The sequence below is a fragment of the Folsomia candida genome, unplaced genomic scaffold (assembly GCF_002217175.1).
Source record: "Folsomia candida strain VU population unplaced genomic scaffold, ASM221717v1 Fcan01_Sc015, whole genome shotgun sequence".
NCBI classification, from domain to species: domain Eukaryota; kingdom Metazoa; phylum Arthropoda; class Collembola; order Entomobryomorpha; family Isotomidae; genus Folsomia; species Folsomia candida.
Genome location: NW_019091207.1, coordinates 3,515,867 through 3,587,704, shown reverse-complemented (window position 1 = coordinate 3,587,704; position 71,838 = coordinate 3,515,867). Strand labels below are relative to the sequence as shown.

General features: G+C 35.8%; 5 protein-coding genes and 1 long non-coding RNA gene across 6 annotated transcripts; 5 read left to right on the top strand and 1 right to left on the bottom strand.

Annotated features, from left to right (window-relative positions):
- Positions 1-24,380: 24,380 nt before the first annotated feature.
- On the bottom strand, positions 24,381-26,075 carry LOC110856415. The gene is made up of 4 exons (XM_022104902.1): positions 25,992-26,075; positions 25,349-25,516; positions 24,731-24,896; positions 24,381-24,565 (listed from the first exon to the last, which is right to left on the bottom strand). The coding sequence occupies exons 1-4, from the start codon at positions 26,022-26,024 to the stop codon at positions 24,381-24,383; spliced, it is 552 nt and encodes a 183-aa protein (XP_021960594.1). The 5' UTR covers positions 26,025-26,075.
- Positions 26,076-33,224: 7,149 nt separating this feature from the next.
- On the top strand, positions 33,225-34,327 carry LOC110856418. The gene is made up of 2 exons (XM_022104903.2): positions 33,225-33,332; positions 33,914-34,327. The coding sequence occupies exons 1-2, from the start codon at positions 33,246-33,248 to the stop codon at positions 34,313-34,315; spliced, it is 489 nt and encodes a 162-aa protein (XP_021960595.1). The 5' UTR covers positions 33,225-33,245; the 3' UTR covers positions 34,316-34,327.
- A 1,517-nt stretch (positions 34,328-35,844) lies between these two features.
- Positions 35,845-37,718, top strand: LOC110856282. The gene is made up of 2 exons (XR_002548560.2): positions 35,845-36,013; positions 37,476-37,718. It is a non-coding gene; the product is annotated as an uncharacterized LOC110856282 (long non-coding RNA).
- A 1,161-nt stretch (positions 37,719-38,879) lies between these two features.
- Positions 38,880-44,915, top strand: LOC110856402 (acetylcholine receptor subunit beta-like 1). The gene is made up of 6 exons (XM_022104889.2): positions 38,880-39,085; positions 41,703-41,869; positions 42,054-42,098; positions 42,719-42,955; positions 43,451-43,601; positions 44,040-44,915. The coding sequence occupies exons 1-6, from the start codon at positions 39,028-39,030 to the stop codon at positions 44,576-44,578; spliced, it is 1,197 nt and encodes a 398-aa protein (XP_021960581.2). The 5' UTR covers positions 38,880-39,027; the 3' UTR covers positions 44,579-44,915.
- Positions 44,916-46,860: 1,945 nt separating this feature from the next.
- Positions 46,861-57,891, top strand: LOC110856257 (2-hydroxy-palmitic acid dioxygenase mpo1). Its single transcript, XM_022104730.2, has 5 exons — positions 46,861-47,144; positions 51,581-51,789; positions 56,666-56,804; positions 57,117-57,184; positions 57,620-57,891. The coding sequence occupies exons 1-5, from the start codon at positions 47,118-47,120 to the stop codon at positions 57,762-57,764; spliced, it is 588 nt and encodes a 195-aa protein (XP_021960422.1). The 5' UTR covers positions 46,861-47,117; the 3' UTR covers positions 57,765-57,891.
- A 7,462-nt stretch (positions 57,892-65,353) lies between these two features.
- Positions 65,354-68,951, top strand: LOC118437676 (2-hydroxy-palmitic acid dioxygenase mpo1-like). The gene is made up of 4 exons (XM_035856935.1): positions 65,354-65,997; positions 66,676-66,805; positions 67,677-67,744; positions 68,704-68,951. The coding sequence occupies exons 1-4, from the start codon at positions 65,861-65,863 to the stop codon at positions 68,846-68,848; spliced, it is 480 nt and encodes a 159-aa protein (XP_035712828.1). The 5' UTR covers positions 65,354-65,860; the 3' UTR covers positions 68,849-68,951.
- Positions 68,952-71,838: the final 2,887 nt, after the last annotated feature.

The following is a 71,838-nucleotide window of genomic DNA, read 5'->3' as shown; positions in this document are numbered from 1 at the left end:
AAATAAATTAATAAACTCATAAACTGTCAAACTGTCCGTGTCTGGTAAGGCAGGTTATCTTTCTGTGGGAAACTTTGGGAAAAAAATTGTGGATTTTCCCCAGAAACGTAATTAATTCATGCGCCATTTTGTCAAGTACGTTTTTTTCAAAAAATTACAAACAAATAAAAATCACAAATTTAATTAATATGACATTTTCAAAAAAACACTATCTGCGAATGCTCAAGTTTGAAAGAGATATTTACATCCGAAGAGGAGAAAATGCACAGAAAAGTGCATTTACTGTCTAATATTGTTATCTTTTAGGGCGCGTTTTCTCCTCTTTGGATGCAAATTTCTCTGCCAAACGTGCGCATTGGGAGATATATTTTATGCAAATTCCATATTAATTAAATTTGTAGCCGATTGACACTATTGTTTGGAAAATAGTTTTTGAATTCAAAATCACCCCACGTTGAGCTAGAAAAATGTACAATTTGAGATTTTAAAACAAGTTCCGTACCCTTAGATTGAGAATTTTGAGAATTACCATTTTAAGTAACAACGTGCAGCTAACTACTTACGGCATTTGCCAATCAATCTAGTCACGTGTTCAGCAGGTCAAAAAGTGCGCGAGGATTTTCCATCAGGCTTAATTATTTCCCAACCAAAGTTTGCTCAAAGACTGGGAGATAACAATTATCAGAAAGAGAATGATTAGGGAGATTACTTATCTGATTAAATTGTTATCAAAGAAAGGAGATTTACCCATAAATAAATACCGACGTAGAAGTCCTAACAAAATAAAAAATTCGTCCAATTTATGCAACTTTACCAAACGTATTTTGTAACCTGATTTTCCTTAGTAATCGTAATTAAGGGCTGAAATTGAAAAATCAATTATCCAATCAAAAATATGAACAAAAGTCCTTTATCATGACTCATTAGGGGTTTTATGCACAAATAGTTAAATATTTAGTCCTAAAAGTGTATAAAGCTTACGGAAATGTTTCGAGCTACTGATTTTGTAAAAAAAAATTATATCTCTTTTGTAATAATTATTGATCTCAGCGGTCCGGTCCGGTTCTTGAACCGAACCGGGAAGGAACCGAAATTAAAGAACCGGAACCGAATCGTGACTGAACCGGCGGTTCAGGTCCAACTGGTAATTTTATGATAAGATGAAATAGCTCAAACTGCCATAAAAACAAATGTAACTGACATTTCTAAATAAACTAAATTTCGTAAAATCGTTGGAAAATTGCACCGCTCGCCAGAATAAACGAAACAGATCTGCAAAATCTCAGTATATTTTCAATCATTTATTGTATGCTTAAATAGCACACGGTACGGTTGACGGTGCGAGTCTGGTGCAACTGTGCAACTCTGACGTTATTTCACAAAATACAAAGTTATTAATGATTGAAATGGCAGAAATTTCCACCTATTGATTATTTTGGATTATCATTATTTTCCAATATTTCATCAATTGGCGTTCAAATTATTCTATGAAAAATTTTAGTGTTCCGTTTAAAGCTTAGTACTCACGATGGACTTTACGCGCGGAAAACGACTTTTGCAGAAATTCTGCTCAATTTAAGCCCGAGTGGTACTCAGCTCTTCGCGTGAAACTTGAGCGGAATTTTCCGCGCGAGCAGTTTTCGCTCAATGTAAGCTCAAAGTTTCCGTTAAATCGAGGCGTTCTTTCACGTGAAATGTGAGCGGAAAGTGACTCGCACCCCTCTGCGTTCAAAATAAGAGGGCGGAGCAACCTCAAAATCTCATTTTCAACTCAATGACAAGGCGGCTAATTTAAAATGGGGCAAAGTGAAACCTGTTTTTCAGCTCAAACGACCTGAGTACCTACGCGTGAAAATTGAGCGGAATATACGTGGAATAGTGGTTTTTTCTGCCCGCTAACAAATTTCTCTCCAGCGAAAAATTTAACAGAATTTAAGCACGATGAAATTCCGCGTGAACATTCGTCCTGAGTACTAGGCTTAAAATATAAATTTGCTAATCAAATTTCCGAAAACGAAGTTTTTAGTAGTCATTCTAATCTTACCAAGTCTTTGAAAGTGGTTTTAGCCATGTGCGCTAAAATGTGAGACGCTATCGCAATAAGGCCATGACTACAGTGAAACTATGACGAGTAGAAGTTACTGCTATATTGCGATATGGGATCGTTTAGCATATTTACAAGTAATTATTTTGAATGTCATTTATGCTTAATTTCTAAGCAATTAAATTGAGTGGGTCAATTAGTCGCTGACGAAATAACCTTTAACATGAAAACCTTTAGCATGAAAAATTTTCTAAATTATCGAAATAAACGTTAAGTCCAGGGTTAGGAAAAACCCGGGGTTTTACCTCGAAAACAACTACCCCGGGGTTTTACTGGGTTTTACTGGGTTTTGGGGTTTTACTGGGTTTTACTGGGTTTTACTCAATGTTTGGGGTGAACTGTACAAAATTGCAATGTTACACTAATTTGTTAAATTAATGTATTTTTTCAAGATTTACCATAAAACTTTAATGAAAAATGCCAGGAACACCCCAAAACCACTAATATGATCAAACTCCAAGTGAAGCTGTAAATTGGGATTTCTGATTTCTGCAACCCTTGGAACGCTGATGCAAATGTGACATCACCATTTCAAGGGTCAAGGAATTCAAACTACATAGATTTAGTTTTCATATGTATCTCGCCTCTCATGTGTGTCCAAACCATATTGTGTGCAGGAGGAGATCATGAAGAGGAAGAGAGGATAGGAATGAGGAGCACAGAATGATGCCTACGTCATCATGATCATCATGATCATGAGGGCGTAGTTTGTGCATATGTAGCGTAAGTAAAGGTAGTGATCAAGTAGGCGTGGCTTATGTGATCACGTATATATAGAGTAAGCAGAGAGAGAAGAGAAGGAGAGTGTAGTTTTAGATTCAGGATCAGCAGGTTAGTTTTAGTGATCATCAAGATCAAGTTCAAGGTTTTAGATTTTAGACAACTTAATAATAAGTTCCTGTCTAGATAATTAGTTAAAATATTAAATATAGCATTAGCTCTCCCACGTATTTATAATACGAGCATTTCTGTAAAGTCAATATTTTTCAGTCGGTATTGATGTAAATAAATTTAATCATAATTCTTATAAAAAAGTGAGTTTCTACTACAAATTTCTTGCACAACGTCACAAAGAAAAGGGGCATCCGCGAAAGTGGATGTGAATCAGGACACGCAATCCCATAATAGAATAGGGAGCGTTACAGTACACCGGCCGGTAATGATTCGTAATCTATATAATGATCTATATAATAATCTATATAATATCTTCGTAATCTATATAATATATGTAATGTATTGACACAAAATCAAAATTTTAGAAATTTATATCTCTAAAACTATTGGAGCCTTTTGTATTTTTATCGTTAAATATTATTATACATCTAAACATCTATCATATATAATTTTTGTAACTTATAGTTCCGAAAAATTTTCCCCCAATATTCCTGAGTTTTACATTGGAAAATGGGAACTTTCTAAATTTCGAAAAATCTAATGGGGCCTTTTCCAAATTTATTTTTATTCTTAGTGTACTAACTTATTATCTATTATGTGTGTAAATTTGAAGAATTTTTCCCGAACAATTATTGAGAAACAATTTTTGAAATCTACGAGTCACCATCACACCATGTTAATCAAGTTACTCTTACTCAAAGCTTATATTAAATGGAAAAATCACTGTAAACATGTTCAACAAATCCAACCAACCAAGATTTTTGCGACTTACGGGACTCAGAGGACTGCACGATGTGAAATCTACTCATTTTTTGTGCAATTTCTCTGGATTTGACCTTGGCTAGTTCGTCACGTCGCCAAGACGCACCCTATTGCGTGGCCACTAGTTAATACCACATTGCCTACCACCAGCCTTGACCTTGAAGGGCTCATCACCCCTCAAGACGCCACCGAACTTCATTCTTTCGAAGATGAGAGAAATTCACCATCCTAAGAATTACACTCATTACCGAGGACACTTGTGACCACCGGCTATATTATTATGTCGATCTTTTAAGTAGCCTACGACTACGTCTTGGAGGTGGTGGAGGAGATTGTGAACTATTTCTAGGGTTTACTACATTTTGAAAATTTGAAATTGGACTAAGAATTGGCATTTCTCGAGAAATTACTTCTTGATTATCAGGTTGATGTGACTCATTGGTTCTAATTGGACTTAATTTAGGAATACTATGTCTACGATTACTACGACTATTGTTATGTATTAAATTATCATTAGGAATTGGTACATCACAATCATTTACAGCATCATCATTATTATTAATTGTATCAAGAGTATCCTTATCTGGACAAGATGATGATGCGTCGACATTGGAGTGCTGAGCTGGGGTCGACGTAATTTGTGATGGTTGTGTCAATTGTGGCGCTGTCTGAGGCTGACGTGGATGGTATCGTCGCAAGAACTGGATATGTAGTGGAGATTTAACGACGCCATCAGGAAATGTGACTTCATACGTCAGCTCGCCAACAATCTTTGAAATGACTCCCACTCCTGGACGAAAGAGAGGGCATAGGCCAGCCGTAATCCCTTTGTCCTTCTCAGAGAGAGTGGTGTCTCGGATGACTACGTGGTCTCCCACTTGGAAATGGTCATCTCTATGGCGTTGGTCATAGTACTTCTTTTGTTTCTCTTTGGCTCGGGTCAGGTTCTGAGTGACAAGAGAGAGAATTTTAAGATATTGATTATGCCTATCAAATATTATGTCTTGAAATGATTTTGGAATTGATTTCTTTAAAACTTTTAGTTCAGAGTCAGTGAGGCCGACATTGATATCAAAAGGTAATTTAGGATCATTATTCAAAAGAATTGACGCAGGAGTAAAACCTGTAGACTCTTGAGTTGAAGTGTTAATTGCCAATTGTAAGAAAGGAATCTGTTTCGACCATTTGTTATGAGCCTGGTCATCAAGATAAGCTCTAATCATAGTTTTAACTGTTCGATTGGCTCTTTCTGTCAGATTGGATTGTGGGTGATAAATACTGGTAAATTTTTGGGTAACCTTCCATTGATTACACAAAAATTTTAAAATTGTAGACGTAAAATTGGTACCATTGTCACTCACAATCGTCTCTGGGATACCAAATCTACAAAATACCTGTTCTTCTAATATTTTACCAATTACCGCGGCGGAAGTGCTTCGCAGAGGAAACAATTCCACCCACTTACTGAACCCATCAATGATGACTAAAAGATAGGTAAATCCTCCAGGAGAAGACTTAATGTAGGGGCCCATGAGATCCATATAAAGGGTGGCCCACGGTTTTTGGACTGGCGACGATTGCATCAAACCAGGAGGTTTCCGATTGTCGAATTTCACGCGCTGACAGATGTCACAGGTGGCGATGTAGTCCACAATCTGTTGACGCATGTTTCGGAAAAATGCGCTCTTCTTGAGTCTGTCCATTGTTTTGTCAACGCCCAAGTGACCACTATAGACAGCGTCATGGAAAGTGGCGAGGACCTCAGGTACCAGAGAAGATGGAATGACCAGCTTTTCGAAACCGTTCTAAGACAGTCTCGAGATGCCTTTTGTGATCACTAAAGTTTTCACTAAATACGAGGACATCATCTTGATAAATTAACACAAATTCATCGAGACCAGCAAGAAGCTCGTTCATCATCCTCTGATAGGACGCCGCAGCATTCTTGAGTCCGAAGCACATCATGTTAAACTCAAAAAGGCCCCTTTGGGTACAGAATGAGGTGTACTTACGGCTCTTACGATCCATAGGGATCTGCCAGTACCCTTTCTCTGCATCCATTGTACTGATATACTTTGCGTTGGCCAACTTACGGAGAAGGTCATGAACGCGAGGAATGGGAAAACTGTCATTCTCGGTATATCTATTGATGTGTCTCAAATCAACACAAAATCTCCAAGTCCCATTCGTTTTCTCTTTCAAAAGAACAGGACTTGCGTATGGGGAATCTGATGGACGGATCACCCCCAATTTTAGCATTTCGTCAACTTGCCGGTTGATCTCTGCATGTTTGTGGGGTGCCGTTGGATACGGACGCTGTCTCTTTGGATGCTCCTCCATCATTTTTATTGTGTGCTTGACACCTTTTATTCTCCCTATTGGGGATCGACTACGTCGGGAAACTTTTTGATAAGCTCCTTCAGTTGGTCGGATTCAAATTCACTCACTAATTGTAAATTGCAATTGGAGACGTGAACTTTACTAACTGTGAACGGGGACTTTTGACTTGGAAAGGAGTCTGAAAAACCCCATTCAAGTGACCCTATGTCCAACACTAACCCACAATTATGAAGAAAGTCCATGCCCAAGAGCATTTCATTTGAACTGTTCATTACAGCAAATGTGTGAGTGTATTCACGATCATTTAAATTAAATTTTAAGGTAACCATACCAGTAGGAAGAGACTCAGTACCATCTAGCATGATAACTGGTCCTTCTACCCATTTATTTACAGAAAATCCTTTCCCTAATACTTTCCTAAGCGATTTTAAAGTTACAATTGAAATCGTAGAACCAGTATCCGCTAAGGCATTTAATTTACAGGAGGGAAAAGTAATAGGAAGGATAGGAATTAGTCGATTTGGATTTTGAATTAGAGGATGAGTAACCACAAATCCGTGGATGGTTGTTCCCTCCTCCCGTTTCCCGTCGCATCTTGTGACGATTGTTGACGCTGAGAGTGTTGATCACTCCCTTGACCACAATTCACTTGAGGTTGTTGACGACGACGACAATTCTGGGTGGTATGGTTGCTTAAATGTGGACAAAATGTACACACTTTCGGTCGTCCTTGTTGCCGGAAAGGTGCCACTTGTTGTTGTTGCTGTTGTGGTTGTTGTTGTTGTTGTCTATTTGAAGGTGGTGGAGTCTTCTTTCCCGAATTTGCAGAATTTGTTTGATGAGATTCAACTTTCTTCTCACCTTTTTGCCAAGATTTGTACTTGTTACCGTTGTGGGACTTTTCTTGCAAAGGACGCTCAATTTTTGACGCATAGTTGATGAGGTCCACAACTGTTGCAGCACGACTCGCGAAGAGATTTGCTTTCAAGTACGGGAGAGCTCTTTCTGCAATGAAGGTGACAATTTCTTCTTCTTTGTTGTTCGTTGTCATTCGGTTCACTTTCCGGTACTGGAGGTCCATCTCGAAGGCGAACTTCTGGAACGGTTCGTTGTCATTCTGCTGACGTAAAAGTAACTTCTCTAGTGCAGCATGAAGATCAGAATCCGATGCATACATGGTGATGAAATGTTTTTTAAAATCGTCCCATGTACGAGCGAAAAGCTTTGTTCGTTGCCACCATAATGATTGATTGGGGTCTTGATTGAAGACTGCAGGCAGTGATAGGATCCAATCTTTCCGAAGAAAGCGCTTCCGTTCCATGTGATTCTCCAATTCCATGATGAAATTTTCAGCAGAATCAATGTTCGGGTTAAATTTTGGTGTAGGGATATTGCCTACAGAATGAAATAGGACAGGTCCTGAGGATGAAGAACGAGTCTGCATGATTGCATCGGAAGGATCTATTGGGATTTCTTCATCTTTCCGCTCCATGATTCTGGGGCGAGAAATGCACCACGCTGGAACGGCATCTTCTTTGTTCTCATTTGGAGGGTTATTGACTTGTGGTGGAGAATGCGCCAAGAATTGCTGTGGTGGAGGACATGACAACAATTGTGGGGGTGGAGGGACGCCAAGAAGTTCCACGCTTGAAGAGAAGTCACCTTGAGTTGGTAGCGTGGGTATCATCTCCTTGGAAGGAGTTTGAACCCTTGAATTTGCATTAATGAACTCATTTATGATGCTGGACTGAGCCTCAATTGTTTGTTCATGCTTCTGAATTGTAATTTGCATCCTTGTAAGTTGCTCATGAATCCAAGTGACTTCATTTTCAAATGATGACTTCATGGAACCTTGGAAATTTCCCATTTCCTTTTCCACACTAGCATAATTGCTTTTTATGCAGGATGCTAAATGGTTCCTGTACCTTCCTATTTGTTCACCGAGGTGCCTAATCTTCTCATCTACATATTCCTGGAAGGGTAGATTTGAATGTTGAGGGTACGGGTAGTCATAACCAATAAGGCCGGTAAGGATAGGATCAGGAGAGGGAGAATTATGCAAAGCTGCCTGTTGCGATACCAATTGTCCTACCGAGTCATGCCTATTCTCACAACGAATATCAAATTCCAACAAAAGTTGCTTGACCCTAACTTCTAGGCTATTCACCCGACGCCACAACGAATCTGTATGCTCAAAAAGTTGGGAATTATGATGATTACTGGTTGAAATGAAAATTTGAGCAATTTCAGAAGTTAACGAATCAAAAACGTTACTAATTCTCACAAATTGATTATGATTTTTGTTCTGGATGGTAAACAAGGTCTCGATATCCCTATCCAAATTGCTCATTTGATGACCTAACTTTTTACGACGACGACCCGCATTCATGGATTCGTATCGTGGAATCATCCAGGAAGGTAAGTGAGGCAAAATATACTTTGTTACCAGACTGTTGATGAAAATACCGATCAAGAGGAGGACCGCGGCGATACCAAAGACTTCCATCATGAAGAGAAATCCCCCATACCACCATGATGACGATACGAGGGGCGCTGTTGCCTTTGAGGTCACGTTTCCCTTGAGGTTGGTGAGTCCGGTCATGTCGACGAAACCGAAGAGTTGAGTCAGCATTCCCATGATGTCGGATGTCGTTGCACAATGCAGGAAGTGGAGGAATATGTAATTTAATACGTAAAACACACTTTCCACTGCCAACGACTCAAAACTGTCACCAACTTCTCCAAACTCACTGTTTATGCCCTTCGCACTTTTTATCGCGAAGGATTTCCAAGTTTACTATTGCACTTTTTGACACTAAGGGTTTCGAAGCACCAATTTGTAACGCTCCCTATTCGATTATGGGATTGCGTGTCCTGATTCACATCCACTTTCGCGGATGCCCCTTTTCTTTGTGACGTTGTGCAAGAAATTTGTAGTAGAAACTCACTTTTTTACAAGAATAATGAATAAATTTATTTACATCAATACCGACTGAAAAATATTGACTTTACAGAAATGCTCGTATTATAAATACGTGGGAGAGCTAATGCTATAATTTATATTTTAACTAATTATCTATACGGGAACTTATTATTAAGTTGTCGAAAATCTAAAACCTTGAACTTGATCTTGATGATCACTAAAACTAACCTGCTGATCCTGAATCTAAAACTACACTCTCCTTCTCTTCTCTCTCTGCTTACTCTATATATACGTGATCACATAAGCCACGCCTACTTGATCACTACCTTTACTTACGCTACATATGCACAAACTACGCCCTCATGATCATGATGATCATGATGACGTAGGCATCATTCTGTGCTCCTCATTCCTATCCTCTCTTCCCCTTCGTGATCTCCTCCTGCACACAATATGGTTTGGACACACATGAGAGGCGAGATACATATGAAAACTACATCTATGTATTTTGAATCCCTTGACCTTTGAAATGCTGATGTCACATTTGCATCAGCGTTCCAAAGGTTGCAGTACATATATGACTCTACCGACATCGGTAATATCGATCGATCGTGGCGGTAATGAAATCTTCACCACTCAGAATCAAAATATGATAATGCAGTAGGGAATTATTACCAAATCAATACCAGTACGGAGTACATATTTGACTCTACCGGATGCTTTACAGTGTATATGAATACCGAGCGGTGTTAATTTAAACACTATATTTCTAAGAGTGTAATTATTTTAGTTTATTGGTCACGTGTAGTTCATAAAGCTGATTTGCAACTCATATTAATTTACAAAAAATGAATAAATAATAAGAAATATATCGGTTTTGTAAGATTACGATGCGTGTATTCTAAAATTAGTATCAGAACCACAGAACTGTTATATCAGAACTATCGTGAAATCGTCAAATCTGTACAATTTTATTTTGAACATAATTTTGTAATTTCTAGGAAAATTTGGCAAATAAATTCTACCTTGAATACTCAGTTAAAGTTAAAATACTTACCTTATTCTTTAAAAAACTAAAAAAAAAACTAAAAAGCAAATATAATTAAAATTGGACTTTTGCAATTTTTTAAATCAAAATTTGGTGAATGAACATTACATTTTCAAATGTACCCTTGTGACCAGTTTTTAAAACTCTTTACAAACTCTACAAAATAAAATTTTCCAAATAACTAATAACATGACATGATATCGTCAAGCTTAAAAATAGATGCACAATTCCAATCTGTTTTTCAAAATAAGGCACTAAAACAACGCACATTTATGTTATTAGATGTTTAAGTATAACATATTTCGTGATCAGTCACAATATTTCGATTTATTTCTATAAAATTCTGTAAAATTTTCGCTTTGACAAATTTATCGCGACGACGATCGGTAAAAATTTTGAAATTAATCCTTTGAGCGGCATTCCTAAAAAGTGGAGGAAAAAATGAAATTAAAAAAAATCTGCAAAATGTTTATGTAAAAATTGATGTAAATTAAATTTTATTTTATTAAAGAATCCGTTACGCATTTTTACTGAAATCTTTGATTTCTTCACAATCACCGGCAAGGCGGCAACAGAAGAATAGTTATTTTTTTAGGCAAATTTAGTAAATAAATTATACTCATTTTAGGTGAGAATTAAAAATTGTAATTTTATTCTGGGCGTACTCATAAGTTTCATAATTGCATTAAATTGTCAAGTTTTTCTAAGTTAGGTAAAACATTTTGTTTAATAACCCACATTTTTGTTCAAAGATTTTCCTTAAAAGGCGCAATAATTAATTTCTCGGAGTTATTTTGCAAAGAATTTTCCAAATGGTTTTGAAACAACCTGGTAACTTGAGCAATCTCAGTATCTGAAATATCCATGAATCCATAAGCTACCATACAAATACACTTTGTATACACACATTCACAGAAATCTCATAGACGACCTAGATATTTAGCTAAATAAATATTGCAAAATTATGAAGATGAACGTGAAACTTTGACAATTTTGAATTTCTCGTAAATTGTAAAACTTCACAATGGCCTCTGGATAACCAATTAAATAGAATACTCTGGTTAAATTTGTTAAGTTACTTATCCTAGTTTTGACACTGGTCACATTTACTTGGTAATACTGATTTTTAACCCATAGCGTTAGGCAAAACTTGAACAAACTGTGAAGAACCAATGTGAGTGACACTCACATTGGTTCTTCCCGTGAGCAGTCACCAAAAATTATCCCTCCGGTCCTGAAGAAGAACGAAGGTTCGAAACGTTGACCATTGGCCTTTAAATCCGGATTCTACAGTTTACAGTGAGTCTCATCCTCGTCCTTAATAAAATACTGATTTTATTACGGTCATACTGTCGTCATGTGGCTCGCTTTTAATTATCCATGAATATAACAATTGTGTAAAAAAAATCTTACTAAAATAATGCAATTACTAGATAAACTTTGGTTTTTTTTGTAAAAAAAAATTAGATATATCAAAATTTCCGGAAATTTTTTGTCGAGTCTAAGAAATTTGCAAATGTCATTTTACGCAGTTTTTTTTTCAAAATAAAGCGATTTGTCGAATAGTTTAGAAATTGACATCTTCGTTCGTAAACCTTCTTGGATCAGTGCGTACCAATCTATTTTTCAAGTTTATTGGACAAATAACGCATTTTTATTTGTTAGACGTTCAATTAAAACATATTTGCAATAAGTCACTATATATATTTCGATTTATTTCTATAAAATTTACTAAAGTTTTCACGTTAACAAATTTATTTATTATGATTCGCACAAGTCCAGAAATTATTTCCTTAAAATGCCATTCCTGAAAAGTGGGAGAAAAATAAATATACTACAAAAATCTATAAGAATACAAAAAAACTGACGACGAGTTAAATTAAATTAAATGTCAATCCTATTACTCTAGAATCCATCATGGATTTTCTGAAATCTTCGATTTCTTTACATTCACCAGAGAAGGATTTTTGGGGGCTTTTATGCCACAGGTTTATTTTCGAAGGTTAGGATAGACCAGAGTGTGCAAGGGCAAAAAAGGCATGCCGTGCCTAAAATGCCTTTTTGCCTATTAGGCACGTGAATTTTGGCTATGCCCGATTGCCCGAAATGCCTTTTTGCCTTTTTGCTAAAATCGGGGCAATGTGATGATACGATTGTATGCTTTTTTAGTTACAATCTTTCACACAGGCAGGGTTCTGAAAAACCCGGGGTTTTACTCTGAAAACAACTACCCCGGGGTTTTACTGGGTTTTACTGGGTTTTGGGGTTTTGGGGTTTTACTGGGTTTTACTCAATGTTTGGGGTGAAGTAATAAAACTTACAATGTTGCGTCAATTTGTTAAATTAATGAATTTTATCAAGATTTATGAAAAAAATTTAATTCAAAGTGCCAGGAACACAAAAAATATACGAATTTGATTAAACCCCAAGTTAACCTGTAAATTATGATTTTTAGATCATAAACAAAAATTCGAAATAAATAGAGGAATTTACGGAATATTGATCAGAGTACTTAATTCGAGTTAGATATGCACCTGCAAACTGATTCTATTGATTTATCTATTTGAATTTTAGATAAAACTTAGTAAAACCCGAGTAAAACCCAGTAAAACCCCTTTAACATAGTAAAACCCGCTGGGTTTTATTAATTGGCGACCCAGTAAAACCCAGTAAAACCCCAAAACCCCAACCCAGTAAAACCCGGGGTCGGAATACCCTGCACACAGGATTTGTCAACATGTGAATAATTAAGTTATGCTTATTAGGGCGAGATGGATGATTTCAACACCAATAAATAAATTATGCAGGTGTATTATACTCATACGTATTATAAAGGGTGTTAATAAAGTCCGATCCCATTTTTCCTATAAAAAAGTGAAGGCTAGTATAAAAAAAACTACCCGTGATACTTACAAAAAATGTTCGACATATTTACCTTAGTATTTGGTCTTGTTACCATTTACTTTAACCATGCCCTCAACTCTTTGTTTAAGGCTCTGTGCTAATTTTTCCAATGTGTCTGTGGGAATCGAATTCCATACATCTTGAACTTTTTTTACTAGCTCTTCCCTCGTCCGGGGTTGTGGTTCTTTGTATACATTTTCCTTAAGTATGGACCACAGGTTCTCCAGGGGATTCAAATCTGGGCTGTTTCCGGGCCACACCCCCTTGCTCCAGACCGTTGAAACTTGCGTCTTGATGAGACTCAAACTCGCTTTTGCTGTATGGGCTGTAGCACCATCCTGCATGAAAACTATTTTTCTTTCATTCGGAAATATTTCCTTGTTCCCCATGCTATCGAAATAGATAGGTAATATTTTTTCCATATAATACTTTGCATTGACTGTTTGGCCTTTTGGTATGATATGTAGAGGAGTCACGCCACGTGCACAAAATCCACCCGCTACCATAACTTTAAGCCCGAATTTTGGGACTGCTCTTGATGGTACATCCGATTTGTTTTCTGTCCTGTAACGAACATTTTGTTGGTTCAATTTTGGATATAGCTCAATAATAGATTCGTCAGTCCAAAGGATGTGACTGCGCAATTCTTCACCAAGTCTTTTTTCACTCAAATGGCCACTTTTCTGAAGGAGTTCTCCAAATTTCAGACGGTCATCGATATTTTTTTGTGACATGAGAGGTTTTTTGGTTAGTTTGTAAGCTGTGTGACCCCACCTCGTAGATTTCACAAATTTTTGCACGGTCACATAGTTAATTTGCTTCTTCTTCTCTTTATAGCGTTTTGAGTCATTTAACTCCCTTGCACAATTACGTAATGAACTACCGGTTTTCTTGTAAAGTCTGTTTTTAATCATTCTCTTTGTGGTAGGTGACACCTTTCTGGGTCGCCCGGGTCGCTTTTTGTCGTGGACAAAATTTTTGTTCTTCCATTTCCAAACAGTTCTGCGGCTGCAGCCCAATTTTTGCACAATTTCTGCAGGTTTAAACCCCTGCTGATGCAATGTTTGTATCTTAACTCTAAGATGCTCATGACTTACACGTTTAGTTGTTCCTCCCATGGTAAAAATTTGAAATAAATAACTTCACTGGTTCAAAAGTTCCAGCTGAATTTGTAACAACCGCGCTCCAAAAAATTCATGGGATCGGACTTTATTAACACCCTTTACATACTCATAATGATCATGACTAGTTAATGATCTTGTGGAGAATTTGAATTGTCAGAGTGTTAGCTTTTTAGAAAACTTGAAATGTAAAGTCAATTATATTATTCTCACTCTTTATTGTCTATAGTAAAATTGGTAATATGGTCCAGGTAATGCCCAATAGAAACATACGGAAAAAAGCAATAAGGCATCAAACGGGCAAAAAGGCACGCAAACAGGCAATTTGGCACTGAAAGGGGCAAAACGGCAAAAAGGCATGAATTTTTTCCCAAAAAGGCGCCTTTTTGCACACTCTGGGATAGACTAATAATAATTAAATTATGTAAAGTTGAAAAAAGTTACCTCAAAACACTTTTGTAGGCTAAAAACCGAAAATTCCGACATCTTAATTTTTGACGCCTTCTGTCAATATTTACACACCGGGTATAAATCTATGAATATAACCAATTTGGGAATATATCACAATTTAGCTAAATGGCGTTCAAATCCGACATAATTGTCATTATTCAATTTTAAATTTAAATAATTCCTCAAAAATCAATGCAGAAATTATGGTTGGGTCGAAAATTAAGGAAACATGCCTAGCATGACTGACACTCAATTTGCTCGAAATTAGACTTGACTTGAAGTTGTGTGGATAATTGTTCCATCTGTGGAATTATTTTATCTGTCAGGCTCTGTATGGATAAATTTTACGTAAAATTTTTATCCCTTCTAAAAACTTAAATAACCTTTTAAAAATATTGCCACCAAGTGTAGTCACCTTGCGTAATAAGTTCCGAATAACTCAAAACATTTTGGTTCGGCTTCTGGGCGTGCTTTCTCCTCTTCGGATGCAAATATCTCAGCTGAACGTGCGCATTGGGAGATCGTTGGGGATGCAAATTTTATTTTAATTACATTTGTGACCAATTGACACTGGTTTCCTCATAGTCTGAGAACATACGGTGAACAGGGTGAAGAAAACCTAGGGTTGCCGATCCTATCCTATCCTATCCGATCGGATGATCCGAGATTATCCGACGCTTGTTATAACATGTATCCTATCCGAGCCTCGGATAGGATCCATGTTATAACAAGTGTCGGATATCCGTCATCCTATCCTATCCGATCGGATAGGATAATCTCGGATAAAAACGGCAACCCTAAGAAAACCCCGGGGTTTTGCTATAGAGAACCCATACCCATGGGTTTTACCTGGGTTTCGCGGGTAGTCGGGGTAGTCGGGGTAGTCAGGGTAGTCCGGGTAGTCGGGGTAGTCAGGGTAGTCAGGGTAGTCGGGGTTTTGGAGGTAAACTGAGCCAGTGTCTAATGTATTAATTTGTGAAAACAATCTGCTTTTTCAGCAATATCGCAACAAAGCTGCTTATTAATTCTATTTTAATAACTTGTTAAATTTTGGAATTGTTAATAAAGCCGTTATCATACTTCATAAAATTTGAAAACCTCGACTACCCGTAGGTATTGCTCATTTTTGCTACCCAAAAACCCACCAAAACCCGCAAAACCCGCAAAACCCGCAAAACCCTTACCCTGACGGTAAGAGACGTTTATTATCACATGAAATATCTACGGACGAAGAGGAACTATAGATCTAAATTGCTTGTCACCAACAAAAGTACATTTATCTTGAAACAAATTTCGACATCGAAGCCCTAACAAAATAAAAAAATCCTCCAATTTCTGCAAGTTTAAGAAACCTGATTTGGTAACCTGATTTTATTTAGTAATCTTTATGAAGAGTTTTAAACTTAAAAAAATATGCAAATTAAAAAATTAAGGTAAACTGTCAGACTGCCCTTACCAGGTAGGATTAAATTTTCTCAACTTTCAAGCAAAAATTGGTTTTTGCTTGATTAATCTAATTATTATTGCCAATTAATTTGTATTCTGCCATTATATTGCCATATTATGCTTATTACTTCAAGAAAAATTACATAAAGAAATATCGACGTCGAAATCCTAACAAAATCAAAAGTCGTCAGTGAGTTTAGGAAATATATTTTGTAACCTGAATTTCCTTATTAATCTTTATTAAAGGTTTGAGGTTTAAAAGATTAAGGAAAGTAAAAAATTAAGACCGGGTCAGATTATCTCTCTGTGGGCAACTTTGGAAACAAAAATTGTGAACTTTCCCCAGAAACATAAATAATTCATAGACCGTTTTATAAGGACTGTTTTTACGATTATTTTTAGAAATTTCAATAACCAATTCAAATTAAAAATTTAATTAATATGACATTTGAAAAAACTGTATCTGGCAATGTTCAAGCTTGGCAGAGATATTTGCATCCGAATAGAAGAAAATACACAGAAAATTTGCAAAATCTGAAGTTTTTATATTTTAGGGCGCCTCTTTGGATGCAAATATCTCTGTCAAGCGTGCGCATTGGGAGGTCGTGTCCTTTGCAAATTTCATATTAATTAAATTTATGACCCATTGACACTAATTTGACCAAAATCGGAGAGCATACGCTGAGAGACATCCATTATTCTATAAAAAGTTTAAGGATGGCGTATCGATCTAATTTACAAATTTTGTATTTGTACTTGGTATTAATAAAACTATGGTTAATCTATCAAAACCGCAGCATTTTCTTGGTTCGAGGTTATGTGGCGCATGCTGCAATGCTTATAAGCATTGGAACTTTGATTGTGAGCCATTCATGCAATTCTCCATGGATTTTCAAAATTAAACATGTTGTAGAAACATTTGACCCTTCCCTACAATATATAATTTCAAATTATTAAAATTTGACCTAGGTGACCTGAAATCAAGACCACAAGGTCAAGAAATGAGAATATTTGCAAAGTCCTTAAAAATGCGACTTCGCAAATTTGATTCGAAATTTAAAAGTCAGGCAACTCAGGGGAGTGGCAAAACATTACCCTCCAGTCATTATAAAAATTGTGGGTGTGGCAGGGGGTGTGGAAAAATTGAATTAGGTTTAAATTATTAGAGTTTTAACACCTGGGAGCGTTAGAAATATCAGTATCCAATCAGGGTCACCCCCCTCAGCAATGGTTACATTATCACATTAAAATCTTCAATCCCCACCCACAGGGGGTGTGCCCATCAGCGTTTTTGTGGTTAATCTTCTTAAGTACATTGCGCGACACAAATAATTTATTGTAAAGGAATGGTGACTCCAATGGTTACCTCATATCACAAAAAAACACACCAAGGTTAAAATCTTGGATCCCCACCCACAGGGGGTGTGGTTATCAGCGGTTTTGCTATCTTTTAGAGAAAGCATGTCGTTAAGTACTACCGGCATGCAATCGGCGAGATTGACCTCTGCCGGTTTAAACATATGATTTAAGTTAAATTTCCAAATGGTAATATTATTATTATATAAATATATTACAAGCTGACGACTATTACCGAAATTTATCAAAACGTTGGGAAATTAATATCAATGTTCCACTTAACACGAATTTTTACAATAACTATTAACCCAAATTGTTTTAATTGTAAAATCGTGGAAGGTTGTTCAATTGGTAATTTTTTTAAAATTATGGCATGTCTAAAACTTGTACACATTTATCGTAGTACCGAATTCCTTGAATTCCTTGATTTTTCTATTGATTTTTTGAGTGATTGCATATGTTCAAACCACACCCACCTGGGGGTGTGGTTTGTGTGCGATAGGAGGTAACGATCAAGGTCCCCATTTCATTCCGATAAATTATTCGTATCACATGACCTATGTTATCAGTTGCTGCCAAAAGCGTTGAAAGCCACACCCACCTGGGGGTGTGGTTTTGGTAACATCGACACAATTTTTAAGTTGCCCTCATGTTTCTGGTCAAAACGATATGTCACACGACATGCTTTCTCGAAAAGATGGCAAAAGCGCTAAAAGCCACACGCACCTGGGGGTGTGGTTTGGGTAACATCGATACTATTTTTAAGTTGCCCGCATGTTTCTGGTCAAAACGATATGTCACACGACATGCTTTCTCTAAAAGATAGCAAAACCGCTGATAACCACACCCCCTGTGGGTGGGGATCCAAGATTTTAACCTTGGTGTGTTTTTTTGTGATATGAGGTAACCATTGGAGTCACCATTCCTTTACAATAAATTATTTGTGTCGCGCAATGTACTTAAGAAGATTAACCACAAAAACGCTGATGGGCACACCCCCTGTGGGTGGGGATTGAAGATTTTAATGTGATAATGTAACCATTGCTGAGGGGGGTGACCCTGATTGGATACTGATATTTCTAACGCTCCCAGGTGTTAAAACTCTAATAATTTAAACCTAATTCAATTTTTCCACACCCCCTGCCACACCCACAATTTTTATAATGACTGGAGGGTAATGTTTTGCCACTCCCCTGAGTTGCCTGACTTTTAAATTTCGAATCAAATTTGCGAAGTCGCATTTTTAAGGACTTTGCAAATATTCTCATTTCTTGACCTTGTGGTCTTGATTTCAGGTCACCTAGGTCAAATTTTAATAATTTGAAATTATATATTGTAGGGAAGGGTCAAATGTTTCTACAACATGTTTAATTTTGAAAATCCATGGAGAATTGCATGAATGGCTCACAATCAAATTTCCAATGCTTATAAGCATGGGCTCGATCGGCCAACTCGTTTCAGCAAAATTGAATAGGAAAATGCTGCTGTTTTAATAGATGAACCATAGATTTAACTACAAATAAATGTCGACGTCCTAACGATCAAATTCCATTAACATCGGAATGAGGCCATTATTACAGTGAAACGTTGTCCGAAACGGTTCTGATTCTGGGTCGTACACTCAAAATAAGGTAGTAATGAATCATTACCATGCGGAATGACTATGTGGCTCTACCACGTCGGTGACGATTTGTCGTAGAAATCGTAATAATAATTTCAGGGAAATTCAAATAATAAAATAATAAAATAAGTCTAAAATAAGTATAAAATAAGTCTCAAATAATAAAATAATTCGGCTAATGTAATGTAATGTACTCAAGGCGGGGAACTCAAGTAACTTGAAACGGAGTTTAAACCTTAATGGAACATGAAGGAATTGTATCCTGATTTTGTCTCATCTTCCTCTTACTCCGACATCACGGAGTAATAGTTGAGTAGTGGTCGATTCCAGGACGTTGGAGAGACACTACCTGCCGCCTAGTTTAAAGTTATAAAACCAAAAAGTCATCATACCCACTTGCACACGCCACACCATTCAACCGGCATAGTTGATTTTTAGGCACGAGGGGAGAGACACCAAAAATTTTGTTCCTGCTTTGTGAAAACTTAATTCAAACAAATTAATTCAAGTCGTCTAGGAAGCTAAAAAAAGGTAAGCACACATATTTTGACCGAACGGGGAGTAAGGGATGGACTAGGATTTTGGTGAATAAACAGTAAATTCTCTTCTTTTGTTGGAAGAAATTATTTTTGCTCGGGCCTTCGCTGTCTTGATAAGACAACGGGCAAGTGGTAACCTGCATGGTCCACTACTAAATTAATTGAATAAGATTATTCTTTGTTTTTTAAGATGGCAGATAAGCCAGATTCAAATTCGTTGAGTGAGGTGCTCGCCAAAATGAATGAACATGACGAAGCTTTGAAAGCGCTGAAAAGCATGCCAGAAATGATTTCCAAATTATCTGAAGCTGTTGGAATAGCTGGTAGTTCTGGGGAGGATAAAGAAATAAAGAAGTCAACCTGGTCTCTAGGACTGTCAGATGAGGAAACTGAAGATGATATTTGTAATAAAATGATCAATGGTGATTCAGAAAAAGAGCAAGGTACTGAGTTAACGTAATTATTAAATGATTCAATCAAATTGGAAATATTCAATTGGGTACGCATAGATCGTGAAGACCCTGAAATTGAAGGATTATTGCAAGATATCGAAAAAGAAACTGATTTTGATGAAGATTTACTTCCTCAAGTTGCGGAGGGATTTGGAAAGACAGTTCTTCGACCATTGACAAAGGAATCGAAAGAGAAGCTCAAGATTTCATTGAAAATTCCAAACAATTGCAAACAATTTGTTCCTCCAAAAATTAATTAAGAGATTTGGAGAATTCTACCATCAAACGCTCGCCTCTCTGATGTGAAGAACCAACAGTTACAACATACTTTGAGCGCATCGCTAGCAGCTTTATCAAAAATTGCAAATATTGTTGTATCTCAAAAGAGGGAAATTCCTAAGGAGACAACAAATAGCATTGTAAAATTGGCCATGGATGCTGGAAACATTATTGGTGATCAAATCCAGGTCATTAATTCTAACCGAAGACAGGATGTGAAGAAGCATTTGAATCCTGAATATATGGGGATTTGTAATGCTCAGGTATAAAATTGAATAGTTTTTCTAAGATGTTAATTTTAATGGCACAAAAGGTGATGAATCTTGATGAATGGATGATAAATATTAGATTTCTCAATCTGAGTGGCTTTTTGGAAGCGACCTAAATGAAAGCTTGAAAGCATCAAAAGCAACGGCGTCTCTGATAAGGCAGACAGCAAGTCGACCACCAAACCGTTATCAGCCATACATCATGCGACCTCGTTCCAACGTCGGGTCTTTAAACTGGAATCGCCCGTTCCGTCCAAATTACCAGCGGGGGAGCGGGCAATTTCGGCAGAGTGCAGTTCATCGACCATTTCTGCAACAAAATCAGCAATACAACCAACAGAAAAATCGCAAGTTTTAAAGGTTGGTTTGAAAGCTGGTTGTTTATTCAAATTTATAGATAAGTGGCGTAATATTACTAAAGATAAATTCGTATTAGATGCTATAGCAGGATTTAAATTACCATTTATTCAAATTCCAATTCAAACTTATGAGCCAACTAATCCCAAGTTTTCCGAAAATGAGAGTTTAATAATTGATGATTGTATTAAGAAACTATTAATTACTGGTGCTGTTGTAAAATCAGACGAAGAATCGGATCAGTTTATTTCTACAATTTTTACCGTTCCCAAGCCTGACGGATCAAGACGGCCTATAATTAATCTAAAGAAATTGAATGAATATTTAGAGTCATACCATTTTAAAATGGAGAACATTAGAATTGCTGGGGAATTAGTTTCAAAGGGTTCGTTTATGGCGGTAATTGATTGTGTGGATGCATATCATTCCATTTCCATAGAAAAATCTTTTCAAAAATATTTAAAATTCAGATGGAGGGGAACATTATATAAATATACAGTTGTTCCATTTGGTTTATCTGTGGCACCAAATTAAACACTAAATTAAATAAGCCAATAGTTGCTTACTTACGTTCCAACGGAGTACTAGTAGTTTCTTATCTCGATGATATGTTGGTATTGGGCAGATCATATGATGAATGTATGTCTTCCTTAAGGAAAGTAATGTCATTGTTGGAAACTTTAGGTTTAAAAATTAATGTGGAAAAATCTCAATTAATTCCTTCACAAGTTGTTCGCTATTTAGGATTCATAATTAATTCAAGTACCATGACTTTGTCTTTGCCAGAGGAAAAATGCAATAGAGTAATTTCTAAATGTGACAAGACCGTTAATAGTTCACAAATAACAATCAGAGAATTAGCAGAATTAATTGGAACGTTAATAGCTGCAGCACCAGCAACAAAATATGGTATGTTATATACCAAACAGTTAGAGCAGGAGAAAACTTTGGCACTGGATGAATGTTGTAATAATTGGTCAGGGAAAGTAGGTTTATCGCTGGAGGCCAAGTCAGATTTGAGTTGGTGGATTCTTAACGCCGGAAAATTTTATAATAATTTGCACAAGCCCAAACCGCAATGTATTATTTAACAGATGCATCCCCCACAGGTTGGGGAGCATGGATTGAGGCGGATGGAAAAGAGATTCATGGTCACTGGTCAGGAGAATTTCTTGATTATCATATCAACGTGCTAGAGATTTGGGCCGTTTTCCTTGGCTTCAGATTTTTGATAAAAACTCGAGGAATTCATATTTTGGTTCGCACAGATAGTTCGACAGTAATGGAATACATTAATAAATTTGGAGGTTGTAGGTCAACAGGTGCACATGATGTAGCCAAGAAGTTGTGGCGCTGGGCTGAGTCGCATGATTTTACAATTGCTGCGAATTATATTAATACTAAGGACAACTATGTAGCGGATAAATTATCAAGAAAACAGAACGATTCTTCTGATTTTATGCTAAGTACTTTTTATTTTGATCGAATTTGTAGAGAATTTGGCGTTCCAGAAATAGACTTGTTTGCGTCACACGGGACGACTCAGTGTAAGAGATTCTATTCATATAAGCCCGATCCAACATCGGAAGGAATAGACGCTTTTTCGTTTACTTGGGTAGAGCATTTTTATGCTTTTCCACCATTTAATTTGGTGAATAGAGTAATCAATAAAATTATTGAGGATAAGAGCGAAGGAATTGTTGTGGTACCTGAATGGAAAAGTCAACCATGGTTTCCCTTGTTTAATAGATTAGCTGTGACACCAGTATTAAAATAGGGTCCTAATAGGAATTTGTTGTTTAATCCTAGTTACAGAGAACTACATCCGCTCAACCCCAAGTTATCATTAATGGCCGCGATCTTATCCGGGAAGCAATGCAAAAATTGAACTTACCAGAAAATGTCTTAGATATATTGAGAGCGTCAAAAGCAGAAGGGACTTGGAAACAATACGAATCAGCTTTAGGAAAATGGTCATACTTTTGTAGTCAAAAAGGATTTTCAATATGGGATGTGAATATTAGTAATTATTTTTTGTTTTTAACCGAATTGTACACAAAGGGCTTAAGTTATTATGTGTTAAATTCAACTAGGTCAGCGTTATCTTCAGTATTTGGCAGCGTTGATGGTAGTTCAATTGGAGAACATAAACTAATTGTTGATTTTATGAGAGGTGTTAGTAGATTGAGACCAGCAAGACCGAGATATGATTGTACATGGAATCCTGATCTAGTTTTAAATTATCTAAAAACATGTAATACTATGAATTTAAGAAATGTTACTTTGAAATTAGTTGCATTATTAGCTTTGTGTACAGGGCAGAGGGTGCAGACAATAAGTTGTATTATGATCAGAGATATTTTATGGAGTGATACTGTTCAGATTAGAATAACAAGTAATCTTAAAACAACTACTATAACTAGGTCAAATCCAGTGTTGATTATTCCACCCTACCATGATAAAGATATTTGTCCTGTAGAAACTTTAAGAATTTATAAGAATATGACTGAAGGTATTAGAGGAAATGAGACAAGGTTGTTTATTAGTTTAACAAAACCTCATAAAGCTGTAACTTCGCAAACTATAAGTAGATGGTTATGTAATATATTAGAGTTATCTGGGATTAATGTTAATAAGTTTCATGCTCATAGTTTTAGGCATGCGTCTGTATCTAAAGCTGCTTCAAGAGATGTTAACATTGACACAATTTTAAGACGAGTCGGATGGACCCCGTCTTCTAAAACATTTGCCTTATTTTATAAGCGTCCGTTTGAGGATAAGAATGAGTTTGGTCATGCCGTTCTTGCAATGTAATCATTTAATACAAAATTTGTGAATAAATTAATATTGTAAATTCAATTTAGTTAACCAAATTGTACTGTTTTTAATTCTAATTATTGCCTCAACGACTTGGCTTTGAATAACTACTCAACTATTACTCCGTGATGTCGGAGTAAGAGGAAGATGAGACAAAATTGTAGATTTTGTGAGACCTGCGAAGCAGGTTGATACAAAATCAGGATTTTGTGAAGCTTCCGATTACGAAAGACATCACGGCCCTCCATCCCACCCCTCATTAATCAAGTCGTTTCGGTCTTTGAAGCTATGCCGGTTGAATGGTGTGGCGTGTGCAAGTGGGTATGATGACTTTTTGGTTTTATAACTTTAAACTAGGCGGCAGGTAGTGTCTCTCCAACGTCCTGGAATCGACCACTACTCAACTATTACTCCGTGATGTCTTTCGTAATCGGAAGCTTCACAAAATCCTGATTTTGTATCAACCTGCTTCGCAGGTCTCACAAAATCTACAATCTACTTTTCGAAGTTATTAACAAAAATGAATCAAGACCTAGAGAAGTGTTAATCTGTTTTTAAAATTTAGTAGCTAAAACAACGCACTTTTATTTTGTTGGACGTTCAACTACAACATATTTTGTGATCACTAAATTTTGATATATTTCTATATATTTCCGCTTTAATAAATTTATCAATTACGATTGGCACAAATTCAGAAATTAATCCTTTAAACGGCATTCCTGAAAAGTGGGAGAAAAAATTAAATTACAAAAATCTGTAAAATATGAAAAATCTGAATAAAATAAAATTATTACCCGAGAATCCATCATGCATTTGCTGAAATCTTCGAGTTCTTTACATTCACCGGTGAATTCCTTTGGAAACTTTTTCCCAGATTTCTTAACTGTAAAAATTTAAATTACGTGTCAGACATTTGTTTCAGAAATTGAAATTATAATCCTCGGCTAGTTTTGTACGCGACAAAAAATTGCGCGAAATTCAAATTGTTTTGTCGGTTAATATTTTTTGCGTATTAAATTTAATTTGCATAAGTAAGCTATTAACTTACAGTCGGCAATGCATTTTTTGGTGTCTTCAATCCACTTGGCTTCGGTCGATGCGGAGAGTGGTTCATTCTGGTCGAACATTTCTTTAAGGTGGCTTTTGAGCTTGGGTTCGTCCAATGTTTCGTTCCTGCAGAATTTCATCTCCTCGGCAAAACAGGCTTTGAAACACTGGCAAAAAATTGATTTTGTTAAAGAAACGATGTTAAGCAACATGGTTTGGAAACCGGTGATAAAAATTTTGATAAATTGGTACCAAAAAATAATGAAATTTCAGAATTTGTGGATTTGAAGTGCAAAATCGGTTAAAATTGGCAAATTGGGTACTGGTTAAAGTAACGATGTTAAGTAATATCTTTTTGTAAACTGGTGCAAAAAGTTCGCCAAATCGGTACCAAAAAATATTGAAGTTAGAGAAATTGTCAATCTGGTTGTCAAAAATGGTCGACAGAATTTGCGAAATCTAGAAAATTTGCTACAAAAAAACTGGTAAATTTGTGAAAAGAATCATGCCCACTTTTTTAAATTGAGTTGCCCTTCAATATTAATCATAATCATACCATGAAAAGATATCAGCACCAATCTATCTCAAACTTGGAAGAAAAAAACGCTAAAGATCTTACATATTTCGCCTTAATTTTTTTGGCCTTGCAGGTTTCGATGGCTTTCTTCATGTCCTCCGTCATGACCCCGCTGAAGCCTTTGTGACACTTCCATTTGGTCAACTTTTCTTGGATAAATTCGCCATTTTGATACTCGTCCTCCATCGGCAGGGCGGATGACAAAGCGACCTAAATATTTTTTCAAAAATAAATTAGAGAAAGTGATTAATGCAAAAAAATTGGTAATTCATTACGTTTGTAACCCAGTAAACTACAATTAGTTTAAGAAGTAAAATGACACTGAGGCAATTCACGCAGTCGATCTTAACTTTTTAAACTCCGATAATTCTGTAAACTTCGAAAATTTTACGAAATATTGTAAATATTTCTGAGGAAAATTGGCTTACCAATTTTTGTAAACTTACTCAGATCAAGGGCGTTTTTTATTTTATAAAAGTTTGTAAAATTATTTTACAAAATTTACGGATTTTACAAAGTTACCAAGGCCTGCGTGAATTGCCTCACTTTCGTTCGATTGTGTGAGTTTGGAATGGTCTCAGATTTATTATTTCGTAATATTTTTAAAAATGAGTAATTTTTTTATAAGTTTATCAAGTTTACTGGGATACAAATATCCCCGTAAATAATTTATTACTTGTCTTACCAGAAGAACTACGTACGCGACAATTTTGAACATTGTTAATTTTTACGCTGGAAATTTTTACTTGTTAAAATTGGAAGATGTTCGGGACCTGAATGGCTGCAAATCAGAATCGATGTCCTTTATATAATCGTGGAGAAATTTTATGAAAGGAAATTATCGTGATTTTTATGACGGAAAGTTTGAGCGAAACATGTCACACATCCTTAGTTTTATTGGATTGTTTTCTTCTTACTGGACAAAAACAGTTAATTCGCAACTTGGGAGTACTAAGAAATGTAAAATTTGCTAAATATTTGGCAATCAATATTTGGCTGTAAACTCATCAACTTTAATAATGGTTAAATTTCTTCCAAATGTTTCGAAAACTAATATTTTTAGCAATTCTACATTTCCAGGATTTGAATTGAATTTTGATAAGTGTAGGCCAGAACTATTTATAAAACAAATTCTTGATTTTTGAAACTTGGAATTGGTTGATTTCATCACCTGATTTCCTTCGTAATTTTCATAACTTTCGGGAATTTAATGGTATAAAATGGTCGCCCATAAATAAATTTAGTTTTAATTTTTATTGAATAAAATGAATCGCGATAAATATAAGTCAAAGCTCTATTATCTACCTGTACTGACAGGGTTGAGTCGGTTATCCGAATTTTGGATAAAGTATCCATCCGAACCGAATCCGAATCATTCAGTTAGGTTTGGAGATTTTTTTGAACCGAAAAATTCGGATTCGGTTCGGATGGACATTTTTTCAGTCGAAAAATTCGGATTCGGTTCGGATGGACTCAAAACTTGGGTTTAAAACTTCTCAACTTGCAATGAAGCAAATTCACTGTTTTAGTTACCACGTAAAATGTGCAAAAAAATCCAAATTTTGGATCAAAAATCTGTTAAACTTATCCTCCGTTAAATTTATTTGGGCAAAAATCATATTCCTTAATTCTATCAAAGATCAAACATTTTGCCTCTGTTTTAAAATGGGAGCAATTTCCCTAATTCAAAACGTTATGACATTTTTTTTCTACAAAATAATCATAAAAATTGTTAATAAAAAAATATATTAAGCGTACTCTCGTCCACCCTTCGAATGTCTCGCAAATCGAGTATTGAAACATAACTTAACAAAATTTGCTAGATTTCAGAAAACTTTTGCTGAAAAACTGTAGGATTTTTTGTACCCAAATTTGCCCAGAAATTGAGCATATTTTCATTTTGCAAGATTATTTCGCACACTCTCTCTCTCTCTTTAATAAGTAAATCCTTTAGAAACAAATTAAAATACGATCACAGAATTGCTTGTACAGATTTGCAAAATTTGCACTGGAGCAAATTCATTGCAATGTTTTGTATCCCGTAAAATGTGTAAACTAATACATAATTTGATCTGTTACGTTTTAGTCCCGTCAAATTTATTTGAGCATAACAAAGCTGGACTTTGGAAAGATCAAACTTATTATGAAAACTTTAAATTGAACTATCTTATAAAATCACTTAAATTAATTAGAAGCAACGGGCAGTTGAAAAAAAATTGGCATGTAATACCACTAAATTTGGAAAAACTATTTAAATATGCTTTTTTTATGAGAAATTGAGAAATTTTCCAAACCATGTCATATTACACATCAAAGTGCTCAAGATGAAGATTAGTGAAGATTACATAATATGTAATCGTAGTGAATCGTAGTGAATCGCAGTGAAGATTACATAATATGTTTAAGGATATTATGCATAAAAGGATTATAGAAAGATTTGCCACATTTTCTATTTTGGACATTTCCGACGTAAAATTCGGTGTCCAAAACCCATTTTGGATAGCTGTTTTGAACAGTGGGTAAAACCAGGGCGAAACCATATGAAAATATTAAAGAGACGTCCATAAAAAATTAACTTTCAAATAGTATTGGATGCCAACGTGGTTTGTACCTTACAACATTACTGAAAGGCAATTCCCGTTATTACCGTGCCGGTAGAGTCACAAATGTACTCTGGTCGGTCGGTAATGATTTAATACTAGTTTTCTAAGAGTGTACGGACCTGTAACTACTCATTTAAAGTCACTTTGGCGATATACTTTAGCAGCAATAAGTGTATGTAAAAGGGATGAAACAAGCAAGATCAAAAACATTTTTAACACTGCGTGACCAATCGTGGACATTTTTAGGATAAAATTAAGGAACACTGTGATGCAGGGTACAAAATCACACAAAAGGGCAAATCAGCACCCATATTTTTAGTTTAGGATAAATAAAGACAAGTTAATAGAAATTTTAGAACGCGAATTTATTGTAACAAATTTGATTTTTGTTCTCAATTTGCAACAGTCAAATTGCAGCTTAATTTAGCGAATTTTGTCACATTTATTTGTGCCTATTTAAAATATTGAACCTTTAAGGAATTTATATTTTTAAATTTTTCCGTGGTCCGACGCCAATAATTATTATCCTGTAAAATTAAACTAGGTAAATTAGTTTAAGATAAATTAAGTCAACTATATTTTTTTGTAGTTTCACCTTTTGTACAACAATTGTATTGTACATAATTGATTGGTTTTACTTAATATGAAAGTTTTGTAATTTTTGATAAAAATTTATGTATTCTTATGAATTTTTATTGATTTAAAAAATGTATTTAACGATTAACGACTAAGGAGGAGAGCGTCACCACCTGCCCTTCACAGATCTCGATGCCCTTTGGATATGTGATAGGGTCCCATGAGTGTACTAAAACCCTGAAGTGGTTTGACTCTATGGCCACATTTGCGCCCGCCACACCCACTCAAAGGGATGAAAACCACAAAAGTTATCAACTTCAAAAATCCAATTTTGCGCGGATTTTGATAAAATTTGCATTTTTGTGATCCCAGATACTTGCCTTATAATATTCAATAGCAATCTAAAGTTTTTTGAAATTTTCGAGCTGATGAACTACTCGAAAAAATTCAAAAATTCAAAAAATTTGGGATATCTACTGGATATGATCACACAAGTATCTGGGATCACAAAAATGTAAATTTTGTCAGAATCCGAGCAAAATTGGATTTTTGGTGACATTTAAAGTACATGAAAACAGGGTTTTTTCGTGTTTTTGGCGCCTTTGAGTGGGTGTGGCGGGCGCAAATGTGGCCACGGAGTCAAACCACTTCAGGGTTTTAGTACACTCATAGGACCCTACCACATATCCAAAGGACATCGAGATCTGTGAAGGGCAGGTGGTGACGCTCTCCTCCTAAGTTCAATTAAATATTAAGTGAGTTGAATAATTTGGTAATGTTCTTTATTAAATATTTTAAATATTTTGTTCTTTATTACTTTTCCTCCGAAAAAAATGTGGCCTTCGCCCAGCCAATTTTCTCTAAAAGGTTAGCTGGCAGCTATCGTAATTTTAAGTAATATCTTAACAACTTTTGAATTTTGACACTGAAATAAATTTCTGTAATTGATAAAATAATCAAAATAGGCAATTTCCGCCAGGTAACCTTTAGAATTCCTAGGGCCACATTTTTCTCGGATGAACAGTATAGTTAAATTTGTCGCAATGCAATGCTTTTAGTATGTAAATAGACAGTAATTTTAGCATAAATATAAATACTTTCCAATATCTCTTGTTCCGCTTTCCGGAAGAGGTCCCCTTTAACTAGGCGATTTCGGATTCGACGTGAATCCACATACTTTTTTTAAAATCTTTCCTCTACCCGAAAAAGAACAGAACTTCGAGCAGAACGAAAAATGGAGCCTTCCTGAGGAACAATACAATTAGAAAATTCAAATTATTTAGATCATTCACGCAGTCCTTGGTAATTTTGTAAACTTTGTAAAATAATTTACATTGTAAGCTAATTTTCTTTAGAAACATTTGTAAAATTTTGTATAATAATGTTACAAACAAACTTTTACAAAATAAAGAGATGCCCTTGATCTGAGTAAATTTTGAGTTTAAAATCTTCCTAGACATACCTGCTTGTCGTTTGGAAAATATTTCTGGTTCCTTCTTTAGATGGTGCCAATAGTGGGAGTAACCATCAGGGCCATCCAGATTAAACTTTTTTTCATCGGTGAAGATGACTTTTCGCCACTCCTTGTCCCATGACATGTGGGTCCTGGCAAAATCCAGCCTTGCGTCCTTGTGGCGCTGTGTCAGAGGAGGCTGGGTGAGCTTTTTCCTCCACTCCAGGTCGGTATTGTTGGTCAGAGACCGATGTATGGTGTCCTTCGAGAAGTTGAAAGGCAGCTCCCTTTGAATTTCTCGGATGGAGTACTGCCCTGTAGCGGCAAGTTTCCCAATTTTTCGCTCATCCCGAGATGTGAGGATACTAGGGCGATCAATTGAACTTATTTGGAGTGCCTGATGGGTTTTTGAATTAACATAATTCGAAATAGCACTCTGAGAACACCCGAGAAATTGAGAAATTCTCGATTGAGATGCTCCCTGCTCACGAAGAAGGTCTATTTGTCCCAATTGGTACTCGGAAAGAGGCTTCCCGGTAGGCATCTTGACCAGTACTGGCATAGCAATAACTAACTGGGCGGATAGGTGAGTAATTTTGTGACTAAACTAAATTAAGTAATTAAGAAAATGCCCTATCTCTTACTTTTGAGACAGTCAGATTTGACTAATTTCAGAAGAATGACGAAATCACAGGTTATTTAAGGCGGAATTCAATGAAACTTTGTGGAGACTTTGGGTACTAAATTAGCTACAATCTATCAAAATTTGCGACGGTTTATTGAAGCAATTCACGTTGGCCTTGGCAACATTGTAAAATCCGGAAATTCTGTAAAAATTTTACAAAACTTGGATGGAAAATTAAGTAGCTCCCAATTTTTTGTAAACTTACTCAGATCAAAATCGTCTCTTTATTTTGTAAAAGTTTACAAAATTATATTACAAAATTTACCGATTTTACAAGTTACCAAAGACTGCGTGAATTTCCTCAATATTTATGAAGTTACAAAGTTAATTATGGGAATTTAAATAGTTTGATTTTTCTTTTAGCGACGCCCCTGACACAGACATCACCAGTAAACCGGGTAAATATTTTAAGTGCTCCCGGTCGGCCTAGATTAAAGAAGGCTACCACGGGTACGCGATTCGGGAGGACAATTCCGAAGGGGTAACTTTTCTGAGTAGAAAAATAGGCTACAATGGGAAAACCTTGTACAGCAAGATTTTCATTTATGCCGCCGTAATCGATGGCACGCCGATTAAGGACCGCGTCCTACGGGAACATAAAGGCAAAACCATCGACATCGATTTAAACTGCAAATAGGGGGAGAAATGAACTTTTGAATAAAAGCACGCAGTCCTTGATAACTTTGTAAAATCAGTAAATTTTGTAAAATAATTTTATAAAATAAAGATGTGAACAAGTTTCAAAAAATTTGTAAGCTCATTTTCCTCGGAAACATTTTTAAAGTTTTGTAAAAGTTGTCAGATTACAGAATCTACGAATCTTAACAAGGACTGAATTGACTTTATATGAACGTGCAAAATATAAAATTTAAAAATGTGATTAATAAATTTATTGAATTATATTTGCATATCGAATTTGAGTTATTTTTTGTATCAAAGTCGGTAGCCTGCTCATATGTAAATTATTGCATCATTTAAAATAAAACTCTGTTGCATGTTTTTTAAACAAAATTTTAATCGTTTGTGCCAAAACATTTATTTTTTGAGGTCTTCATCGGGGAAAATTTTCGTTCAAAATGGACAGTGGTTGATTTTAACCAGGCAATTCACGCAAGCCTTGGTAACATTGTAAAATCCGTAAACTCTGTAAACTTTTACTGCAAAATTTTACAAAATTCTACATTTCTAAGGAAAATTAGCTTACAATTGTTTTGGTTACAAAAATAAATTAAAATTACATAAAAATTAACAAAAAATTTAAATAAACAAGGTCCCTAAAAAGGGGAAATCTTAGTGAAGGAGTGCAATCACAACTAATAAATAAAATTAGATTGGAGAATTTTTGCATCACCGCTCTCGATACTATTTTTACTGGATGCAGTATAAATTTTTCTTTGCATATGCATGAATTGTTAGTTTAATTGAATAAATTGAGGAAGAAATACATTTTTACTGTGTAGTGAACGAGAAGTGGGTTAAATTAACTGAGGTAGATATGTAAGATATAATGACTAAATAATTATGAGCTACGTATTTGTTTAAAAAAATATACAAATTTCAATTTCATATATTAATTTGGCTACTCTATGCAAAATCATCGAACCTTTTGAGGGAGCAAGTGTTCTATTTAAACGATTAATTCTTCCAGTAAAAATGGTACCGAGAGCGGTGATGCAAAAATTCTCCAATCTAATTTTATTTATTAGTTGTGATTGCACTCCCTCACTAAGATTTCCCCTTTTTAGGGACCTTGTTTATTTATAACTTTTAATTGGGTAATTAGATTGCCCATTGGATAACTGCATTGCACTACCCCTTTTCAGTAGTTTGATGCGGAATAATTTTATTAAATGCTGGGTGTTTAAAATTGAATAAATCCGTTATTTCTTAACCGATTTATATCATTTTGGTCAAAATGTCCGGCCTAGATTACTAAACACCTGATCTGGAGGTGCAAACCCAACAACAACAATTTCACGCAGTTTACCAAGCATGTTACAGAAACGACTAGTTGTGCTGTTTACAGTTTTGAATGTAATTTGTTTTCAATTTATTAGTCTTGCGTCGTTGTCAATGGCAATGATTCGTAGCACGAGCAGGAATTTCTGAGCTTCAAATTGGAATAACTAAGCCAATTCTTAACAGATTTTGATATATTTATGCTTTAAATTTTCGGGATAAACTGCCCTACAATTCGTGGGTATCAAACTGTTGATAACGTTTGCTAGTAACTAGCAATAATTACAAATGTGTTTCTAAGGCTACATTTTTGCCCATAATTCCGGTCAAGATCACGTAATCGCTTAGTCGGATCAGATCCCATTTCTATATTATGCAACAATAATCGGTGCAAAATTTCATCAAAATCGGTTGAGAAATGACTGAGATATCGCAGATGGTCACTTTTTTGGGGTGGGTCAAATTCATACTTAGTAATTTTTTTCGTTGTTAGGTATTTGCCTCACTAAGAAAAACCAATATTTTCCGATAATACTAAACCGAAACTACATATTTAATTGTCCATTGTTGTCCGGAAGTGCGCAATCTAAGCAAATTCATTCATATTATTGAACCGTTCAACTAATTTCATTCATTTGTCAGAACACAAAGTAAGCGAAAGAAATGTCGTCACCCTTCCACTCCATCGTTATCTTACTAATTTTATCAATTTCGTCCTCAACAGCCGAAAATGTAACGCAATTTGCAAAGGTAGTACATATTGCATGATTTACTCGAAAAATTTTCTGAATTTCTTACCTCAAAAATTAGGCAAAAAAATTATCTTACTCCAGATCTAGAAAATTTATTATAATTATAGAACTCTGTAAAATGTTCGGACCTAGAGAAAATTGGAAGTATTCATTACGAAGCATGATCGTATCGCAGCATAATTTTGAAGAAAATTTTGCGACCTAAATATCGAGGGTATTCATTACGAGTTCGCAAAGATTTTAGCTGGAAAATTCATCAGCGAACGTGTGCGAATCCAAGGCTAGTATTTAGTTTGCAATTTTTTTTTCAAAATTCTGTTACGAACATAATGTTACGAACATACGAACTCGTAATGAATACACTCAGGCTTGGGTAAGTTCGCAAATGAATTTCCAACCCAAAATTCAACATTCATTCAAAATTCAGATTTGTCTGAGAACTTTATTTTTACCCAACGATGCTAACTCGCAATGAATACCCCATTTTTTACTGGTGGTTCACACTTTGGAAAATTTTAAATTTTTGAAATACAAAATTTAACAAAAAAAATTCTCAAGATATTTTGATTTATTTTTTAGCCCTGTCGAAAAGAGCAAGAACCCTGCAAAACCTTGGAAGATTGTTGTTCCGCACAGGAAGCGGGGGTTTCAAGTCACTTCAAATATCGCAAATGCCGGGCGGCAGCTAAATACTACTGGAAGGCGAAGGAAGGAAAGTGCTCCTACATCCGGGAAAATACCCGCATGGATTACGTCGATATTGGATCCGGGGCTTGTGCCGCGTGGGGTGTGGCGTGCAAAGTGGAGTACGATTGCTGCGCCCATATGAGCTGTGCCGGTTCCAGGTGCACGTACGATTACGGGTATGACGAGCAAGTCGCCATGGCAGAATTGACGAAAAAAGGACATTTTAAATTTGAAGGGAATAACAAACCGTATCATCATTTTATTGAAGATGGGGTTAAAATTCCTGTTAATTAAGGAGCTTTTTTGAGGGGGATTAATTGTATATAATAAAAGAGTCTAAAATCAAAATTATTACAAATATTTTTTTTCAGACAAACTGGCAAGTTTTTATCGGAAACTTATAGTTCATTAAAAACAATTTAATCCAGCTTTTAAAAAATAAAAATAAAAGTATTTCGCCATTAAAAAATATTGAGCATTGGTTTAATACATTTAGTTAAAATAGATTTAAAGAAAATCTTGCTCGCAGTGTGTAGGGATGTGCCGTCATGATATGTCATTGGCAAATTGGCATATTGACATGTCAGAAATGTCAAATTTGTCAGACATTTAAAATTTGTGACAAATATGACAAGTTCAAATTCTCATAAATGTCCAATTTGTCTGTCATGCTGGTCAGAAATGTGCAGTTGTTTTTCAAGTTGAACCCTTTATTTCGAAAATATGAATTTTTAAAAACTAAAATGGAATAAAATGATTTGCATAAATATGCATTAAATAGACATCATATGGCGCACATTTGAAAATAATTCCTGACACGGCACGAGACAAGTTCCAAGCGTCGAATTACCGTCCAATTGACAAAAAAACGTTGCATAACTTTACCAGGAAGCTGTAAACATTTCGGTATGTATGTTGGGCCGGATGGGTTTGATAACTATAAATTTTAAACAAAGGGTAAACATATGTATCTAATATACACGCAAGTTACATAATTTGTTACTGAATTTTAATATTTATTATTGAGTCTTGTACGGGGATGTAAAAATAAGAAAATTGCTAAATTTTTCAAATTACATCAATTTAAAAAAATCGAATGCAACTTCTGGAAGTCGGGAGGTCCTATTTTTGGTCGGAAACGGAGGCACTGTAAGCAGAGTTGACTTTTTCTGAACCATCCCAATCCGAATTTACGGTTAAGAAAATACACATCCGAACCGAATCCGAATTTTCCGGTTGAAGTCAAAATTTGAGACGGATAAGCTCCATAAGACTAAAAATACTAAAATATTATTTATGCAATCATTTTCCGTCGCGAATAAATGAAATTACGCAGTTTAAGCTGAATTGCGTCATCCAAACTTATTTTGTGCAAAAATTGTTATTCATGACGTAATGTTTTTAGTCATCTTTTCATACATACGGCATTTTCGGTACATGTTTTTCTTGTTTATCATTACCAACTGTATGACAGCTTGGGGTATTCAACCTTATCAAAAATTCAGAAACAAATTTCCGCTTTCAAAAGGTATCACTCAGACAAAAGGTGCATTTTTTTCAAAGATTTAAATAGCAAATTGCTGAATTTATGAATTATTTATATTCCAAAATTGTACTTCCGACATTTGCTAAATAATTAAATTGAATAAATAAATATTCTCTTTATGAATGCATGTATCAAGTCTGGTTGAACTTATGTAAGTTCAAAGTCAGGCGTACATATAATGATAAAAAATAAGCCTTCAAAATAATCCCAATGCCGACAACAACATGTAAATGCGTCATGAAGCATCCGTAATATTTTTGTATAAAAGAATTTATACAAATCAATTTTTACAGCAGATTTGTTAAAATTGAGGAGAAAGTGCTAAATAAAAATTAATATTGATTTTTTGCAAGTTTTTATCCATATCAAAATGCGAAAGAAATACGATTTGCTAATTTTTGTAGTTTATATCATCTTCTCCATTAATTTATTTGCTCGACCAACAGGTAATTTCTTTAACAAGGACGCAATTTTTTATGGATTTTTAAACATTTTAATTTGAAGAGAAAATTCACGCAGTCCTTGATAACTTTGTAAAATTTGTAGGTTTTGTAAAATAATTTTACAAACTTTTTAGAAAATAAAAAGAAGCCCTTGATCTGAGTAAGTTTACAAAAACTTGCAAGCTAATTTTCCTCAGAAATATATGTCAAATTTTGTAAAAGTTGTAAGTTTGGAGAATTTACGGAATTTATAAAGTTACTAAGGCCGGCGTGAATTTCTTCAAAAACTAAATTTTGATACCAATTTGCATTTACGTATTTATTAGCTCACCCTGCGTAGCATGAGAGCTATTGAATTCCTCTTGTCCGTCTGTCTGTCCGTCTGTTAACGAGTTTTTTGCATCAATTGATGCTATTTAAAAATCCCCTTGACCATTATTGGATAAGTTCGGCGCACCATTGGTATCGAATAATCCGTGGCGTAAATGGTGCGAATTAATTGTGCAAGTTCATCGAGATAGGACTATAATTATGGAATAAGTAGCACCATTAGTACCGAGCAATTGGTTATTAAAAATGATGCGTAACAATTGGGCCCTTTATTTACCCCAAAAATCAATGAGGCGTAACAATTGGACCATCTAGTTCCCCCAAAAATCTGTTCTATTTGTTCGATTTTTCTGCACCATTGACGCTAAAATATATAAATTTTATAATAAATAATTGGGAAAGGGATGCCATACGCACCAATGATGCAGAATGTCGGGATAAGGAACCATACAATTTTTTCAAAGTTTTCAAAATTATGTATCCCGTTTGTCGCTAATGTTCCACTAGTGGTGCAAACTATTTTCGTTTTTTTTTATTTTTCCGTTTATATTACACCATTGGTGCAATAATCTATGAGAGTTATAATCTATTTTGTCGCCTTATTCCGTACCTTTGGTGGAAAGTTATATGGAAATCATTATGACAGAGTGAGCTACTTCTAACGTTACTACGGTCTGTCCGTCTGTCTGTCTGTCTGTCTGTCCGTCTGTTAACGAGTTTTTTGCATCAATTGATGCTATTTAAAAATCCCCTTGACTGGCGCACCATTGGTATTGAACAAACCGAATCGAATTTTTTAATAAATTAATAGCACCGTTGACATCTAACAATCGGTAACACAAAATGATGCGAAATAATTGGGAAGGGGGATGCAAAACGCACCAATAGTGCAAAATATCAGGGAAAAATGGTCATACAATTTTGACAAAGGTTTCAAAATTATGTAGCCCGGATAGTCGCTAATGCTGCAGTAATGGTGCAACGGCTAGCCGTTTTTGTTGCACCATGGGTGCAAGCATATATACGAGTTATGATCTATTTTGCCGGCTTATTCCGCACGTTCGGTGCAAAGTTCTGTCTAATCATCATGACAGGGTGAGCTACTTCTAACGTTACTACGGTTTTTTTTTTTTAGAATCGCAAGCGAATGGTGAATCTTGTACCTGGCTTGGAGAAAAGCTACCGATAATGAAATGTCTGAACAATTGTGTTAGTGAAGCGCTCACATTTCCGCGAGCGACTTGCGACGCAGGATTAATTTGTTGCGCGTTCGGGAGGACGTGATCAATCAATAAAATATCTAATATTAAAAATTTTGTTAAATAAAGTTATAATTGTGAAGAAATCCAAGTAAAAATTGTGTATTGCTTTCTTCAAATTTCGAAGTTATATACATATACAACTCTACCTTTTTTACCAAATAATTTTAACGGATTAAAAATAAAGCAACAATTAAAATATTTCCTAAATCTTAAGGTTGCATAGGATGTGTCATGGATTTGTAATCTCACTCCACCCCTGCTTAATTTACTTAAAATTTCTAAAGTTGCATAAATTTTACGAGTTTTGAAATAAATGCGACTTTTCATACTTTAATCTCCAGTTAATTTTTGGCACTTCGAAATTATCGAATTGAAAAAAAATATCAAATTCATTTTCTACCAAAATTTATGTAGCAAAAAATGGCACGTAAATTGGTAAATAAATTAGTTACGATTGAGTAAGGGTAATGAATAAGAATTTCGCGGATATTACTGTTTCCACACTTGTAAAGCATCCGGTAGAGTCACATATGTACCCCGTACTGGTATTGATTTGGTAATAATTCCTTACTTGATTGGTTACAGTTTGATTCTGAGTGGTAGCGATTTCATTACCACAACAACTATGCCGTAACGATCGATATTACCGATTCCGGCAGAGTCATATATGTACATACTCCGTCGGGTAATAATTTGCAATGATTCAATACCAGTTGCCTAAAAGTGCATGTGGTGACAAATTATATTCCATGGAGTAGAGTGGTTCTGCAAGAAGATAACGATTTGTTAAACGGTATTTTGAGTGTACTACACTCTAAGAAACTCGGTAACTAAGTTATTACCAGACGGAGTATCTATGTGACTCTACCGCATGGTAATTAATTTCTTATTGAGTGGTAGACATTTTGCTAAAAAACCGGTAATAACCCTGGATTTAAATAAAAATACAAAAAAATACAAAATACAAAAATACAATAACCCTGGTCGCGAAATTTGAAAATATTAGTAACTAATTTTCTACTACTCAATAATAAATTAATTACTATGCGGTAGAGTCCCATAGATACTCCGCCTGGTAATAACTTAGTTACCGGGTTTCTTAGAGTGTAAATATAGCGAATACCAACCATGATACACTAAATCATCAACAAATGCCGTCTCGTGTTTACTGAAAGATAATCTTATGCGAATTTTTTAAGTATTTTTTTTGCTGTGAACAAGGCTAGATTAATAAAGTGAGCCCAATTTAGTCCAATCTTCTAATAAGTAAATTCATTCATTGATCCAGTTTACCACTTGACCTGAAAGTGGTTGCACTGCACCTCGTGCCGAACTTGGCTTGACATTGAATAAATTGTAAAGTATAAAAATCCACTAAAAAAATTTTCCACTACGAAATATAAGTATTTCCTAAAAGGGTTAGATATGCATAAATTTTCAATATTATGTATTATTCTCCAAGTTTGGATCTCGGGAGGTTTAGGTAACAAAAAAACAATTTTTTGATACAATTTTTAGTTAATTTGCGTAAATTTACAGATTTTTAAATACTTTATTTCATCCTCATATGCAGCTCCCAATTCGATTTTTTAATTGGCTAATTAAATATAGCACAATGGCAATTTAAAATTTTGAATTCTAACCACCACATGACGATGAAGTTTAATATAATTTTCGTAATTTGCTACAAAAAAGTTTTTAAGCAAAGTTAGAAATGATTTCTTAGAAATTAAAAGCTTTTGGCAAGCAAAATGAAAGCTCAAGAAATAATGAAGCAATTCACGCTGTGCTTGGTAACTTTGTAAAATTCGTAAATTTTAAATAATTTTACAAATTTTTGCTAAATAGGAAGACATCTGAGCAAGTTTACAAAACTTTGTAAACCAATTTCCCTCAGAAATATTTGTACGTAAAACTTATGAGAGTTTGTAAGTTTACGGATTTTATCAATTTTACGAGTTATAAAGGACTGCGTGAATAACTTTAATATTTGTTATATTTATTGTGAGAATAGTATGTAAAAATTAGCAAATTTAACTTTTAGTAAACTAGCCATAGATAGATACCAAGTCTTGAAATCTATATGTAAAACTGGTCGGAGAGGGTACGCTGTGAGACCTCCGTTGTTAGTTTATTCTGAATCACAAAAAATCACTAAATAAACACTTACCATGCAAAAATACGCACTGAGACTGAAAGTCTGCTGGGCCAAATTCTGCAAAATATTGAACATTTCAAAGTTAACCACATACTTTGGCAAAATAAAATAATAAATAGAATCGATTTTGCTACTCCATTTTTTAAAAAGAAAATCTAAACGAACTATCAACATTTTTAAATATTTAGAAGTGAAATGAATATTGTTTTAGCCAATTTTGAATGAAGATCTATCTTCTTACGAGTTCATTTATGGTTGATAATTTGAGTGCAATGTCCACCATGACGGGTTCCTGCGTGAAATTATGGGCACTACCTTTACGCCCCGTGGGTGGCAGCATGTCCAACTTGTAGCCATTTTCGGTACTGTCGCCAATCAATTTTTTAATATAGTCTTCTTCAACGCTGGCTGAAATAGAAATTATTTTCTCCATTTGTAACATAAAAAGTTGGCAAATTAACAAAATTGTGGCAATTCAAGCAGTAACTTGCAAAATTCGCACGTGCGAGACGATAGGTTGGCAAAGAAGGAAAGAGTAAGAAAAAATGACAATTTCTACTGTTCATCCGAGAAAAATTTGGCCTTCGCCCAGCCAACTTTCTCTAAAAGGTTAGCTAGCAGCTATCATAATTTTAAGGAATAGCAACTTTTGAATTTTGACACTGAAATAAATTTCTGTAATTGATAAAATAATTAAAATAAACAAATTCCGCCAGGTAACCTTTTAGAATTTCTAGGGCCACATTTTTTTCGAATGAACAGTACTGTCAGCAGGCAAGTAAAAGTCAGGCGTAAAAGGAGATGGGCGATCCATGAAAAGGTCACCCACACAGCACGTAACAAAAAAATTAGTACCTTAATCCAGTGAGGGGTCGGGTTTATTCCGCTGGGAATTGAAAGTTGACAATGTGTACAATATGTGTGCCAATTTTTTAAACTCAGTCACTACAAACAATGCAGAAAACAAGGGATTTCGGTGGAACTAGATTTCGGGCTGGCGGAGGAAGCAAGGTTATTTGGTTGGGAACGCGGAGGGCTACACTAAATATTATTTAACACCACTTTATTTTTGTTTTGACGTACAACTTATACAAAATTGAATGACTTTTACGTCAAAATAGAAATAAACTGGTGTTAAATAATATTTTATTATTGTAGCCTTGCGCGGCGCGATCGCCAAATCACGCCTCTTCTCCTCCGCCAGCCCGAAATCTAGTTCCACCGAAATCCCTTGTTTTCTGCAATGTTTGTGGTGAATTGGTGATGTAGTTTTTAAAAAATTGACACCCATATGGTACACGTTGTCAACTTTCAATTCCCAGCACAATAAACCCGATCCCTCCTTAAATTCGACTAAATCGTTTTCAACTTATCAAGCAAACAAACGTATAAAAATTAATGAGTTTTACCCCTTAATAACAGGTCACATAGGTCAGATATCGAAAAATTTTATGGGAAAAATAATTTTCTATTATTTTTTTTCTAAATACTGGCAAAGTTTGAATTGTTTTTACGTGCTATCTGGGTGACCTTTTCATGGATCGCCCATCTCCTTTTACGCCTGACTTTTACTTGCCTGCTGACAGTACTGTTCATTCGAAAAAAATGTGGCCCTAGAAATTCTAAAAGGTTACCTGGCGGAATTTGTTTATTTTAATTATTTTATCAATTACAGAAATTTATTTCAGTGTCAAAATTCAAAAGTTGCTATTCCTTAAAATTATGATAGCTGCTAGCTAACCTTTTAGAGAAAGTTGGCTGGGCGAAGGCCAAATTTTTCTCGGATGAACAGTAGAAATTGTCATTTTTTCTTACTCTTTCCTTCTTTGCCAACCTATCGTCTCGCACGTGCGAATTTTGCAAGTTACTGCTTGAATTGCCACAATTTTGTTAATTTGCCAACTTTTTATGTTACAAATGGAGAAAATAATTTCTATTTCAGCCAGCGTTGAAGAAGACTATATTAAAAAATTGATTGGCGACAGTACCGAAAATGGCTACAAGTTGGACATGCTGCCACCCACGGGGCGTAAAGGTAGTGCCCATAATTTCACGCAGGAACCCGTCATGGTGGACATTGCACTCAAATTATCAACCATAAATGAACTCGTAAGAAGATAGATCTTCATTCAAAATTGGCTAAAACAATATTCATTTCACTTCTAAATATTTAAAAATGTTGATAGTTCGTTTAGATTTTCTTTTTAAAAAATGGAGTAGCAAAATCGATTCTATTTATTATTTTATTTTGCCAAAGTATGTGGTTAACTTTGAAATGTTCAATATTTTGCAGAATTTGGCCCAGCAGACTTTCAGTCTCAGTGCGTATTTTTGCATGGTAAGTGTTTATTTAGTGATTTTTTGTGATTCAGAATAAACTAACAACGGAGGTCTCACAGCGTACCCTCTCCGATTTTGGATCAAATTAGTGTCAATCGATGACAAATTTAATTAGTACAAAATTTGCAAAAGACACGATTCCCCCATGGGCACGTTTAGCGCAGATATTTGCATCCAAAGAGGAGAAAATGGCAGTAAATTTGGAAAGTGTACAATTTGTCGTCCTTTCTCCTCTGCCAAATTCTCCTCTATATCTGTCAAACGTGCCCACTGGGATATCGTGTCTTTTGCAAATTTCCCACTAATTAAATTTGTGATCGATTTACACTACTTTGGTCAAAATCGGTCTAGAGCATACACTGGGAGACCTCCGTTGTCATATGAAATACCACAAAGGAAGATGTTACTTATCTTATTAACTGATTAAATTAACTTGATTTCTCAAAAACAAATACAGACGCCGAAGTCTAGACAAAATAATCAAAAGTCGTTCAATTTCTTAAAGTTTATGAACCATTTGAACCTCATTTTTCTTGGATCTTCACTCTTAAAATAAAAAAAATATATCGCAAGGAATCTGAGCTCAGCAATAAATACGTTTCATAATTTTCTTAACAGTTCTGGAACGATTCAAGGTTACAATGGCAACCGGACGTGTCCACGCCACGCCATGGACAAGGTAGCGATGTCACGACCGTAAACATAGCTCCGACCCACATCTGGACGCCAAACATCGCGCTGGCAAACAGTTATGAGGCGGGTTTCAACACAAATATGGAGAAGGCCAAGAAAACTTCCTTGGTGACGGTTTCTTCCCTCGGAACGGCGGACTGGTGTCCTCAAGTCCACCTTAAGGTAACAGATACATTTGGAATTTGGGTGGCCAAAGTTAGTTTTCGACAAGGTAAAACATTGATGCAATACAGGCAGGCCTTGTATGTAACTTTGTAAACCCCAAAAATTCTGTAAACTTATAAAATTTTACAAATATTTCCAAGGAAAATTAGCTCACAAATTTGTGTAGACTTACTCAGGTCAAGGGCGTCATTTTATTTTGTAAAATTATGTTAGAAAAATTACCAATTTTACAAGTTACCAATAACTGCGTGAATTATTGCATAATTATTTTTTATGTGAGAATTAGACGCCGTATTTACTTTTTAAAGTAACATATTAAGCATTATTTTGGTTTACAATCAGGTAAAAAACAATTCAGTGGTATAACTGCCTTGTGTTTTTGGTGCTTGTCCAAGGTCTGAATGACCACGACAATTTAAAATCAGGCGCAAATTTTATTCATGACACGTGTGTATTTAATTGAGATTTATAATTTTTTGCTCTCCATATCAGTCTCACTGTACGATTGACGTGACCTACTACCCGTGGGACCAGCAGATCTGCGTACTCAAATTTTTGTCGCTTGACTACAATGGAAACCAGCTCCAATTCTCGCTTCATAACAAGGACCGTTCGGCCGATCTGAGTGAGATGTATTTATCAGGTAAAAGAAATTGTGATGAATCATTATCAAATTATGTATGCGTCACTCCAGAGTTGAGCCGGTTAAATTTCGGGTAAATTGCATATTAAAACGGAATCCGAATCATTATATTCAGTTATGTTCAGCCGAATTCGGTTCGGATAGATGAGACAAAATTTTACCCGGATACTGACTGAAGCAACTCACGCAGTCCTTGGGAACTTTGTAAAATCTGTGGGTTTTTTTTTGGGTAAAATAGTTTTACAAAATGAAGAGAAGCCCTTGATCTGAGTAAGTTTACAAAAATTTGGGAACTAATTCTCCTCAGAAATATTTGTACAATTTTGTAAGTTTACGGATTTTATAAAGTTACCAAAGCCTGCGTGATCTTCCAAATTTACATGCGCACTCCTTATGGTTTAAAGTCCTTACAAATAATCTCTCAATTTTATTTTAAAGTCTACTTCGACGTTATCGAAGCCCCCGCGTATCTCAACCAGTACACCGATGGGCCCTATCTGGAGCAGGACGCCACCTTTTACGTGACCCTTAGACGACGCAGCGGGGGACTAAGTCCCGCCCTTTGGCTGGTCCTTTCTCTCAACGTGTTAACCTGTCTGTCCATCCTGACGTGTCTTCTTCCCTCAAAAAATAGGGAGATGAGATCACTGCTCGTGACCATTTCCGGGATGGGCGTCCTGCTTATATTTTACCGCGTTATGGAAACCCTACCACCGACCAGCCTCGTGCTTCCGATGATTGTGAAGTACATCCTGTTTTCACTGGGGGTCATTTTGACCGCGTTTGTTGGAAATCTCGTCACCGCGAATATTTATGAGGGAATGAATTTGTTTGGAAAAAAGAGTTCGGATAAGGAGGGTAATTTAGAGAGGAGACTAAAAATAGGGAATATTTTGGATATGATTTTCTTTTTTGGATTGGGGGTGGTTTGGATAATTGGAAATTTGTGGGTTTTTAAGGCAGGGTTTCCATATTGAGGACGAATGATAATTTGGCATGAAATAAAATTTGGTTTGAAACAATATTATCTGTGAGCAATGAGATAATTCACGTAGGGTTTGGTAACCGTGTAAAACCTATAAATTCAGTAAACTTATAAGCTTTTACAAAAATATTTCTAAGGATAATTAGTGTACAAATTTTTGTAAACTAATTCGGATCAAGGGCGTCGTTTTATTGTGTAAAATTGTGTAACATACAAAGTTACAAAGTTACTAAAGACTGCGTGAATTGTCGCAATTTCTTATGTTTACAATATTGTGGCACGTTACATTTAATTACATGAAATAAATATTTATAGGATAAATACACAAATTATTAAGTTTTTTAGTTTATTTCTAAGATAGCATTTTAACGTAATTATGTACGTATTTAGCCATTTTTTGTAAAATTTTGTGAAATTCAGATTATTTACAAAATTACAAAACATCCATTCATCACCAAATTAATGCATTTTCTGGGAAAACAATGTTTTATTTTATTATAATGTATTCGTACATTCAAATACATGCTTTATTTTACAAACAAATTGGCAAGTTCTCACACAAACTCATACATAATTTATAATCCAGGTTTTTGAAAATAAATCTGCAAAAGTAACTCGCCACTAAAAAAATATTAAACATTATTACTTACAAAAAATATCTAAAAAGATATCGAAAATTTGATACGTTTCCTCCTGACTTTTATGGAAAATTTTATTTTTGTTGTAACTTTTAAAATGTAAAATGAATCTGTACAAGTAATTAAGTCGCTTTCTAAGAAAATATCATCAGCCATTGTAAAATCTGGCATGGTTAAAATTTCGCAAAATTTCCCTAAATTGGCTACTGAAATGATCTGACGATTACTTTGTTTACAAAAAATTAAATTGTCTCTTTTCGCCCACAGACTAATAAATAGTTCGTCTAAAAATTAAAAAGTGAGCCAATTCACTCCAACCTTTATAAGTCCGTAACCTCGTAAACTTACGAAGGTCAGTTTACGAACGAAAAACATGCCTTTCATCTTCGTAAGGTTTTGTAAGTTCGTAAGCAAAAATTGCCTTCGAGATGTTCCCAAGTTTCATCAAAAGTTCGTAAGTTTCGTAATTTTACGTGGTTACGAATTTACAAAGTTTGACGTGAATTACATCAGTAGATAATTCTAAAGAAGTTGTAAGCTGGACATGGGTAAAAATTTGTACATCTAACTCGTCATTTATGAAAATTTCATAAATATTTGTATAAAACATAAAGTATTCGTGTATGGTTAAGTAGATAGTTATCGGGATTATCATTCCTAAGAACTAATTTTTCTAAAATTTCCAAATTTTTTTTACAAAATTAGATATACTGAACAAATGGTTATGACGATGAAGTAAAGATAAATAAATACATTGGTTCTAATCTAACTAGTGACCGATATAATGATTAAAATCTACTAATCCAACCAGGAAAATTTTGAAATTTTGAAATTTCCTAAGAACGTGTTATTAATAATAATATTGTAGTCAACATCTCTAAAATTTGTCAAGTCAATATTTGACTGTCATTTGTAAGGTACAAATGTAACCATCCTAAACGCAGAACGAAACAGATATGAATGGACAATTGTGGTTTTTAGGGCACTTAAGGCAATTCACGCAGGCCTTGGCAACTTTGTAAAATTTAAGAAATTACATAACTTACAAAATTCTCCAAAATGTTATAAATACTTCTAAGGAAAATTAGCTTCCAAATTTTTGTAAACTTCTCATTGTCAAATCAATGGCGTCGCTTTATTTTGTAAAAGTTTGTAAATTATTTTTACAAAATTTACATATTTTACAAACTTACCAATGTGACTGCGTGAATTGCTTTATATTAAATGTCACACAGTTAAATGTCAATGTAAATGTCACACATTTTTCATGTTCATGCTTTCAGTAGACATTTATTTACGTACACGTGCACTGCCAGAAATGTATTGCATTCAATGTTACGTCACAAAAGGCCGTGCAGAAAGCATGTTATCACTTTGAAGAAGCTCACATTTACACGTTAAAACAACGTGACGTTTCCATTTCAATTAAAATTTTGGTTTTCAAAATTTCCTGAAAATCCATCACATCCTTTACGCATTGTTCCCAACATATTCAACAAAATTGACCATATCTATCTCCACCACCATGCGGTAAAAAACTGGTTGGGTATTATTTTATAACTCAACCATGCTAAATATTTTGCTACGTATGAATTGCCTGCCTGATCAGCCGTGTGACCAGTGAAAATAATCTCGAGTGGATTTCATCCTCAGATTTATGTATCGATCGACATTTGTCCAAACGATAGTTAAAGTCACGAACCCAAATTTATTTAATTGAAGAGTTAAATGTGTAGTTATCTTAATAGTTGTTGACTTTTGGTCAGTGGATGAAATCATTTTTATTAAATTGTATATAGTTTAATAGTCAGGTAGTCGAGAAGCAAGTCGTGCAGAGAGAGGAATTTACTTACTGGACAGGAATTTGTTGGTGTGTTTACGGGAACAGGAAAAATGGGAATCACAGATTTGGAAGAGCAGGTATTTAAAGTTTTGTAACCGTGTAAGTTATGAAAATTTTACAAAATTAGAAATGAAGATGCAAGGTTTTATACGCTTTATGAAAACACGATCCTCTGTTGTGCACCTTTTAATTAGCTTATTTACTTGAAAAGGTTACACAGGTTTGGAAGAGTAGGCATTAAATAAAACACGTAAAGTTTTGTAACCGTGCAAACTTTGAGACTTTTATAAAAGTAGAGATGCGAGGTTTAAAATTGTTTTGAGTACCTATTTTACAAAAAAATATTTTATTAAAACAATATCCCTTTCCAAACCTCTCACCTTTTAATTAGCTAATTATTACTTGAAAAAGTTTATTTAATACTGAGGGGAGCAAGCTTTAACAAAGTTGCAAACCAAAAAAATATACTCGATGTATGTAAATTAATCATGAAATTTTAGTCTCACGTTCCTTCCCAATCTTTTAAAATTTTTCGGATTGTAATTCATCGATTTTACCAAGTTACTACTCGATGCATATCAATTAATTAAGTAGTAAGTGTAAAGAATATTTATTAGCTGTTTAAATTATGTCGTTCATAAATCATACTATAATTTATCAGTTTTTTCTATTATTAATTCAATATTTGAATGGGTAAAACGTTGATATAGAGTTTTTTGATTAGTTGACTGCAAAATCGGTTTATTCAGATTTCTTTGTTTTAAAGTGGGAGTAGTTCAAATTTTAACTAATTTGTACGAAAGCTGGTAAACTAATTTTCAAAATTTATCGATTGCCAAACACTGGAGTTAACAATTTTATAAAAACTTCATCCTCAAATTTATCATGCTGCTAAATTTCGTAATTTTACGAAGTTACAAACTTGGCGTGAATTCAGCGTGTTCGAATGAAGCGTGTATGTACCTTCACTCCGGGATTTTGTTGCCGATATATAAACTCAAAATAAAGTTGGTAATAAAATCGTTACCACGTGTTAATCAATTTCTAACCCGAAGATGTCAAATTTCCGTTTCGCGGAGAATATAACAATATGTTAATTTTTTGCAAAAGAAAATATAAACTTATTCCTAATAACTTTATAAATGGGAAAATGAGTTCTCATTTTTACCAAAATTTATTTCATACCCAGAAAGAATTTAAAAATTTTTGAGACTCACATTTCTCAAGTCTTTCATAAAATTTCGCAAATAAGTTCCCATCCATATTTTTATTTTAAAAAGTAACATCATAATTTCCTCCTTCAATTTTTCAACAGTTCACAGAAATCTTGCCCCACAAAAAAATATTTTTTAAAGAATTAGCAGGAGCATGGCACAAAATCTAAATAGTTCATAAGATCAAATTTAATTTAAATAAACCCACATCGGTCTCAAAGTATAACAAAATAGTTTTACGCAAACTAAGAAAATATAAATTTTTTTCCTAATAAATTCGTCACAAGTTTCCATTTTTACACAATTTTACTGCATACGTAGAATTTTAATATTTTTGAGACTCACATTTCTCAAGTCTTTCATAAAATTTCGAAAATAAGTTCCCATCCATATTTTTATTTTAAGAAGTAACATCATAATTTCCTCCTTCAATTTTTCAACACTTCACAGAAATCTGCCCTCTCTCTATCCGCAAAAAAAAATATCGTGTAAAAAATTAGCAAGAACATGGCACAAAATCTAAATACTTGATAAGATCAAATTAAGTCTAAATAAACCCACATCGGTCTTAAAGTATAACAAAAGTTTTTCGAAAATTAAGAAAATATAATTTTTTTCCTAATAAATTCGTCACAAGTGGGAAATTAGTTTCCATTTTTACAAAACTTTACTGTATACATATAATTTAAAAATTTTTCAGACTCACGTCTCTCAAGTCTTTTATAAAATTTCGAAAATAAGTTCCCATCTATATTTTTATTTTAAAAAGTGATCATAAACTACCCCTCAAAAGGTTAAAATCTTTGCCATTTTATTTGAAGCGGTAATGATTTGTTACCAACTAATTTTGACTTGTCACGTAATGTAATGAATTTCATGCTTTATTAAGTAAATAGCAAAGTTTACGAAGGAAAGTCGGAACACAAACCTATTTTAAACTTAGGAAGTGCCTCTTGGCGTATTTTGCAACAATCTGAAAAATAATATAAACAATTCTCACCAAAAATGTGCGTGAATTACTGCAAATTAATTGTTTCAATTTGCTATAGTGTCAATTAAGGAGACCACAGCGTCATCTAATCACTCTTTATTTTGCTAAAATATTATTCATTGTTAAATTGACGTTAAAGTTTAACATTTAGAAAGATTTTTAAGCTAACAGCAGAAATTTATTTAAACATATCAATTTCTGCTGAATTTTCATACGGTTGCCCGACACAATTTTTTAAAAATTTCAAAATTACAACAAGATTAAAGCAAGTTTTTTAGATTAACATAAATTGTTTGATTAAAAATATTTTTTAGAATAAAAAAAAACATGGACAAAAATTGGATCGTTACATGAAAAGCATTATTATGAATTAGAATATCATATCGGTAGCAACTTTTACCGGTAAAATTTGAATACCAAGCGGTAGCAACTTTAATACCGAGAAATCAATACTTGCCATACTATACCGGATTTCTAACAGTGTAACAATGTGTATTTTTTTCACCAAAATGAGAGTGACTTACTTCACATTAACGATTGAAATTTACTCTAATGCCGGATTGACGAACGTCTTCGTCACTATCTAATAATTTTTTATTCCACTGATAAATAATTTTCGTACTTAAATTGACGTTGAACTGTAACACGGTGGACCAACACAATTTTTAAAATTGCCAAAAATTCAGGGTTACGTAAAGTAATTTTTGGATTAAAGTGCATATAAAACAAAATGAATTTTAGTTTAAAAATATTTTTGTAAATAGAAAAATTAGACAAAAATTGGATCGTTACTTAATACATGTTAAGCAGGAGTTCTGCGTAACCCAGTAAATTTATAAGTTTGTAAGATTGCAATGGAAAATTAGTTGATTTAAAGAACTTCAGTAAAAACAAATTTCTATAAATTCAGACCTTTGAGGAAAATCTCTTTGTCATCTAATTCACAAGTCTTTCTATTGTGAAATTATGTTTGTATTTAAATCGACGTTAAAGATTAACACTACGGAAATACGAACTTCTGCTAAATTTTCAATTTATTTCGTTACACTGACCATTTTTAGACATTAGAGAGTTAGAGATTCCTTGTACTCTGACTGTAGACTGTACTGTGGACTCTAGATGATGACGTCATCAGCTTTTTGTACTAATTCTACAGTCTACAGTAGACAAATTGAAACACGGGCTCAGTTTGTACTACTGTGGAAAATCAAGCGTTGGCAAGTAGGATATCTCTTGAACGCTTCAATATAATCTAACGCCGTTTTCGCTATTTCGCTACTAATTTTTGACCCTAGGTCGATTTCGAAAATGGACTCCCTGAGGTCAAGGTCAAGGTCACCTTGGCATGAAGTAAACGCAAAGTTCTACTTTAATTTTCATATGCGGTGTCATTTTAAAGGAAATTTCACCGAGAATTCATTGTCGTCAATACTTTTGACCTCCGACCAACCCATGACCGAGAGGACGAGGTCAAAGGTCAAAATTTAAGTGTCGAATGTTTTAGACTTCGGCTTGGGCGAGAATTTCAGAAATCGATACAGTTTTAACATACGAAGACCCCGTGACCACGTCAAAGGTCAAAAATGTTGAATTTTTATTTGGACCGTTGCAGTCGTGTTTAGTTTGAGGCGGGGAGTTCATAAATCACTATCATTTCGACTTACATCAGCCTGGTGACTGTTGTAAACGAGGTCAAAGGTCAAAAATGTCGAATTTGTAGTTTTGAACATTTTATACACACTTTGTGGGAGGGGGTTCATTTCGTATATCATGAGTTGATTTGTCTCAATTTTTGACGCATCTATTTCGCGGAGTTTTACAATACAATTTTTCATAGTACAATATAATGGAAATTCTCTAGGTCTTTTGAATTTTGTACTAATTTTTGTATTGTACTGTAGTCACAGTATAGTACAAGTAAAAATACAAAAAATCTCTAAGTCTCTATTTTCAACAGTAGCGGACGGATTCAAGTATTTTTTTTATTATAGTAATTTGTTTGGTTTAAATTAAGTTTTGTGGTTCAAAGTGAATTTTTTGGTTGATGAAAGTAAATTTTTCCGATTAAAGTAATTGTTATAGATAAATATAGAAACTATACAAAAATTGGATCATTACTTTATACATGTTAAGCAGGAGACCTGCATGTGTAACCCAGTAAATTTATAAGTTTGCGAAGATTACAAAGGAAAAGTTGATGTTGTAAAGAACCTCGCTTTATTTCGTAAATCCAAATTTTTTCTAATTTACAACTTTATTGTTATTTTTAACAAATTTATTTTTTGACTGATTTTTATTTCGATTTCAGTTCACCTTCTACGCGTCGTACCACCATTCGACGCTCAACAAGTTGATCCATATCGGCTGCGTGTGGCCAATTTTGTGGTCAGCCTTCGTCCTGTCGGAATATATACCGCTGCAGGTGCCATTTATTCCGGAAAATCCCCTCCATCCGCCAAATATTACCCTGATCACGGCCCTCTTTTATGCCGGGGTTTACATCATGATGGACAAAAAGTGAGTATCGCGTAAACTTTGTAAATTGTGCAGACTTCATTGTACAATTGTTTGGCATTACTAAAATTATGAAGGGTTAAGGATGCAAGAAAAATTGAAGCAATTCACGCAGGCCTTGCCCGACTCGCCAAGTTAGTCTTACCGCAGGCGGCCAGCGTCCGGCAGAAATAATCGGCTAAGTGCCCGATTTGGCCGCTCGGCCGCACTCTTTTCATCAACGGCTGCCTGCAGCGAGCCGGATCTTTTCTGACTCGGCATAGAATCGAAATATTCACCTATAATCGGTCGGCAAGAGTATGGGACATGGTTGGTGAAATATATATGCCGATTGAAACAAAGTAAAAAAAATGAGATTTCCAAAAATTTATTTTATTGTATGCAGCAATGGCAAACATAAGTAATTTTTCTTATAAGGTAGTAATATACATTTCATAGATATATCATCAGAATTAACTTTGAAGGTATTGTCTGTAATTTTTGCAATAAATATACCAACCAACAAACTATTAAAAGGATATTCTATAAATCTACAAATTGGCTGAACCTCGTAAAAATCAGAACACTGGAATCCGTCGAAATTTTTCTGAATGACGAATTTTCCATTCTTTAAGCGAAAACAATTATCATATTTATAATTTGAAAACATTACAAGTCCTGTACACTGCTTGGCCAAAGTGTCAACTAGGATTGCTTCCGCTTCTGCGACACGCTTAGCTACTTGGTTAAGTTGATAAGTTTTTCCCTTTAACATTCTCTTTATTTTTTGCATGTAACTTTCAAAAGGGAATGCGCTGATTTGTGACAAATTCCCATAATTCATAGCATCATCAACAATGTGTACCAGTGAATGAATATTATAAATCATGAATTCAGGCCCATACAACACTTCTAGTTCCTCAACAAATTGAATAAGAAGGGACCTGGCAACGCCATTCCACGACCTATCGCATGCATAGTTTGATAATAAAATGAACATTGAAGCATGCAATTTCAGAAAATTCTTAAATTTGTTTTCTTGTAGTGACTCCCCTAATACAACGATCCCAGTATATAATAAAAACAAACGATATTCTGTAGCTTTATAGTGAGCTAACTCAGATAAGGCTCTAGGTTTGCGCTGGAAATCTCGTGGAATAAAGGGTCTTAATTTTAAAAGTTTTTGAGAAAGGGTCAAAACCTGTTTGGAACTAAGTCTATGCGGTAATTTTCCCTTGACCCATACACAAAGCAATTTTTTCATGATGCCTAAAAACACCAAGTGCATATGGTCAAGGACAACTTGAGATACTAAATCAATTCTTAATTTTAAAAGTACACTATCATGCGTATGATGATCGGAATCGGTCTTTTCTCTAAAACTGTTGTCAGTTCTCTTCACACAATCTGTTTTTCTAAAAATTACCCTGCCAAGCCACTCCCCCTCTTGTACACATCTTTCGCACGAATTGTAACTGTTGTGTTGTTTACAGCCTTTCAGAAAACTACGCGCTGGTGCGTCAGCTATAATACAAGAAATTTTAAAATTATAATTCTGTTCTTCATAAACTATTCCTGACATTTCTAACTCTGACGCATCGTTCACAAATTTTTCCAAAAATAAAGAATCTGTTGGTTTAGAATTTCCATAAAACAGTTCAATAATGAAGGGGGTGGACTCCTTTACTTGATCTAAGATGCCTATTATTGGCCAAAAAGACTTTGTATTACTATTACTGATTGGAAGTCCGTCAATTCCGACCGATATAGAAAGTATTGGTAACTTAGATTGACTTTGCATTTTTTGCACTAACGGAAAGTTGCATTCACTCAAGGTGTGTTTTAATCGTCGTACTATCCCAGTCTTAATTCCAAAATATGCAAACTCGCCACCGCTAACCTTATCTATATTTACAAATCTCGGAGTTTTCATAAGTGTCCGTGGATCAGTCGGTAAAATAAAATTTACATGTGGATTTAAAATTTGAATTAATTGTCCCAAACACATTTGTGTGATGTTATGAGTGGTAGACCAAAGTCTAAGTCGATCAGTTAAATTTACTGAATTTTCAGGTAACTTAATTTCGTCATTTTCCTCAGTTATTTGTACTAATTCAGAAGTTTCAAACGTAATACCAGTGTTAAGATTTAGAGTTGCGGGAGAAGATAAACTAACTAATTCTATGTCATTAATAGTGGTAATATTATTGCCGGTATCTTCAACTTTCGCATTTTCGTAAACGGTATTTACATCTGAGCACCTGATTGATTCTAAAAGGTGAGCAGTTTCTGACCGCCGGCGGCGACGTTCGGTCCTTATTGATGGGAAGCTCATTATTCTGCGTCTCGGCGCTGTCGTGCCGCACGTCCTCCTCCGCGGTCGCTGGCGTTACGCAGCCAATTTTTAGTAGCCTCCTTTATTTGATTCACAGTTGCTGTCTCGAACCCTTCATTTCCTCTGACCGCATCTAATTGATCAAAGTGTCATTTAAGGCTAAATTTTGGTAAGTACATACTTTTAAAAAATAGTTGTATTTACTTACCAATAAGAACTTTGTATATTGGTGAGCCTTTTATTCCACACACAGCTTTGGTCCCTAGACCGGTGAAACTTACTGTAATTGCGAATTTGTTTTCGAAAAGTTCTGCTAAAACGCTAGAAGTGACCGCTGACACACTGTCCCCTCCTTCCAAACTGAGGTTGTTTACCTAGAATTTCATATTAATTAAATTAAATTTCATATTTGCAAAATTTCAAGGAATTCGAGTATCTCACTTACTAATGCTTCTCTATTTCTATCAACTTTGAGCCACACATTCATCAAATTTAGATCCTCCTTTGAGGTTAGGGGGAGGGACGGTGCTCCAATCAAGGAAACGATACTTTTATTGGTAGCACCAACCCTAGTGGTCTTCAATAAGTTGGTTAAATTAATTAACTTATTGATCACAACCTCCTGAAATCCTGTAGACAAAAGAATTCTCAATTAATTACTTCGGTATATTTATAAATTTAGGTTCACTTGCTTCGATTTTCCACTTGATATTTATTAATCAAAGCTACGATGTCTGTAATAGTGTTGTTGGTTGGCTGTCCGTCCCTGTTAAGGTTCACTTCGAGGTTCGAAATAAGAGAAAGTGTAGCATCAGCGGGATTGATTGCAGCTGCCTCAGCAGTGTTGTTTTGAGTTGAAGATTTATTATTGGACTCCACAAATTCACAATGGTATGGAATTTCAATTGTGCCACTAGATAAGCCCGTGGTATCGAGCAAATCATTTGATGCTGTGTTCTCTGGTTGGTTCTCTGGGTGGATGAAATAATTTATTTATTTACAATTTAGTGACATGAATAATTATACTAAAAAATGTACTAAGAGTTATTACGTGGGTGGTGATGATTTTGCCTGCTGCTAGTTCCAACCAACACAAGCTTTGGCGTGGTCAAAGGTTCATTAATTTCTTCAATGGTATTTGATTCTTCGCTTGAGCTGTCATCTCGCTTCTTGAATTTTATTGCCGTCTTTAAGTTTGTCCGCTTTGCCTTAACTTTTTGTTTTCTACGTTGGCGTCGACCATCCGTATCCTCAATCACTTCGGATTCAAGATTTGAAGTTACTTCAGCCCTTACAGAAGCTGCTCGTGCCTCCAGGTAGTCATCTAAAATGGAATATATAAGAAATTAAGACCGTGAAATTTGAGTAATCATTATTAGACACAATAATTATATTGCAAATTTGTACAAGATTATTACCATACTCCTCTAATATTCGACAAGAAAGTACCAGCCAGTCTGATGATGGAGGAATATGTCCTTTCACTAATTTTGCAAGTTTCGCTCCACGAACTTTTGGAGGGGGATATCGACAAGGTTTTTCTACTTTGATCGGATCTGAGGTCATGGATGGGAGAACCCATACGGACGAAATAATATCAACTGCATTCTCCTCCTCTGGAAATAAAATGACTGCGTATTTTTTGGCTTTTACAACGTCCATTTTAAAATTAGAAATTGGAGACGAGATCAATGAATAGCATGCTGCCAGTTATGTATAAAAATGCCGGGTTCCAACTGGGAAACCTGATGTAGGATAGATGGCGTGGAATACCCAGAGTCGGCTCACCTACGGCCCGGAGTCTTGTAGTGCCCATATATTATTTTCAACCCAACTCCTATTGATCTCCACCTCGTGCCGCAGTTGGGTCGCCGACGGCAGAGAATCTAATTTATGTCATTGCTACCAACTCCATGCCGAGCATAAATATACCGTCGGCTGGTAATCGGTTGAAAGTTGGCAAAATTCCCAACTGTCAGCCGTAGCCGCCGACCTATTTTCGACTGCTTTAAGAGTGTACCTGGCGAGTCGGGTGGTAACTTTGTAAATTCCGTAAAATTCATAAACTTTGAAACTTTTATAAAATTTTACAAAATTCGTATTTCAAGGGAAAATTAGTTCACAAATTTTTGTAATCTTACTAGCATCAAATCAAATGCGCTTTATTCTATTATATTTCCCAATGTGAGTTAACAGTGATTTGCATTATCAGACGCCGATGTTGATAATTCTAGAAAATCGATAGTTCTAAGAGGACGTGAAGATGAGAAGTACAATTTTTTAGTTATAAATGCATATGTGGATTGAGCATTTGAAAGCTGAAATTTAAACCAAATAAAATCCATAAAATTTTACAAAATTTTACAAATATTTCAAAGAAAAATTAGCTTACACATTTTTCTAAACTTGCTCATCCTCAGATCAAGGCCGTTTTCTTATTTCGTAAAAGTTTTAAAAATTATTTTACGAACTTTACCAATAACTGCGTGAATTGCCTCTGTGTTTCAGTTATATAATGCAAATAGGTACATAATTTCAATTGATTTAACATATAAAATTTGTCAGGGCCGGAAGCCTTGGCGCTCTTCTAGTTTTCGTCAGTCTGGTCACCGCGCATCGCTTTTATCTCGGCGCGCAGGCGACCTGGGGACACCCCGCTTGGCAGGTCGCGGCCGTTTTGCATGTTCTCTGCTGGATTGCGCAGGTCTGTTTTGGTCTGACTTATGAAAATTCAATTACACTCAAAATATGTAAGTTAGTAACAAAATCGTCACCGAAAATCTTTACCACTTTGGTAAAGATTTGTCACCGAAATGTACAAAAAATTTACCTGAAATTAATTGAATCTCTTAAATTTTACACAAAAATGAATATTGTCGTTGAATCACGCTTAATTTACCTGAATTTTATTGAATTTCTTAAATTTTACAAAAAAATGAATATTGGCGTTGAATCACATTTACATGATTCAAAATTCATAAAGATATACGTTCTTTCTTTTCTTTCTTTACTACAGTTTATCGGTCATGGCGCATTCGAAGGGAGGGCTCCAGCCTTACTGGATAACATGATGCAAGCCTTCGTGTAAGTAGTAAAAAAACACGCAATTCAAGTTACAGCCACGTCACCGTAAACTTTGTAATCCTAAAGTTGTAAATATTACGACGAAAAATCAGGTTGTAAATTTACTCGAAAATTAAACGGGTTAAAATTTACTTTTCATTTTTTCAAACTGTTCAACCAAAATTTTTTTAAATTAAAGAAATGGAGACTAAAAAATTTATGCAGGGTTTAACAGCGAAAAATGATTTTTGAAAAAGATCCCCTATCTCCATTGCAAAATAGATACGTCGGTATTGCTATCATCGACGTTTATAATATTCAATTCCAACAAGAAGTACACAGGTTTAGTGTAAGAGTAAAAATATAAAAAAGATTTGTTGCACTCGAATTTGATAAAAATATGTAAATTTATAAAATTAATATTTTGAATTAATTACATTTCTTTTTTCTCTTCAGGATGGCTCCACTTTTTGTTCTGCTCGAAGTTATGTTCTTTTTCGGGTATAGGAAAGATTTCCAGAAAAAAATGTGGATTCGCGTCGAAGCTGAAATCGCCAAGTTAAAAAGGGCAACCACATCTGGAAGGAACGGGAAAAAATAGTGGGAAATATGTCTACGCTAAAATCCATAAATTATGAAATGGTGTACTTATTTAAGTATTTAAATTGTGCCAAATTGTTCTAAATTAATAATTCATGAGAATAAAGATGATTACAAAATTATCAAAATAATCGCTTAAAATTTAATCGAAATGAATCGCGAAATAAAATTAGTTAATTAACAGGAGATCCAAAATGTTTACAACTTACGAACATATACGTAAATTTGAACAAAGTTTTAGTTAAAGACAAGCAGAAAACATGTAATACAATTAACAAAAATCACAATATTTCTAAAAAAAAAACAAGACGCCTGCTGAAATAATGCTGAAACCGGTCGAATAATTGGGTAATAAAGAAAGTCAAAATCCGATCAGTTGGAAATGTGCTTCTTTTATAACTTACAAAACTTTTACATTTCCTCGAATTAATTTTTATTTTTTATTTCCTTCCATGAAAACGACTTTCCATTTATCTTCTTAGGATTAAATAGGTTCAGTTAAATTTTCGAGAAAGATAATTATTGGAGTAGGATCACGGAAAATTATGTTCAGTCAGAGACTCATATTCCTTTCTTCAAATAATCAAAATATTTAAACAATTTCTATATCAAAAACAACAAAATGTTACAAATTAGAGTTTGTAACCATCGCAAATGGCAAATTGCAATTTTACCAAAATACAAATTTTGGAAACGAAATAAGATCAGTCGCAATAAACCTAAACTCCAATATATCTCTGTTTTACCTAAAAATTAAATAACTTTATTTAAATTTCATAAAAACGAATTATTGGCGTGGGATCATGAACAAATTTACAAAACAGAAATACCTTAATGTTGAAACAATTTTATCAACAATTTTGTCAACAAAGACAAAAAATATTATACTTATATAATACATATAATTACATTTTTTCGTACTTTTCGTTCTGCTCGAAGTTCTGTTCTTTTTCGGGAAAAAAATGTCGATTCGCGTCGAAGCTGAAATCGCCAAGTTAAAAAAGGCGACCACTTCCGGAAAGAAGGGCAGGAAATAAGGGATTATTTGTGTCTATGCTAAAAACCACAAAATTCTTAAATGGTTTAATTATTTATGTATAAAAAGTATTTAAATCGTGCCAAATTGTCCTATATACATTAAAAATTCATGAGAATAAAGAAAATTACAAAATTACTCAAGCAATCGCGTAATATTTAATCGAAATTAATCGTCAAGTATATTTTTTAATTAGCTAAAATTCCTAAATGTTTATAACTTATGAATACGTAAATTTCCAGCGAAAATTTCAAAAATTTTTACATTTCCGCAAATTAATTTTCACTTTATCTCTCCGAATTTTAAAAAATGGGGGCATATCTATTTTTTGTGCAATTTGTTCAACAAACAAAGATTTCTTGCAATCTTAAATCCATTGAATTTGTTAAATTTTGCAGAAAAATTATCACTGACGTCGGATTTAGCAAAAATTATTATAAAAAATTTAACACGAAATTCTTTAAACGTTCAAACAATTTCCATATCAAAGATAAAAAATATTACAAATTACTTAGACGTCGTGAATATATCAAGTGTAATTTTGATCAAAATACGAATTTTCTGGGATTTTCTCCCGTTTTCAGGGATTTTCCCCCGTTTTCCGAAATCGAACAAAGTTTCAAGTTTTTTCTTGTGTAAATTTAACAGCGAAAAATGATTTCTGGAAAGGATCGCTATTGATTTAGCAAATTTTAGATGCAAGTACCTTTGGGCACAAATTATTCTATTAGTAAAAAGTTTTAGTGTAAAGCGTAAAAAACAAAAATAATATTTTTTTTTAATATTTTGAATTAAGGCTAGCCTCCATGACGTAGTCGTCTCAAAAAATCATTGAGTAATTCAAACTGCGCGAAATTTGCATCCCCGTTTGGACTTTGAATTATATTAGCCGAATGAACCGACTTAGTTTATTATTTACCACCAGTTTTTTTATTTCGTCGTAGAAATCATACGAAATTGAATAATTTGAACGCCAAAATAAAAATAAGTGGTGTAAAATAATAGGATAATTCGGCTCATTCGGGTAATGTAATCGCGGATCCAGTACTTCCTTCAGGTGGAAGGACTCGACTCATCACAAGATTTCCCATACTTTTACATACATAAATACACAGCAATATTCATAAATTTCAAACTAATTTTTCGAGACTTGGAAATCGAATTTCAAAATTCTGTACACCGCTATTGTTGATAATTAGCTGCTTAAAAATTTGCATTTAAAATTGATCGATATGGATAAGCCAATTTTGCCTGATGATTAGCATGGGTTCTTATGGAATTTGAACTATTTGTGGCATCCAGCTATTCTCAAGCTACCAAAATGTTTGATTTCTGCTCGAGTACAACGACCACGGGATGCTCTATAATATCGTCGACCAGAATTTCGAAATTCGTCCTAGTTGCTGAGAATTAATTAAAAATATAGGGTTGTGACGTAGGCGGCGCGTCATGGAAGCTTGCGTTAATTACTTTTTTTTCGCAGGATGGCTCCACTTCTCGTTCTGCTCGAAGTTCTGTTCTTTTTCGGGTACAGGAAAGATTTCCAGAAAAAATGTGGATTCGCGTGGAAGCTGAAATCGCCAAGTTGAAAAAGTCGACCACTTCCGGAAAGAAGGGCAAGAAATAATTGATTATTTGTGTCTATGCTAAAAATCATAAATTCTTAGAGAGAGAGAGCGCGCTCGAGAGGAGAACACGTCACTTCTCCTCCATTTATAATATTTTTAGTTTTTAAAAAAATCTGACGACCAGGGCCACCCCCATTTTAAATTTTTCTTCCCAACCAGTCCTTTAGACCCCCAGTGGGTAGTGAAGTGTCTTTCGTTGGGGGGGAACCTGTTTTGGAAACTTTGGGGTAGTTTTAGTGGGCTCCGTTCTTCCCAACACGGAGCAAGCCCCGCCTCCCCTTAGCAACCGTTGTCAAGGCTCGGTTTTCTCTCGTTTTTGGTTCTGGAAGGAGTTCCCACGACTCAGCTCGTGTAGGGGGGAGGTCCCTGCACCCCCAGAAGCGGCACGGAGTTTGAGTGACCGTCTTCTGCTGGGGTTGGCCTCTCTCACGCATTTTAAATGCCTTGTTCAGGCGAGATTTCTGAAATTTTAATTTTAATTTTACTGGAGTGACGGGAAACTAATTATTTTTGTTTCCTTGGGTGGGACTAATTGGTCTCTCTTCGCCCTCAAGGCCCCTCACAGAGAATGTCCACGCCACAAAAAAACGCCGATCCCCCCTTGTCACAACCCCCGCGGGATGTCTCCACACCTGCACCTCGCCCCCGCGGCCGACCACGCAAATCCATCATCGGAATCCCCCTTTCCGCCAGCGGATTAGGCGGTGATGAGCCTTCCTCGAGTGACGGGGCGACGTCAGCCACGATTTGCGACGCCGATCCCCCCTCTGTTTCCGACACGTCACTCATTGTCCCCCGACCTTGCCGATCATCCGTTTCCCCCACGTCCCCTGGTGTTACCAAAAAAGACACCATTTCTTCCGCCCAGGACTGGGTTCGTAATTCTTTTGTTGTTGTCGACCCCAACAATCACCCTCCAATCCGTCTGAAGAAAGCAGACGTCTTTGCCCGCTACGCTGTTTACGTCGCCCAGAGCGGGGAGGGCGGAGTCTCGGAGTCCACCATTGGGAAATACATAAAACAGTTTTTCCCCGACACCATCACCCGTCGCGTTGGAGCCAGGGGTGGCCTCCACAACTGTTTTGAGGGTATCCAGTGGGTGGATGCACCTCCACCTTCACCTCAACAACAACAACAACGCTACGATTGGGGAGAAATTCTCGCCCGCCTCAAGACCACCACGCCCACTTTGCGAAGAGTCCCCCGCGGTGCAAGAAGGTCTGTGGCGCAGTGTCTCGCCAAGATTTTGGAGCAAGTGTCCGAGTCGGACGACGAAGAAAGCTGGGGAAAGTTGCTCCTCTTTCCTTATGCAACACTCCCAGTCCCCCAGAAGTCTGATCGCATCAAGAATTTGACAACCTGGGTCAAGGATCATACCGCGGGGTGGGTGGGCGGCTTCTCCATCCCTCGGCCCCTCCCACCACGCCCACCTTCTAAAAAACCCCCACTCGACATGACGGCGAAAAAGGTGGAGGCCAAGTTTGCCGATGGTGACATTCGGGGAGCAATTCGCCTCGCATGCTCAGATGACACCATCGCTCCGTCCGACGATGAGACCCTCGCCGCCCTTCTCACAAAACATCCCGCCCACCCACAACCAGTCGATTTTCCTCCACCACTTGAGGATCCTGTCATTGCCCCGGTTTTAGACGAAGAGTTGCTTCGGGCAATTTCCTCTTTTCCGCCAGGGTCCGCGGGGGGACTGGACGGAATGAGGCCCCAGATCTTGAAGGATCTCCTGGGGTGCAGTCAAGGAGAAGGGGGCGACCAACTCGCCGAAGCGATGCGGACCTTCCTCAACAAGGTCCTCAACGGTGGTGTCCCCTCAACTTTTTGCCCCCTCTTTTACGGAGCTTCCCTCACTGCCCTGAAGAAGAAGTCGGGCGGGATTCGACCCATCGCTGTGGGTAATACGTGGCGGCGCCTTGCCGCGAAGATCATTGTGGGAAGGATTACCCCTCAGTTAATCAAGCATTTTTCCCCCCACCAATTGGGGGTGGGCATCAAAGGCGGGGCGGAGATTGGCGCCCACGCAGCCCGAATTTTTTACGGCCACGACCACACCTCCCCAAAAGCGTTCCTGAAAATCGACTTCAGGAACGCCTTCAATGAAATTCGGCGGGACACGCTACTCCACGCCGTCCGCGACCACTTTCCCTCCATCTTTCCTTTTGTGGCGCAGTGCTACGAAAGCCCCTCGTCGCTTTTCTACGGGACCATCCCCATCCCTTCCCTCCTTGGGTGCCATCAGGGCGACCCCTTAGGCCCCGCCCTCTTCTCCCTCGTAATCCACCCCATCGTCGAAGCCATGGAAACGGAACTAAACTTATGGTACCTCGACGATGGGGCCATTGGTGACTCTCCCGAGAAGGCTTTGGCGGCCCTGGCAACCATTGCTAGGATGAGTGGTGAGGTGGGCCTTCACCTCAACCACGACAAATGTGAAGTCGGGATTCTGGGGGCGGAGCGGGAGGCCGCCATCGACATCCTGCTCCAATTCCAACAAGTTGCCCCCGGGATTCAGCTGATGTCCCCTGATTCTGCGATGCTGCTGGGCGCCCCCTTAACTAAAGAAGCCCTGGGGGTGGTTCTGGCCACGAAGACGCAGCAATTGGCCACTTTCTCCCAACGACTCCTCGATCTCTCGGCTCATTCGGCCTTTTTCCTCCTGAGGGCGTCCATCTCCATCCCCCGGCTGATTTACTTTCTCCGCTGCGCACCGTCGTGGAGAAAGTTGGACGCCCTCGCCCACTACGACGCTACTCTGAAGGACGCCCTGGAAGGGATCCTCAACTGCACTCTCTCGGAGGCTGCTTGGATGCAGTCCTCCCTACCCGTGAAGGAAGGCGGCCTGGGGCTCAGGCACGCTGTGGATGTGGCGATTCCGTGCTTTTTAGCGTCGGTCCACAGCGTCCTGCCCCATGTAGAACGTCTCCTTCCGGACCACCTCCATGGCACCGACATCGCCATGGCAGAGGGTGTGCAGCGGTGGACCGACCTTGACCTCACCGACCTTCCACTCGAAACCGTCAGAGGGATTCAATCGGCGTGGGAACGCCCCATACTGGACAACACTTTGTCCAAACTCTCCGAATTGGCAGTGATCCCGGAGGATACTGCCCGTCTACGTTCCCTCCGTGACAAATACGCCGGGGTGTGGCTCAACGCCCTCCCCTCTCCACAACTGGGCACCCTTCTCCCCAACGAGACCTTTCGGGTCGCAATCGCCCTCCGCCTAGGCTGCGATATCTGCGAGCCCCACAAGTGCCCGTGCGGGGCGCAGGTCACCTCCAGAGGCTACCACGGCCTCTCCTGCCGCCGAAGTAAGGGTCCCGCCATGAGGCCGCCAACGACGTCATCGCAAGAGCCCTCCGGTCTGCCGAAGTACCCTGCATCAGGGAGCCCGCGGGGTGCTCCACTACGGACGGCAAGCGTCCCGACGGGATGACACTTGTCCCTTGGTCGCGGGGGAGGTCCCTTGTCTGGGACTTCACCTGCGCGGACACATTCGCCCCCAGCTACCTCCCAGACACCGTGCACCATCAGGGCGCTGCCGCCAGCAAGGCAGAGGACCGCAAGAGGAAGAGGTACGCTTTCCTCATGGATCGATACATTTTTGTCCCCGTTGCCATGGAGACCACGGGAGTTTGGGGCCAAGAGGGACTGGCCTTCATCCTCCAAGTTGGCCAGAGGATCGCCGCCGCAACTGGACAGTCCAACGCCGTTAACTTTTTACGCCAGCGGGTTTCGCTCGCCGCGCAACGTGGGAACGTTGCCTCGATTCTAGGTACACTTCCTCCAGGAAAGGAACTGGAGGAAGTGTACTATTTGTAGTCCGTTCTCTCTCTCTCCCATTCTTACGGACCTTTTCTGCGATTTTCTGCGTTTCTTTAAGTTAGGGACCTTTCTTGTGCGACTCTTGCGTAGTCAGCTTTTTGCGATACTTTGTGATTATTTTCGTACCAACTCTGCGAACACAGCTTATACTCTGATCAATAAATTCTTAGATGGTTGAATTATTTATGCATTGAAAGTATTTAAATCGTGCCAAATTGTCCTATAGACATTAATAATTCATGAGAATAAAGAAAATTACAAAATTATTCAAGCAATCACGTAATATTTAATCGAAATTAATCGTGAAGTATATTTTTTTATCAGCAAATGTTTCCTAAATGTTTATAACTTATGAATATGTAAATTTCTACATAAATTTTCAAATGTTTTGCATTTCTACAAATCAATTTTATTTTATCACTCCAAATTTTTTAAAAATCAGTGCATATCCAATTTTTGTGCAATTTTTTCATTGAACCTGGCAATTTTGCATTTGCTACCAGTGTGTGCAGAGCAAAAAGGCAGGCAGTGCCTTTTTGCCTGCCTCTTTGCCTTTTTGCCCCACAAAAATCTGTGCCTTTTTGCCCTTTTGTTAATTTGGGGTGAGATGAGACGAAAACCCCGTGATAAAATTAAAGTGAAAGTGATTCATTGCGTTTTTAACTTTTCGCAAATATGACCTTTAGAGTCAAAATTTGATTAAATGAGCTGATGGCGATGTCTGAAGATATCTAGGGAAAAGTATTAAACTAATTCGAAGTATTGATGAAAGTCAGTACCCTTCAATACAATTTTTAAAACATATTGCAGATTCTTCAATTTCTTTAACACGTTTTAAACGACAATAAATCGGGTTCAATAGTCAAAAATCGAGCAAAAACGCATCAAACAGGGCAAAAAGGCATCAAAAAGGCATCAAAAAGGCACGTAAAAAGGCAAAAGGGCATTGAAAAAGACAAAAAGACATGTAGAAAAAGTAAAAAGGCTACTTTTTTGCACACACTGCCTTAGACTGATTTACTTCATTAAATTTGACAAAAAAAATATCAATTGGCGTTGGATTTTGCAAAAAATTATTGGCAAAAATTTAAAATGCATTTTTGGGTTTAAACTAAGCTTTTTGGTTTAAAGTGAATGTTTTGGTTGAAATTAAATTTTTCGGATTAAAGTAATTTTTGTAAATAAAAAATTTCATCAAAATCGGTTGAAAAATGACTGAGATATCGCAGATGGTCACTTTTTTGGGGTGGGTCAAATGCATACTTAGTAATTTTTTCGTTGTTAGGTATTTGCCTCACTAAGAAAAAAACTAGATAAAACTTGGATAATTGCTTTATACATGTTAAGCAGGAGATCTGCGGAGATGTGCATGCGTGACCCAGTAAATTTATAAATTTGCAAAGATTGCGAAAGCAAATTTACTGTCAAAATTTACTGAACCTCGCTTTATTTTGTACATGAATCAAAATTTTTTCCAAAATTTTCAATTTTACCAAAACCTAAGTAAATTGATTTTTAATTCAGTTCACCTTCTACGCGTCGTACCACCATTCAACGCTCATCAAGTTGATCCATATCGGCTGCGTATGGCCAATTATGTGGTCAGCGTTCGTCCTGTCGGAATATATTCCGCCGCAGGTGCCATTTATTCCGGAAAATCCCCTCCATCCGCCAAATATTACCCTGATCACGGCTCTCTTTTATGCCGGGGTTTACATCATGATGGACAAAAAGTGAGTAAAATTGTACAATTTTTTGGACTAGAAAATCGAAAATATTGAAACTAGGATGCAAGAAAAATTGGAATAAAAAATTGTATTTAAGTCATGATAATCTTGAGCAATTCACGCAGGCCTTGGTAACTTTGTAAATTCCGTAAAATCCGTAAACTTATAAATTTTTACAAAATTTTACAAATTCTTATCTTTAAAACGAAAATTAGTTCGCAAATTTTTGTAACCTTGATCGTATCAAGAGCGCATTTTTTATATTATATTTTCTAAGGTGAGTTAACAAAAACAGTGATTTGCATTAGCAGACGCCGATCTTGATAATTTTATAAAAATGACATTCGCGTAAGACGACGTAAAGATGAAGCGAAGTTTTATTTTGTACACATGGATTCGTGCAGAACGTATAATAATAAGAAAACTGAAATTTCAAATAAATCTAAAAATCTATCCATTTACAGTGCACAATTCGTAAACTTTTACAAAATTGTACAAATATTTCAAAGAAAAATTAGCTTACACATTTACACATTTTTCTAAACTTATTCATCAAGTTTTAAAAATTATTTTGGGAAATTTTCCAACGACTGCGTGAATTGCCTCCATGTTTCAGGTATATAATGCAAATGGGTATATATAATTTCAATTGATTTAACCCATCAAATTTGGTCCTCTTGGAAGTCTTGGTGCTCTTCTAGTTTTGGTCAGTCTGGTCACCGCGCATCGCTTTTACCTCGGCGCGCAGGCGACCTGGGGACACCCCGCGTGGCAGGTCGCGGCCGTTTTGCATGTTCTCTGCTGGATTGCGCAGGTCAGTTTTCGTCTGATTTATGAAAATGCAGTTTATTTAAAATCAAAATAGGTCAGTTGGTAACAAAATCGTCACCATGTGACTCTACTACATTGGCAAAGATTTGTCACCGAATGGTACCTAAAATTTTGAGATGATTCAAAATTTTATACCACATCTTAACCAGAATTTCAAACCAGAATGTGTAAAATTTGAGGTTCACATAAATTATAGCTTCCGTTCGGTGGTGCCACATATGTGGTGACGATTTTATTACCAATTTATTTACAGTGTACCAAATTAAGTATTTTTTTAACGAGGTAATTTTGTATCAATCAAGTCTTCATTAAGCCAATCTACCCCACGAGATTCTTTTAGCCTACCCTATAAACTAAATTTGATGCATATTCGCGTAACATTTATTAAGTTTACAAATTAGAATTAGTCAAGGTTTCACGTTTGTTTCGATAATTTTACGATACTTATGTCGTAATTCTATAATATAGGTTTCTTCTCATCTGAACAATTTTTCATGCAATGATAAATCGTAAACCTTATCAAATGTGATTCAATATTTAAAGTTAAGTGGAAGTTAAACTAGTTAAACTAGTTAAAATAGTTAATATAATTATTATTAGTTCAAACCAACACTTTTTTGCGAAGTTTTTTTAAAATTTATTTTAGCTTACCAGATCATCCAAATTTCTGGAAATTTGAATCATAAATTCATCGCATTTCTGCAAAAATATGTAAATTTTGGACATTGACGATTAAAAAACTTAAGCCAATCATTGATTACTGTGATTTATGTAAATCTTGAAAAAATAAGGTTGTAAATTTTTTCATTTGAAAGATTAAAATTTATAAATATATATATTGTTTTTTACTACAGTTTATTGGTCATGGCGCATTCGAAGGGAGGGCTCCAGCCTTACTGGGTAACATGATGCAAGCCTTCGTGTACGTCTTAAAATAATCACGAAATTCACGTGAAAGACTACTTTGTAATCTAGAGTTTGTAAATATTATTGTCAAATTACGCCGTAGTTTAATATGTACATCTTTAGAATTTTAATTGTAAAGTAATTAGCCAGACATTTCTAGGGCGTTTATATGTAAAAAAAAATGATAGATTAGAAAACTCGATACCGTTTTGGATAATGTGAAATTGTCAGCGATTGTTAGAAAGTGTGACATTGATAATTTAAGCGTGGTCAATAAATAGTTCTAGGAGTGTTTCTAATGTATCGAGTCAGAGTCTAAATCGGGTAGATTTAGTCGACTTTCGAAAATTACGAAGGAAAATCAGGTTGCAAATGTACTCGAAGATTAAACAGGTTAATTAATCGATGCTTAATTTTTTTCAACTTGTTTAACCAAAATTATCGGATTGAAGAAATATACATAAAAATGGAGTTTAAAAAGATTTATACGGAGCTAAATATATGAGTACTTAGCAGTTTTTTCTGTAAATTTAACAACGAAAGGTGATTTTTGGAAATCTATTTTATTTGTGATATTTCTATCTATTCTCGTTTTTATTATTGGCGTTCAAATTATAGATATTTTTATTCCCAGTGGTACAAAGTTTTGGTGTGAAGCTAAGTACTCAAATGAGATTTTTCGCGAAAAAAAGAACGAGAATAAGAAACTTATGTAACATTTTGTACTTTATTTGAAGAAATACTCTCATTTACCTGTACTTTGTTGTGAAATTCAAGTAATTTAGTGCGGAGTACTGCGGAGGTAATTTTATAGAAAGCGAATAATCTCTCATTTCGCACGAAAAATCTGTCCTGAATGTTAGGTTTAAAGCGTAATAAAAATGTGCAAATAATTTGATACACGCGAATGTTGTTGATCAAATTAAATAAAAAATTTGTAAAATTCATATTTTGAATTAACCATATTTTTCGCAGGATGGCCCCACTTTTCGTTCTGCTCGAAGTTCTGTTCTTTTTCGGGTACAGGAAAGATTTCCAGAAAAAAATGTGGATTCGCGTTGAAGCCGAAATCGCCAAGTTAAAAAAGGCCACTACTTCCGGAAAGAAGGGCAAGAAATAGTGGGAATTATGTCCACGCTAAAATCCATAAATTCCTAAATGGTTTAATTATTTATGTATAAAAAGTATTTAAATCGTGCCAAATTGTTCTACATTAATAATTCATCAGAATAAAGACAATTACAAAATTATTGAATTAATCCTTAAAATTAATCGAAATTAATTGCGAAATAATTTCTTTTAATCAACAAAAATTCCAAAATGTTTACAATTTACGAATATGTAAATTTCTATCACAAATTGCAAAAATTTTACATGCCCACGAATTTATTTTATCTGTCCGAATCCTATGAAAACTACGTCCATTTGGCACAGAGGTTGCTAATGGCTCCTAATAGATAAAAATGAGTTCAAGTTGGAAAAATTTTCATCTTGAGTGACCCTAGAGGGTGACCCATACGTCTTTTTCAAAATCGTCATATCGTGCTCAAATTTGGTGAAGAGGTTGCTTATGGGTCCTAATGGAAGAATACGACATGAAATTGGTAAAATTTTTATCTAGAGCGACCCCATGGAGTGACCCATACCGATTTTTAGAAATTAACATAGAAAGCTGAAATTTGGACCAGAGATCCTTACTGCTTTCTCATGAAATAATATGAAGTGAAATATGAACAAAAATTAACTGGAGGGGCTGTAGAGGCGACCTCCACTGGGAAGTAGCAAGTGTAAGGGATTGTAAATATTTTTAGAATTTTGAGCCTAGTAATACGAAGGATTGATGCTACTTAATGCAACAATTAGTGTATTATGTAAAACTAGAGTAGAGGCCCGTTCAAGAACGGGTTCTAGGCCCCCAGAGGGGGGTGTGCCCATAGCGCAAAATCCCTAAACTTTAAATAATTTCCAGTAGAGACTTTGTCCCTTGTCATAGCGCATACATGCATCAAAGTGCCCAAGTCATGCTGTATTTCAATTTCCCTGGTTACGGAACAATCTGATTTCCCCCTGTGGGAGTGGCTGGATAGCTAACCACTTAAATTCTCACGTTCCACGCTCCCATTAACTTCCACAAACCCTGTTGACTTCCACAAACCCCGTTAACTTCCACAAACCCCGTTAGCTTCCACAATCCCCTTTAACTTCTATAATTAACGCCAAGCTATTGACGGCGTTGGATTCAGCGTCAAAAATACATTCGAATTGATATGCGACATCACGAATAAGCAATATTTGAACCCCACGGTCACGGGAAGGTCACGGGGGCCTCGCAGGTCAAAACCATTGACGGCGTTGGATTCAGCGTCAAAAATACATTCGAATTGATATGCGACTCGCTGTGGGTGGAGTTTCTCAAACTAAGATAATTAATTAATAGTGTTTATCAAGATTACTTATCATGATAACCACTATTGATGAGTGATGTATGTATGCATACTGCTCACTCACTCAATTTACTTGCACACTGCAAATATACAAAGACATTTAATTTGAGATTGATGGCAAGCGTACGTGAAAGTCACGTGCAGGCGAAGTGAGACTCATGCAGAAAATTCATACATGCGGTTGCTCCGCGTCCTTCTTTGTCTTCTCTACGGGGCAACTTGCATCGCATCACTCCTCGGTCAGTCAGACAGGCAGCGACTTAACACTAACGCTTTATGGAAGTAGATAGTAGCACATAATTTTATAGAAAACTAAGGACAAACATGGGTTTTAGTCATCCTGGTTCGGGCTAAGCAAAGCTGTACTGATAGGTTATTAGCTAACCCTGCGTAGCATGAGAGCTATTGAATTCCTCTTGTCCGTCTGTCCGTCTGTCTGTCCGTCTGTTAACGAGTTTTTTGCATCAATTGATGCTATTTAAAAATCCCCTTGACCATTATAGAATAAGTTAGGCGCACCATTGGTATTGAACAAACCGAATCGAATTTTTTAATAAATTAATAGCACCGTTGATATCTAACAATCGGTAACACAAAATGATGCGAAATAATTGGGAGAAGGGATGTAAAACGCACCAATAGTGCAAAATATCCGGGAAAAATGGTCATACAATTTTGACAAAGTTTTCAAAATTTTGAATCCCGGATGGTCGCTAATGCTGCAGTAATGGTGCAACGACTGGCCGTTTTTGTTGCACCATCGGTGCAAGAATATATATACGATTTATGATCTATTTTGCCGGCTTATTCTGCACCTTCGATGCAAAGTTCTGTCTAATCATCATGACAGGGTGAGCTACTTCTAACGTTACTACGGCTAACAATCGTTAAAGCAAAATGGTGCGAAATAATTGGAGGAATCGATGTACTCCGCACCAAATGGTTAGGATTGACTGAAAGTTCTAGTTAGCCATGGCTGACATTACTTAACCTTGAAATCGTGTCAAAATTTAGTCACAATTTTAACCATTTTGGCTGCACCATTGGTGCAACATTATATCAAATTTCTGTTATTCCCCGTTTATTCTGTACCATTGGTGCAAAATTATATGAAAATTATGCATCCATTTTGTCCGCTTATTTTGCACCTTTGGTGCAAAACTATATCCTAATCATTATTCCAGGGTGAGCTACTTCTAACGTTACTACGGTTTATTTATTATTTTATCTCTCAGAAATTTATGTCCGCAAGCGACTACACTTTAACTTAGATTTTACTCTATAGATTTTGGAGAAAAATTAATTATTGGCGTTGTATCATAGAAAAAATTTCGGAATCGAAATTTCGTAAATTTTCATATCAAAGGCAAAAAATATTACAAATTAGGCTTTAGTAGAGCCTCATACACGCAGTAATGATTTTGTTACCAAATTATTTTGAGGGTAGCAAATTAAGCATTATTTAAGAGAATATAATAATTTTATCATTAATATTTCTATATTTTATCGTTAATATTTTATCATTCAGACAATCTGAGATTGTTTCAGCCTATCCTGCAAACTAATTTTAATGCATATTCACGTAACGTGACATACTAAGCAAGTTTACAAATTAAAAGTAATCATGGTTTCACGTTTATTTCAATAATTTTGCAACATTTATGTC

Excerpts from the sequence above, each read along its gene's own strand:
- LOC110856415 (XM_022104902.1), bottom strand. The coding sequence starts at position 26,024 with ATGTTCAAAATTGTCGCGTACGTAGTTCTTCTG. Across the intron at positions 25,517-25,991 it reads TCGCGTACGTAGTTCTTCTG|GTCGCTTTGTCATCCGCCCT; the intron begins GTAAGACAAGTA and ends AAAAATATTTAG. Across the intron at positions 24,566-24,730 it reads CAAAAAATGCATTGCCGACT|TTAAGAAATCTGGGAAAAAG; the intron begins GTAAGTTAATAG and ends AAATTTTTACAG.
- LOC110856418 (XM_022104903.2), top strand. The coding sequence starts at position 33,246 with ATGTCGTCACCCTTCCACTCCATCGTTATCTTACTAATTTTATCAATT. Across the intron at positions 33,333-33,913 it reads ATGTAACGCAATTTGCAAAG|CCCTGTCGAAAAGAGCAAGA; the intron begins GTAGTACATATT and ends TTTATTTTTTAG.
- LOC110856402 (XM_022104889.2), top strand. The coding sequence starts at position 39,028 with ATGCATAAATTTTCAATATTATGTATTATTCTCCAAGTTTGGATCTCG. Across the intron at positions 41,870-42,053 it reads TATCAACCATAAATGAACTC|AATTTGGCCCAGCAGACTTT; the intron begins GTAAGAAGATAG and ends AATATTTTGCAG. Across the intron at positions 42,099-42,718 it reads TCAGTGCGTATTTTTGCATG|TTCTGGAACGATTCAAGGTT; the intron begins GTAAGTGTTTAT and ends TTTTCTTAACAG.
- LOC110856257 (XM_022104730.2), top strand. The coding sequence starts at position 47,118 with ATGGGAATCACAGATTTGGAAGAGCAG. Across the intron at positions 56,805-57,116 it reads TTCTCTGCTGGATTGCGCAG|TTTATCGGTCATGGCGCATT; the intron begins GTCTGTTTTGGT and ends TCTTTACTACAG. Across the intron at positions 57,185-57,619 it reads AACATGATGCAAGCCTTCGT|GATGGCTCCACTTTTTGTTC; the intron begins GTAAGTAGTAAA and ends TTTTCTCTTCAG.
- LOC118437676 (XM_035856935.1), top strand. The coding sequence starts at position 65,861 with ATGTGGTCAGCGTTCGTCCTGTCGGAATATATTCCGCCGCAGGTGCCA. Across the intron at positions 65,998-66,675 it reads TACATCATGATGGACAAAAA|TCTTGGTGCTCTTCTAGTTT; the intron begins GTGAGTAAAATT and ends TCCTCTTGGAAG. Across the intron at positions 67,745-68,703 it reads AACATGATGCAAGCCTTCGT|GATGGCCCCACTTTTCGTTC; the intron begins GTACGTCTTAAA and ends TATTTTTCGCAG.